General features: G+C 43.2%; 2 protein-coding genes across 3 annotated transcripts; one reads left to right on the top strand and one right to left on the bottom strand.

Moving 5' to 3' along the window:
• Positions 1 to 28,694: 28,694 nt before the first annotated feature.
• LOC139228212 (C->U-editing enzyme APOBEC-2-like) lies at positions 28,695 to 56,239 on the top strand. The gene is made up of 3 exons (XM_070859392.1): positions 28,695 to 28,891; positions 47,472 to 48,010; positions 55,793 to 56,239. The coding sequence occupies exons 1-2, from the start codon at positions 28,773 to 28,775 to the stop codon at positions 48,004 to 48,006; spliced, it is 654 nt and encodes a 217-aa protein (XP_070715493.1). The 5' UTR covers positions 28,695 to 28,772; the 3' UTR covers positions 48,007 to 48,010; positions 55,793 to 56,239.
• A 7,607-nt stretch (positions 56,240 to 63,846) lies between these two features.
• On the bottom strand, positions 63,847 to 71,626 carry LOC139227806 (ADP-ribose glycohydrolase OARD1-like). 2 transcript variants are annotated; one of them, XM_070858865.1, is made up of 6 exons: positions 71,546 to 71,626; positions 69,425 to 69,492; positions 67,390 to 67,543; positions 66,570 to 66,628; positions 65,037 to 65,149; positions 63,847 to 64,624 (listed from the first exon to the last, which is right to left on the bottom strand). In XM_070858865.1, exons 2-6 carry the CDS (start codon positions 69,467 to 69,469, stop codon positions 64,468 to 64,470), a joined length of 528 nt encoding a protein of 175 aa, XP_070714966.1. In that variant the 5' UTR covers positions 69,470 to 69,492; positions 71,546 to 71,626; the 3' UTR covers positions 63,847 to 64,467. The 2 variants fall into 2 exon arrangements, with proteins under 2 accessions (XP_070714966.1, XP_070714965.1); XM_070858864.1 differs by lacking the exon at positions 71,546 to 71,626 and adding an exon at positions 71,125 to 71,539.
• Between the last annotated feature and the right edge of the window lie 463 nt (positions 71,627 to 72,089).

Genomic DNA, 72,089 nt, shown 5'->3' with positions numbered 1-72,089 from the left:
AAGAGGGCTTGACTATTCACTTGATTTAACCCAATTTTGATGGTTTTCAGATGCTTTACTAAAACATATTTATAATTCATGGAAATCCTTGAATGTGTAACTGAATATAAAGTAGTATGTACAAGCTTTAATTGGCTGTCTCGCTTACAACAGGTCTATGCATCAAAGCACCATGCATCCAATAATAGCCACCACATTATGGGATGAAATCTTACAGGTACAACACCAGCAACTGTAAAGTTACCTCCATTTCATTTTCTCATTCGTGGTCTTTTGCGGATCGTATCTGTGTTCTTAAATGTAGCCTGAATCTCATCAGGTGGCAAATCCAAAAGTAAGAATTGCTGCAGGAGATCCTGCAGAGAGGCCATTGATTCATTGTAAAACAGCTGTTTCTCTGCCTTTGTACACATTAGTGCTTTCATTGGCATTGCTGGCCTCCAAATATGGATGCAGTTGGAAATGTGTTACACATCTGTTCAACCTGTTGTATAAACACCACATCCAACATTCTTTGTTATACCCTGAGGGTAATATCGTTTTTCACATTGTAAATTATATTTCTTGAAAGTGTTGTCTCCTTGCTGGGCCATGCTCATCCTCCAACACCATGTTCAAAAGGCCATTATTCAAGTGTGAGCTCTGATAGTGAATGTTGTTCGGCTATTCTCCATGGAGGCATCTCAGACAAGCCAGTTCCTGTCCTCATTCAACATTGAAGTGCATATACTCCCAGCAGGAGTTGCAGGATAGATGCCAAGAGAAGGAACCCTGCCAGATGAGGCCAATTGTAGCGCTCCTACCCTTACATTGACTGGGATGAGCCAACTCAGCACAAAGCTGGGATCTTCCCTAGGTGCAGCAAATGGGTATCATTTGAGAAGCTGGGGTAAGGGCACGCTGCCTAAACTCATTTCACTTTACAATGGGACTTTAACAGCCAATAGAGAGCACACATGGGAACTGTTCACGTTTGACACGAGCAGTCAGCATTCTGAGGGCACAGTCCACGTTTCCACCAAGGTCATGGTGGACCAGATCCGTCGCCCAAGTGCTGCACCCGAGCTGCTCACTGCTGGTGCTCCCACTGTGCGTGCACTATGGATGGGAGTTATCCGATTGGGAAGTCTCGCTTACTGTGTATCAATAATAGCATAAGCAGGAAGGAGCTCTGAAATAGTACTCGGAGGGAAGGGTGAGCAGCAGTCTTGAGGTGGAGAGAGTTGGGACACTAGGACCAATATTATTTTGCTGGTGACAGGAGACGGGAGCAGTATTTAGGCTGGAGAGAGAAGTTGGAAGCAGCATTCTGAGAGTGAGGCAAGTTTGGAACAATGTTTTGAGGGGGGTGGGGAGTGGATGCCATTCTGAGGGGCTGTAAGTGGGAGAGTATTTTTGTGGGATGGGTGGGGGGGGGGATGTGGAGATAAACCAAGAGCAATGGTTTGGGGTGAGGAGGTGTTCAAAATCCAAATGCCCATTTTTTAAGATTATAACCCTATCAATGTGTCGTTTAGAAGTGTTAACCAGACTGTACTATTTATAATGTAAAAATTCAGCAGTTTTAGAGGAAGCATTCCCTTAGACCCCCCCTCCCCCTCGAAAACTGCATCACCATACAGAGAGAGATAAAGACAAGGTCATGGGCAGGCTGCTTTTTAAACAGACAGGCCACCTTGTAAACCAGTTACAGTCACTGCCTTATTTCTAGATAATGAAATGGGCCTGAAACCTTACTGACAGACAGATTAATCACTTTGCCTGCAGGGACCAGTTGAGTCATGGCTTAGAGGTGAGGTAACTTCATCTCTGGCCTGTGGTCCACGACATTGTTACAAGCTGCTTGTTCAGGATACTGGAGCCACTCTGACACTTGCAATGGTTGGACCGGAAGAATGGCCGCTTGGGTCGGTTACTGGAGGGTGGCTAAGACTCCAGGAACTGTGTCGCAGCAAGGGTCCACACCTTCGGGAACAGAGGAGACAAAGGGAAGGAAACTGAGGAGAAACAAAACATAGATTATGCCAAGTTGGTGCTGCAGCACGAACTGACTCCAGTAAGGCCAGCAGAGCTCGGTTTACGCGCACTTTCAGAGTTGGCTGTCAATTACACATGACTGCCCCACAACAGCCTGTGCCTGACGCTCAGATTATGTATTATGAATGGGGAGTGGCTGTATTTTGCACAGGAGGTGCTGTTGATGCATTGACGGGTTTTATCTGCTCAGGCCTTATCATCGGAACAGTCACTGCATTCCCAAGAGGTAATACAATGTATGTGAGATGTGTTGACGATATGAAAAGGCGCTGTATAAATGCCAATCTCCCCTTTCTTTCAATTTTATGATATAGTGATTGCCAATAGAGGATGACATCTGCATCTCACTGGGACGGGATTGTTGAAAAACATAATGTGCAGAATGACACCAGAAACAAAGCAACAGAAGCCTCCAGTCAGTCACTCCAGAAGTCTATAATACTCAATGTTTCCAAGGTTATTAAAGGTTTCTCCAAGGTTTCCACGTTGTTTAAAAGTTTTTCCAAATTGTTTAAAAAGTTACTAGGTTGATTAGTTACTCAAGACCAGCAGCAGGGGGATTTCTGTCTCTGTGTCAAATCAATAGGTCAATACCCCGACCATTAGTGTACTGACCTCAGCATCATTTACATACAATGGCCCAGCTTCTGTCCCATACTGGGCCCGGCATTGGGAGCTTACTCAAGGTGCTGGGAGATTGCATGTAAGTAGCCTGTAAAGGTGGGTACATTTAAAGGGATGCAGCCACATAAAGGGAAATGGCCAGGAGTCCAGTGGAACGGCTGCAAACCCCATGCAGGCAGAAATCCTTATTGTTTTTTTTACTTATTGTGATCGGAAGTGTATGGCGCTGATTATGTTCTTCTGTCAGTAATCGGTTAGTGTCGGCCGAACATGCTTCCTGTCCGAGAGCAAAGGTCACTTCATGTACTTTATCTCTGGGAGCAAAGGTCAGCGCGGGGTTGGGGGAAAAAAGTGGCAACTCATGGTTTCTATACCTAATCTCCTGATTTTTAAGATTTTGTCTCATAATTTATGAAACGGTGGCATTGGCTTTACTGCCAGCTGGCCATTCTTGTATGAGCCTAGACAATGAAAGCCAGGAAGATGTTGGACCATGGGGGGCATTACGGCCATGCCTGATCTTATCCTCAGCCGACAGCTTTCAGCAGAGGTCACTGGGTCATGATCAACAGCTGCTGGAGCCCTAGCTCTTCCAGAGACGTTGAGGGAAATTTCTCCATTTTACATCACTGACTGAGATCATCCAGCACAGCACTGACCAGGAATCGTACCTGTGGGAGTGAGTTCCACATTCTCACCATTCTCTGGGTAAAGAAGTTTCTCCTGAATTCCTTATTGGATTTATTAGTGACAAAAGGTGTTTTACCTGGGGGTTTCTGCCCCTGGGGGACAGGATATTCTTCCTGTGCCCACTGCCTGGACCAGGGGCTCCAAAGTAGCATCAGCAATCTACAGGTCGAGCAGCCATTTTTATCTTCACCAACATTCCCTGCTGGCTACAGCCAGAGTGCACCTCCCCTTTAAAGTACTGGCTGTATTTCCCTCAACTGAGGATTCCCCTCCACCATGGTTGACAGGGCCCTTAACCGTGTCCCATCCCATTTCTCCCACTTCTGCTTTCACCCCTATTTTGCTGTTGTACACAGTTGGCTACCTTGGAGCATTAATCACTGCAGAATGAGTTAGGTAGCAGATAGGCTTCCTAATTCTTTATGTTTATCTCTAAAGGATAGATCTTAAAGTGTTCACTGGCAGGCCAGTTTTCTTAAAACCCAGGAACCACCTACCTTAACTACATCATCTGTCACACATTACCCTGTTGCACACCTCTCTCTAAGTAACCTGGTAAAATGCTTTATATGCCACTTTGCCAAATGACAGTATCTCCTTAAAAAGAACTCTATTATAGCATTGTTTACACGATGAGATAGCTGCATTTTCTCATCGTCCTGCTGGTTTCTGTAGGTCATTTTACCAGTGGGTCATTTTACCATCAACAAGAGCAGGCATCGAAGATGAGATCCAACACCGTCTCCAGTGCGCCAGTGCAGCGTTCGGCCACCTGAGGAAAAGAGTGTTTGAAGACCAGGCCCTCAAAACTGTCACCAAGCTCATGGTCTACAGGGCTGTAGTAATACCTGCCCTCCTGTATGGCTCAGAGACATGGACCATGTACAGCAGACATCGCAAGTCGCTGGAGAAATATCACCAACGATGTCTCCACAAGATCCTGCAAATCCCCTGGGAGGACAGGTGCACCAACATTGGCGTCCTCATTCAGGCTAACATCCCCAGCATTGAAGCACTGACCACACTCGATCAGCTCCGTTGGGCAGGCCACATAATTCGCATGCCAGACACGAGACTCCCAAAGCAAGTGCTCTACGCGGAGCTGCTTCACGGCAAACGAGCCAAAGGTGGGCAGCGGAAATGTTACAAAGGCACCCTCAAAGCCTCCCTGATAAAATGCGACATCCCCACTGACACCTGGGAGTCCCTGGCCAAAGACGGCCCTAAGTGGAGAAAGTGCATCTTGGAGCGGGCTGAGCACCTCGAGTCTCAACGTCGAGAGCATGCAGAAATCAAGCGCAGGCAGTGGAAAGAGCATGCGGCAAACCAGTCCCACCCACCCCTTCCCTCAACGACGATCTGTCCCACCTGTGACAGAGTCTGTGGCTCTCGTATTGGACTGTTCAGCCACCAAAGAACTCACTTCAGGAGTGGAAGCAAGTCTTCCTCGATTCCGAGGGACTGCCTATGATGATGATGACAGTACTGCCCTTTCATTTCCACTGGCAGCTACTCTCATGACAAGTCATGACTGTGTGTAATTTTACATTTATAAAACCGCAGCGACTAATTGTACAAGGCAGCCTATAATTAAGTGTCATAAACAGCTACTTACTGGCATGTTCCTCACCATATCTAACGCCTAAAGGCAGTGATGCTTTTGTGAGATTAGCAATTGTGAACTGTTCAGGTTTGTGGACTGCAACAATAGTTGCATTTTATACAAGAGGGGCTGAAATTGGTGAAACACATGGTCCACCCCGTTTTTCGGCAGTCCCCGGGTGGTGCATCATTTTTTACCGCCCGGTACCGCTGGGGCCAAGGGGGCGGGAATTTCATCCCGCTTTTCCCAGCAGTAAGCCGAGCAGAGTGCAGCGGGCGAGAGCGGAGTGCAGCCAGCGGTGTGCGGCGGAGGAAGCCTTTTGTCTCGGGAATCTTCGGCCCCTGAGAGGCACTGACAAGAGGCCAGAGACAACCGACCTGAGAGCGCTGTGGGGGCGGAAGAAACTGGGGGGGTGGGGGGGGGGGGGGGGGTTGGGGGGCGTTGAGAGAGACTGGGAGGTGAGAGAGAGAGAGAGAGACTGGGGGATGAGAGAGAGAGAGACTGGGGGATGAGAGAGAGAGAGAGACTGGGGTGTGGGAGAGACTAATAAAATTATTATAGTTCATTAATAAAGGCGTAAATAAGGCTTTATTAGACCATTTATATTATTGCCTAACACTAAAATACTACAATCCATTTAAAAATACATCAAACTGTGGAGAACTAAAAAGATCTGTGTAATCTCAAACAAACCTGTCAGCTCTGTGTACATACCGCCCATTTAAGATCCACTTAAAAGCACCTTCTCCAGGATGGTATGCAGTTCCGGCGGTATGTCGGTGGTATATCATGAATTTTGCACTTTTGGGCGGTATGTCAGCGGTCTGTATGGGCGGGCGGTGTGTCACTGATGAATTTTCTGCTGGGCAGTATGTCGGTGGTATGTAGGTGTTTTTTCACCAAAATTGCATTTTTGGGCGGTAAGTGGGTGGTATGTCGATGAATTTTGGGCCCCCAGATGTTCTACAGTGATACTGTACCTCAGCAAGGGGGAGTGATTATGTATTGAAAATAAAACCTTGTCAGCTGATGGAAAACAAATACATAGATACAAAAATAAAACGCAAAAGGTGAAATCCATCAAGTCCACTCCTCTGCGAGCCATGTGCACTCTATTGTGTCATGGCCCTTATTGCATTGTTTTATCTTCTGAAGGAATGTCCTGCAAAATTTCTATCAAACTCCGAAAGCAATCATGTAGAACTCCAATTACCTAAGGTCACTCCTCCACTGATTTAAAAGTAGCTGGTTGCTTTCCACAATGATATTTCCACGGTCCCTGCAGCATCGGAATCATAATATTCCATGGAATATTCATCATCACTGTCTATACTTCTCCATTAAATCCTCAGTTACGTTTCTAACCAAACATTGGTCCAGCTCTTTTTGAAGGAATGAATTGATGATGCTCATTCACCTCACTATTTTACAAATGGACTGTATATCTTCTCAATCTTCTTAAGAATGGAAAAGTGTCTCTCTTTATATTGATTTTTGTATATTTATAAAGCAGTACTATTGTTTATAAGACAACCTTGCAAGACAGAAACTGCACAAAGGGAATCTAAAGAAATCCAGGAACTAACATTTGTAATGTCACAAATAAGGATCTAAAAATTAACAAAAAATGACATATTTCACAATACTACAATTAGTGCCTTCATTAAGATTTTTCCTTGAAAGCCTCAGTCTCTCCCAAAAGCTTTGGCTTGGAATTAATATTTTTGATGAATTTGGATTGTGTAATCTGAACAGATGCAGTGTACATAATTTCCCAGGGTGCATCAGTACCATTTAGACAGCTTACTGATGGAATATTTGTCTTTAACTTCCAGCTGTTTTTCAAAATCACTTGAAGAAAAGCTAAGTGAAAAATGTTAAAACTTTATTCATGTACAGTTTATATTTAATATATTTTTAAAACTGAGTCTGTTGCTTTTTAACAGAGAAGCTTTGTGTGTTCAATAAAATTTAGAAAGCATATTAAGCACAGAGCGAGAAAGTCAGAGCATCTTTCCTCATTGTAATTTAAGTTTTTAAAAATTACGTTTTCAGGTAAACAGCCTCTAGAAACAGGAACAGGAGTAGGCCATTCAGCCCCTCGAGCAATTCAATTCGATCATGGCTGATCTTTATCTTAACTCCATAAACCCGCCTTGATTCTATAACCCTTAACACCCTTGCCTAACAAAAAACTATCAATCTCCATTTTTAAATTTTCAATTGACCCCTCCAGCCTGAACAGCTTCTTTGGGGAGAGAGTTCCAGATTTCCACCACCCTTTGTGTAAAGAAATGCTTCCTGGCATCACTGCTGAACGGCCTGGCTCTAATTGTTCCAGACTCTCCCATCAGAGGAAATAGTTTTTCTCTATCTACCCTTAAAATCCTTTAATCATCTTAAACACCTTAATAAGATCACACCTTAATCTTCTAAAGGGAATACAAGCCTAGTTTGAGCAACCTGTCCGCATAAGTTAAACACTCTAGCCCCGGTTACATTTTGGTGAGTCTATGTGAGGCCAATGTAGCCTTACTGAGGTGCAGTGCCCAGAACTGATTGCAGTGCTCCAGATCGGGTCAAGCCAGAGCTCTGTACAGCTGTAACATAACTTCCACCCATTTGTGTTCCAGAGATAAATGTACTTGGACCCCTAAATCTCGCCGCACATTCACAATTCCTTGCTTCTCGACATTTAGAAAATACTCTGATCTATCTTTCTTAGCTCCAAAGTGGATGACCTCAAACTTTCCCAAATTAAACTCCATCTGCCTCAGTTTTGCTCACTCACCGAATCTATCAGTGTCCCTTTGCAATTTTCTGTTCCCATCTACACTATTTACGGTGCCACTTAACTTAGTGTCATCAGCAAACTTGGATATATGGCTCTCTATTCCTTGATCCAAGTAATTTATTAATATAGGGAAAAGCTAAGGTCCCAGAATAGATCCCTGGGGACGCCACTAGTCACATCCTGCCAATTTGAGTATAAACCTATTACCCCTACTCTAGATTGCCTCCAATTTCACTTCCTCACATTTTAGTTAACAGTCTCCGATGTGGAACCTTGTTGAATGCCATTTGGAAGTCCGTTTAAATAACATCTATAAGCACTCCATTATCTACCATGTTAGTTACCGCCTCAAAAAATTCAACTAGGTTTGTTAGACATGACCTACGCTTTACAAATCTTTGCTGGCTCTCTTTGATCGGCTCATATTTGTCTAAATGCTTAGTCTGTCGTCAAATTATCATTTGTGTTCCATTGGAAATTAGAAGAGCTTCCAATTATCGCCTGTGTTATGTGGCTACAACATTGAGTTACCTGTATGCTGAATATCAAAACCAGCAGGCCACAGACATAACGAAGTGATCCTATAACTGATGGATCAAGGCAATGCAGCCCGACCACATGCAATCAAGAATGGTGACCAATAATCAGGCTCCACGAACATCCTCAATGCTTAATTATGGCAGAGCCCAGCACGAGTGAAAGAGACAAGGCTGAAGTGTCTTCACTCAAAAGTGCCAAGTTGACAATCCTACTCGGCTCCTTCCCAAGGTCCTCACCATTAGAGATGCCAAGTGCCCAGCTTAGTTAGTTCACTCTGCATAATGAAGTGCTTATTTGGCTAAGTGTATTGGACACAGCCAAAGCTATACGCCCTGAAAACATGGCTATAGTGCTGAAGACTTGCACACTAAAACTATCTAGTCCTGTGCCAAGCTATTCCAGTGCCGCTATGACAGTGACATTTACCCGACAATGTGGAAAATTGCCCAGCTATGCGCTATCCACAAAATGCAGGAGAAATCCCTGCTTACTGTATCAGGCTGAACCAGGCTATTTGCAACATCAACGTCCCAGTTGACACTGAGCCTATGACCCAATACCCTCTCCATCAAAACGACTGCCTATGTCTACCTCCATGACATTGCCCAGCTCTGCCCCTACCTGGCACATCTGCCGCTGATATCCACATCCATGCCTTTTTTACCTCAACTATTCCAAGACTTTCCAGGATGGCCATCTTCCACCCTCCAAAAATTTCAACTCATCCTAAACTCTGCTTCCCATATCTTACCCCACACCTACACCATTCACCAGCACCCCATCCTCGCTGACCTGCATTGGCTCCTGGTCCCTCAGAAAATGTTGATCTTTTAAATTAAAAATGAAGCATTCTGGTAAATTTTAAGCACTGTCATTCTACACAATGTGGATAGATTTTTAATCTAAAATAAAAATAAAAGGAAAAAAAATGCCAGTTGGATTTTGAACAGCCCAACCAGGCTATCACATAGAATCATAGAAATTTACGGCACAGAAGGAGGCCATTCGACCCATCGTGTCTGTGCTGGCCAAAAAAGTGCTATCCGGCTTAATCCCACTTTCCCGCTCTTGGTCCATAGCCTTGTAGGTTATAGCACTTCAAGTGCATATCCAAGTGCTTTTTAAATGTGATGAGCATTTCTGCCTCTACCACTCTTTCAGACCCCCACCACTCTCTGGGTGAAAACGTTCTTCTCAACTCTCCTCTAGTCAGCAGCCAAGTGGACAGGGGATGTCCCTTGTTGCCAAGTAGCTATCCACAATCCTGATTTGGGCCAGTGAAGACGGCGGGCACACTGGTCTGGCGCAGAATGAAGGAATCATGGCTGCTGCCTGGATACCTGACATTGACTGCCAGGATCCTATGCTGGCGGTCACACACCAGCTGCACATTGAGGGAGTGGAATCCCTTCCTATTGATGAAGAATCCGGGATGGTGTTGTGGCGCCCTCAGGCCAACGTGTGTGTAGTCGATGGCACCCTGCACCCTGGGGAACCCTGCAATCTGGACAAATCCAGCCTACCGTTCCACCTGCTTCTCCCTGATCTTTGGGAAGGAGATATAGTTCACTCTTCTCCAATACAGAGCATCAGTGACCTGACGGATGGAACTGTAGGCAGAGAATTGGGAGATGTTGGCGATGTCTGCAGTTGCAGACTGGAAAGACCCGTAGCATAAAAGTTCAGAGCTATGGTGATCTTGGTCTCAATGGTCAGAGTTGTCCTGAGCCTTGTGTGAGGCTGGAGATCTTGGCACAGGACATTGCACAGCTCCCTGAGGATGTCCTTTCTAAATCTGAGCCTTCGCAAACATTACTCATCACTGAGCTCCAGGAAGGAGAACTGACATCGGTACACCCTTTGACGGTAGGGCCTCCTTCCCCCAGGTCTGTGCTGGCCACCTCCGATGCCACCTGGCTGATCGCCTTCTCCCTGTTCTTCCTCATGTTCCAGAGCCTCTGCAGGCTACTGTTGGCAAGGCTCCTGGCCCAGTATATGGTGCGGGGAGTCAGCATACCTGACCTCCTCACGCCAGCTCTCTCCTGGCCACCCTCTCTACATGGAGGTCTGCGGCCTTCTGCAGGCCCTTCTCCCTGTTGGGCAGCCATGGCTGCTGCCTCCCTTGCCCGCTGCCTCTGTACCCGTTGATGATGGCACCGCCTTCTCCTGTGTGCCGTCCTGTGACTCATAAGGTGAATAAGGCGTTCCCCTGCTAACACCGAGCCCATTCTGTGTGAAGGCTGGGCCCTCACAAGCAGGCCTCTGTGGCGCAGAGAATGAGGCCTTCAGGCCTCCACTAAAAAGTCTTCAAAACTCTCCAAAACTTATGATCAGTACTTTGCAGCTTTAACAAATGCACAAAAAGCAACAGAAAAAGTTATGACCAAAAATACCCGATCACGGTAATCCTCCATTCTTCTCCATCAGCGGTGTCGAGTAGCCCGGCAAAGTGCTCCAACCCAAAAAGCTGGTGGGGGCTGTGGGGAAAAAAAGCTGCTTTTTTTATGGTGAATTTTGGTGGCATGGCCGCATAGCAGCGGCGCGCACCCTGATGACATCAGTACAGTCGCAAGCCCCATAACACGGCAGAAGGCAACGGCTTGCGGCGGAAGTGCACACTGCCCAAAAACCATCCGCGGTCAATATGTTTTGCTGGGGCCAATCGACAGGAATGCGGCAGCCAGTTGATTTTGCCGAATGGCTGCCGAAAACCCATGGTAGCGGTCCATCCCGAGACCTTAAATTTTGGCCCCATTACCTCTAAGGTTACTTGTAATATAGAATTCCACATAGTGGATTACTGTGGTAATGCAACTGCTAATGTTTATACAATAAAAGCACCAGGTGACTAGGTCACCTGACAAGTTCCTGTAGCGCCATCTTGTAGTCTGTGTGTTTATGATGTCCTAAAGAAGATATATTTGGTGACGTAGGATAGGATAAACCGATTCCCTAGCTGAAATTTTTGTTGGTGGATGTTCCAGCCAACCGACAGAGCGACTAGAGGTCCTTTGTTTGCAACACAGCTAAAAATCCAAGGTAAATTACGAGCACACTTGGCTCAACGATCCGAGTTCAGATGGCCATGCCTATGGGAATAATAGGGCGCTTGGGTGAGTTCCAACATGATCGAGAGACTTTTGGAGCGTATGTAGAGTGGCTAGAAATGTTTTTTACCGCAAATAGTATTTTCAAAGTCCCCGATGAAAACCGTAACCGGGTGGTGGTGGAAAGAAAATGGGTTATTTTCCTGACTGAAGCAGGCTCCGAGATGTATGAAACCCTGAAAAATTTGCATGTGCCTGTCAAGCCGAAAGACAAGCAAGTTAGAACAGCAATACAGTCCTGAGCCCTTGGAAATTGCTGAAAGTTATCATTTTGGAATATGAAATCAATTAACTGACAAGAGTATCAGTGAGTACATTGTAGCATTAAAAAAAGCTATTCATTCACTATCATTTCGGTGAGTGTCAATGGTAGAACAGGGGTGGATTGAAGCTGTGCCAGAATTGGCTGATTGGTATCCTCCTCTTCCTCCAGATGATGGCCTGATGTGGAGTGGTCCCTTGAGGATTGCTGCATCTGTGGCTGGTCATCTGGAAGTAGAAAGCAACAGACAAGTGGTTAGCAGCAGGGGAGGGGACAGGGTGACATGAGGAAGGTCACATAGCACAGGCTCATTTGAAGGACTGCTGCTACTCCATTATATCTAGTCCAGTGGAGTCCCGGAGAGTGTGATGTGAACCCTTGCGGAATATGACGCATCACAGGCACAAGCTCTGCTTCAGCTTGGTCAGGTGGTGCAGTCCATAAACCCTCCCGCCATACTCTCTGCATTCCCCAGTGTGACACCCAGACCCACATCACCTGTGACTAGCAATGCCGATGAAGAGGCTCGCCAGTCAGAAGCCGGGTCTTCCACTCCACGAGCTGTTCCAGTGTGTCCCCAGGTGGCATCTCCATTGTCTCTCCCCCCAACACAGCAGCACACTGGCAACCTTGCTGCACGCCTTCGTGGTGCCACTTTGAGTAGGAGCAGCAAGCAAGGGAGGGTGATAAGGGGAAGGGGGGGCAAAAGCCGGTGGGAAAAAATAGTGGGGCAGAATATTATGTTGCTGCATTATGTTGTTGATACTGGATGCATCGTATGTTTAATGTCAGAGTATTATTATGTTTTGGATTATGTTGTTGAGACACTGCTGGATGCAGCTAATTATTTTAATTTATTAAAGTTTCACAATGAAGATTACACTACAAAGTTTACAACGTTTAATAATTTTTAAAATTCACCTTAACCATTCCTGTGTAGTGTCCCATTTGCAGAATAAGAAGGGGAATAGTCAACATGGCGGGATAGAGTGGGCAGGCAATGGTCAAATGTGCTGTTCACTCTTCAAGCACAGCGTCCAATTATGAGCTGCTCATGCAGTGGCGAAATCTCCACGATGCCTTCCCTGTGGTTGTGGTGGGAGTGGTGGTGGTGATGGCATGGGTTCCTAGCCAGGCTCCTCCTGCTCTCACGCAAGATGAAAGCATCATGGATGCTCCCTGGATATTGGGCATTGACTGCCATGATGCGCTGAGTATGGTTGCAGACGATCCATACTTTCATGGAGTGGAATCCCTTTCGGTTTCGGAAAACCTCTGGATTCTGTAAAGGTGCTCACACGGCGATGTGCGTACAGTCAAGGGCACCCTGAACGTTGGGGAAGCCAGCAAATCATCCAAAACCTACAGTCCTCTCATTGTGGGTCTCCTTGGTCATTGGGAAGTTTATGAAGTCCATTCTGCATGTGAAAAGTGCGTTAGTCACCTGGTGAATGCAAAAACGTGTAGTGTGCTGCGAGATGGAGCATATGTTCCCCGCTGATGCCTGAAAGGAGCCAGAGGCATAGAAGGCAAACGCCATAATCACCTTCACCTCGACGGGCAGTGCAGTCCTGTTGCCGCTGGTAGGCTGTAGGTCAGCCTATATGAGCTTTTGGAAGCGCAGCCTTCTAATGCACTGTGGCTCAGAGAGCTGGAGGTATGAGCGATGTTCCCTGTAAACTCGTGGTGGGTAAGGCCTCCTCCCCATACGTCTGCGACCTCTTCGATTACGTTGCAAAGGATCAACAATAAGCCTTCTTCCAGCTCAAAGCCGTATGAATATAGCAACCAGGATTACTGTCTCCCCACCTAGCATGTTTAGAATGTCCTTTATACAACAAACTAGAAACTCACATAAATGTCAGAGTCAAAAGTATGCAGAAATGCAGCATTCATCTCCCGATCCTTTTAAACAATCAGAAATGCGACTTTCTCCTCCGTTTTCAACATGGCGCCGTTAGTGCCTGGTGCGCCCTGGGTCCATCTGCTTTTTGCTGGTGGGTTCTCGGGCGGACGCTAAATCGGGCGAAATGCTCGAAAGTTCCGCCTGGGGCGCTAGCGCAGAAATGCATGACAATTTATGTCATCCAAACGGTCAAAACAGCAGTGGGGCACTAAGTTTTAGCACCACTGCAAAACCATTGGCGAAAATTCCGCCGGGCGCAAAATCTTGTGCGCCTCGTTTCACGCTCCCAAAAATCATTTTTGCGCCCCGCCAAGGCGCTAAATGGGGCGCGAATCAGCTGAAAATCCAAGAGGGCATTATTAGTCAGTGTACAACATGTCAATCGGTGAGCAAGAAACCACCACCAGTACCATTACAGCCATGGAAATAGCCTGCCAGGGTGTGGCAAAGATTACATGTAGATTTAGCTGAGCTAGAATGACAACAATTGTTCATTGTGATTGATAGCCATTTGAGGTGGGTAGGGGTGTTTCTGACATGTAAAATAACAACAAGTAAAACACTAGATAATTTATGAAGATTATTTTCTTCATATGGCCTCCCAGAAGAGATTGTGTCTGATAATGAGCCACAATTTTGTTCAGAAGAATTTGTAATTCATGAGCAGAAATCATGTGAAACATACCAATGTTCCACCGTACCACCATGCTTCAAATGGTGCAGCAGAGCGCACAGTACAAATTGTAAAATGTGCCCTTATCAAACAAATGTTGGATCGAATTCCAAAGAAATGGCAGTTGTTGTTAGATCACAAATTGGCAAATATTCTCATTACGTATCGTAATACTCCTCATACAACAACTGGTAGAATACCAGCAGAGTTGTTTCTCAAACGACAGCCACGAACCAGGTTCTCGTTGTTAAAGCCAATCTTGGCACAGTCCGTGGAAGAGAAACAATCAAGACAGAAATAGAATCTTGATAGAGATAGAGTAAGAGAGTGAAGTGTGAAATTAAATCAGAAGGTGAAAGTGAAGAACCATCACCATAAATGGTTAAAGTGGTTACCAGGAAGAATAGTGAAGATATGTGGCCCTCGCACATATTTGGTTAAGATGTTTGATCATGGAACGGTTAGATTTGTTCACATTGATCATATTTTATGGAAGGAATTGAAAGTTGGAATGATTCGATTATTTCTGATGAATCAGATAGTCTTATTACAAGTAGAGTACCAGTAGCAAATCCTACATCAGATGTACTAGAGCAAGTCCAAGAGAAAGTCACAATTTAAGACTGAGTCCGAGTTAGGCAGAAAACAGTCTGAAGTTCTAGAGAGTTCAAATGTCGATCAAAGGTTACCCTTGGAGGAAAACTTTCTTCAGACTCAGCCTAGAATGAATCTAAGTTCGATACCAAGTTTAGGAAGTTCTGTTCGAGAGCGAAGATATCGTTTTTGAAACAGAAAAGCTTGATTTGTAAATATGGCAAAATAAGTCCAAACTTTTGTTATGTATAACCATGCAAGTTATGTATGATGATTGTTTGTTATGATTACTTCTTCATTAAGGAGGGAGAAGTGTAATATAGAGCTCGACCTAGTGGACTACTGCTCCACCTGGTGGACTACTGTGGTAATGCAACTGCTAATGATTATACAATAAAAGCATCAGGTGATGAGGTCAGCCACCTTGTAGTCTGTGTGTTTATGATGTCGTGAAGAAGATAATACATTACTCTCCCACATCCTAAATCCCTCACATCCTGCCCCAGTTCACAGAGATATTTCATCCCATCCAACTCCCTCTCTCTTCTCCTCCAACCTTCCTTGCTAATCCTAGCACTCTTGGCTCAATATTAGCTTGGCTCACGAGTAGCACTCTTCTTGCTGAGTCAGACAGTTGTGGGTGAAAGCTCCACTCCAAAAACATGAGCACACAATCTAGGCTGTCACTTCAGTGCAGTACAGAGGGACTGCTGTATTGTTGGAGGTGCTGTCTTTCAGGTGAGATGTTAAACTGAGGTCCCAACTACCCTCTCAGGTGGAGGTGAAGGATCCTAAGACACTATTGAAAAAAGAGCAATGTCCTGGCCAACATTTCTACCTCATCTAACATCATCAAGACAGAATAACTGGTCAAGCAGCTTATTGTTATTTGTGGAACCTTGCTTGTGCAAGTAAGCTGCCGCCTTTGCCAATAAAATAAGAGTGACTATATTTAAAAATACTTCATTGGCTGTAAAGTGCTTTGTGATGACCTGAGATCTCAAAAGGTGCTTTATAAATGCAAGTCTATTTTCTTGCTTTTTCCATCAATTCAACTGGGCTCTCTCCTTCCCCACTTTCCCTGTTCAAGTTGAAACTTTCCTCTCCCTTTCCAAACCCCTCAGTATAAGTTGATACTCTTCCCTGTGCTCCCTTGCAATAAACATTGATGCAATATTGGTTGCTGTAATTGGGAAAAATGTTCCTGTGATGATATTGTGATAAGCATTCAATCCATCCATTATTGGTGTAAACCATCCTAGCTATCCAGTCATTTTTTGATACTGATAAATGACCTTTGCTATAGAGAACTTCTATTGCATAGCCAATCAGCCTTGATTATAATAATGGTGACATGGTTGCAATCATCTAGTATAGGTTTGAAAGTTCTTAAATGAAATAATGAGGCAGCATTGATCCTAGGCAACCCTTGAAGTTGGCTTGGAAACCTATCTCCTATTTTGTCCAGTAAAATATATAGATATAAAAATAGCCTATTAGTTACAAGGAGGTAGACAAAAAGCAGGAAATAGACCAGCTAGCCTAACATCTGTGGTTGGGAAAATGTTGGAGTCCATTATTAAAGAAGCAGTAGCAGGACATTTGGAAAGCAAAATTCAGTCAGGCAGAGTCAGCATGGATTTATGAAGGGGAAGTCTTGTTTGACAAATTTGCTGGAGTTCTTTGAGGATGTAATGAACAGGGTGGATAAAGGGGAACCAGTGGATGTGGTATATTTGGACTTCCAGAAGGCATTTAACAAGGTGCCACATAAAAAATTACTGTACAAGATAAAAGTTCACGGGGTTGGGGGTAATATATTAGCATGGAGAGAGGATTGGATAACTAACAGAGAACAGAGAGTCAGGATAAATGGTTAATTCTCTGGTTGGCAACCAGTAATTTGTGGGGTGCCGCAGGGATCAGTGCTGGGACCCCAACTATTTACAATCTATATTAATGACTTAGAAGAAGGGACTGAGTGTAACGTAGCCAAGTTTGCTGACAATACAAAGATGGGAGGAAAAGCAATGTGTGAGGAGGACACAAAAAATCTGCAAAAGGACATAGACAGGCTAAGTGAGTGGGCAAAAATTTGGCAGATGGAGTATAACATTGGAAAGTGTGAGGTCATGCACTTTGGCAGAAAAAAAATCAAAGAGCAAGTTATTATTTAAATGGAGAAAGATTGCAAAGTGCCGCAGTACAGCGGGACCTGGGGCTACTTGTGCATGAAACACAAAAGGTTAGTATGCAGGCACAGCAAGTGATCAGGAAGACCAATGGTTTCTTGGCCTTTATTGCAAAGGGGATGGAGTATAAAAGCAGGGAAGTCTTGCTACAGCTATACAAGGTATTGGTGAGGCCACACCTGGAATACTGCGTGCAGTTTTGGTTTCCATATTTACGAAAGGATATACTTGCTTTGGAGACAGTTCAGAGAAGGTTCCCTAGGTTGATTCTGGGGATGAGGAGGTTGACTTATGAGGAAAGGTTGAGTAGGTTGGGCCTCTACTCATTGAAATTCCGAAGAATGAGAGGTGATCTTATCGAAACACATAAGATTATGAGGGGGCTTGATAAGGTGGATGCAGAGAGGATGTTTCCACTGATGGGGGAGACTAGAACTAGAGGGCATGATCTTAGAATAAGGGGCCGCCCATTTAAAACAGAGATGAGGAGAAATTTCTTCTTTCAGAGGGTTGTAAATCTGTGGAATTCGCTGCCTCAGAGAGTTGTGGAAGCTGGGACATTGAATAAATTTCAGACAGAAATAAACAGTTTCTTAAATGATAAGGGGATAAGGTGTTATGGGGAGCGGGCGGGGAAGTGGAGCTAAGTCCATGATCAGATCAGCCATGACCGCATTGAATGGCGGAGCAGGCTTGAGAGGTCGTATGGCCTACTCCTGTTCCTATTTCTTATGTTATGTTCTTATCTGGTCCTGAACATGAATTTGTAGACATAAAATCACTTTAAGGGTAAAGGAATATCTGTGCAATTCCAACTTAACAACAGTAATAATGTGGTGGCCATTGAAGCCCCTCCTCTGCTGATCTCCCAGCAGCAAGATGATTGGCAATAGGAAGTGGATCCTGAATGTTGGAGCCTTGTCTCTGAGGGCATATTGGAAATAAACCAACAAAAGGAAGCTGAACTTCTATTGCATATATAACAATATTGTATTGTTCTGGGGTCTGAAGTGAAACATAGCTAGAAATGGGGAAAAGACAAAGAAAAACAGGTTTTATATAACTACAATAAACCCAAAATACTGCAGATGCTCGAAATTGGAAATAAAAACACAAAATGCTGGAAATACTCCGCAGTTCAGGCAGCATCTATGCGAGAGAATCCACCTGATGGTCCGCACACCTTGGGTCTACCTGCCTTTTTTCCGCCACATTCCTGTGTCATGGGAGCCTTCTCTTTTCCAGACTTTCCATGCTTCCCTCCTCCTCTGATATTCTTCTGATACCATTTACACCTCCTTTTGTTTCTATACTTGTCTCATTATCACCCCATTTTGTCTTGCACCATCATCACTTATGTTATTTAATCACTCCTTCCCTTCACCCTACCACAGACCTCTCCTTTATGTTCTTCCCCCCCCCCCAACCCACCCCACCCCCTGCCTTTCCCTGGCTCTGCACTTGCTTAAAAACTGTTACATCTCTAACATCTTCCAGTTCTGCTGAACTAAAACGTTGGCCGAGATTTTATTATCTTGGAGAGTCCATGGCGGGCAATGTTGGTGATGGGTCCCGACCCTACTGCCGTCTCCAGCCCGCTCTGTGAAATTATTCCCCCCCGATTCGGCTTGTTAAGCCTGCCCAGCGCATTTCCCAGCCAATTGAAGAAAGCAGGGTTTGATGACGTTATTTGATGATGCGTCATCAGTTGGTTTCCTTAAAGGGACCATGCGCAAATTTATTTTGACGGTTGTGCTGCCAGTGTTCTACAGCATTGAGATGCTGCAAATACTGACAATCACTGCACAGAGGTGCAGGGCTGCACCCAGGCTCTCCCATGATTCCCTCCCTATGCTTATGAAGGGAGTCACAGCACGCAGGGAGGGTCCCCACAATCTTGAAATCTTTGGATTTTTAGGCTGAGAATCCTGGGATTTTAGAGTTGTTACGAGGTCCCCAGAGTCAGGGGATATGCGATTGCAATTCTATTGTGTGTCCAATCACTCAATAGACTGAATACTGTAAACTCCGAACAGGTACAAACCTGGCTCTACTTTATTAGGGCCCAAAGTGATCACATTACAAGATGGCTGACCTTTAATACCTGGGCCGCACACACGTGCGCACAGCCCAATGACCTCCAACAGTGGTGCCACCTAGTGGCTAATAAATCCAAGCATACATACATGACAAATTCTTAGCACTACCAGTACGAATTAAACCCCTGTGTGTTATATACAATTTGTTCAGAGAATCCCGCTGCAATGTCAGAGAGTGGATTAAGTTCACTAAGGGGCTTAACTTAATTGTTTACTCTATTAAGTGAAAGAGATTCTGAATTCAGACCCTGGATCTCCGGAGTAAAGATTAATTTATGAGTCCAGGGCAGAATTCGCAGGTATGGCGGGAGAGAGTGTTATACCAAAGACTGGACCACTGGTAAAGAATACAATTCAAGAACTTCTTTACCTGCAGCACATTTGTGAGACCTCCTGATGTGATGTTTAATCTGTGGCCTGAGAACAATAAATCACCAGGATTCTACATAGCTCTGCTTTACTCTTGCCATCACTACTGTATCTGAGTGATAATTGTGTCTGCACAGGCAGCAGTCTTAACAACAAGGCCTTTATTATTGTGCCAGGTAGCTACCTAAGGCACTGCCACTTTAAACAGTGTTTCTTCCACTCAAACTGCTACTTCTTTCTGGCCACCAGATGGCAAAATCCACTCTCCAGTGAACACATTGGGCCAGATTTTGCTGTAGTAGGGCATCTAACTGTGTCTGCCGTTAGTTATCGTGCAAGGGCAAGTCGAAGGGTTTTCACATTTTATGCGTGGCAAGTTGCTGAAAGTGCGAGCTGATAACATCGCAGCGAGGAAAACTGGGCATCTGGGATCTGAGTGATCAGGTGAGTAACTGTGTATCTCCTTAACCAATCGGAGTGAAGGATTGAGAAATGAACAGTGCAAGGAGTGAGCAGGAAGTGTAAATTAGAATAATTAAATGTAATGCCAAATCAAACACTTTGAAAGAGAAAAGAGAGGGAAAGAAAGATTGGATTAAGCAGGAACAGAAAGAGACAGAAAGAAAAGCAAAAAGAAAATGTTAATTTGGCAATTTAAAAATCTCCAGCAACAATTAATACCTGAAGAAAATGAGACTCCAAACTTGTAATAGTTACTTTCCAGTGCCAGAGAGGTTGACTGGTGGTAATTAACACGTATCACGTCATTAAAAAGATTTTTATACTTGAAATGACAAGACTTAACTAGCTGTGGCGCATTTAGTTTGTACCTATCGCACAAATACAGCAACTCAAGCATTTCGATGTTGAAATGCCATTTCCGAGAAGCTAACAGCGGAGTGGCACAATGCGGATAGCAACTTTTGTATATTTGCATTTAACCGGCAGAAGTTGCTGTACCATTTACACCATTAGCCTCACCGTTACTTTGACAGCAGATTTTGGCGCGATATAATCTCCAATGTAAGGGACAATATCCGGATGCATTGTGTAACTTGTAGTACTGCTCATGGGATTAGCAGAGGTCTGGGACCAGGGTGCTTGTCCACTCGTTATAGGTGAAGGGAAACGAGGAGAAAACAAGTCCCTAAATAATGCGATTAGTTTATGGATTGTCAGTGAACACAACAAACCAGGGAAGGAGAAAAGGCAGTTCAGATCTTGTTCTGCGCCTTACATCATGTTCTTTTCCCCCTGTGCCTTGTTGTGTTCCTTTTTAAATACCGTTCATCAGTAATATCTGAAACTTGAATTAGTTTCTGTTTTCCCACCTAACCAGCTGAGTATTTCCAGCTTCTTTCTGATTTTGTTATCAGATTTCCAGCCACATTGGGATCTGGCGAAACATGTTGTTCCCTGCTGGCATATGGAGGTTTCCCTGAGCTCGGCTCCCTCTGAGATCCTTCATTCTCAGCTGTCGCATGAAAATTCTTAGACACGGAGCAACTGTAGGCCAATAAAACCACAATATATTCCGGTGTCTAGCAACCAGCTAAAAAGGGACGGCCATGGATATTTATAGGAGGGGAGATTGATATGTACAGTTTAACATGGTGCATCCCCACTGATCTCCATTTCATTTTGATGAGAAAATCTACTCCGGCTCTACATCCACCAGTCAAGCTCTGTTGGGTGTGGGATGACCTGTAGGACTTGATACTCTGCAGCGAGATGATTCACCTCATCGAAACTTTAGCAAAAGGTCAGCACGTGGAAATGAATCATGGAACATCCAGTTCACCGCAATAAACAAATACCACAGTTTTCTTCTTAGGGGGTCCCTCATATCGAGGATGACTTGCTTCCACACCAAAAAGGAATGCGTTCAATGAATTCACAGGTGTTTCAATAAAGGACCTAATTTTCCAGGTCCAGAACTATATATTGAAGGGTGGAAGATGACTGTGCGTGGATTTTTTTAATGTGTTGTGGCCGTTGCACACCAGCCACCACATGGGCTTGACAGAGCTAGGTCTTGGTCCAGTGGCAAGAATTAACCAAGAAGACTGGAGACCAGCTCTGCTGCACGGACCTAGTGCGCACACATATCGCAGTGTGGGCTGGTCCGTGCTGCCCCTGGGCCCTCGCATCTTCTTGGCCCTGAACTCACGCCTCCACTGGGCCCAGAACACATTGCACTGCAATCATTCGTCGCTCCTTTGTCCCGATCTCGCCGCTCCTGCTGTACCAGCCCACACTCCAATCAGCGACCTGGGTTATGGTGACATCCAATCCAGCCGCCCTCTTCACAGCTCTCGCTGTACCTTGCAGTGGTATGCCGCCACACCATTCATAGCTGCCGCCTGCCACTCTTTTTATGGCCCCGACCTGCTGCTGATGGTGTCTCGCAGGTCGGGGCAACAGTATTAATGCAGGAATCACAAATGTGCTGAACACTGGCTGCTGGATCAGTTGGAAGTTACGTGTAGACACTAACAGGTGAGCAGCATCAGGTGAGTTACCGAGTTCAGGGAAAATGGGAAGTCTCAGTAGATTCTGTCCAATTGATGGCCATCTGATAAACACATTTCATTTGCAGTTGGTGTTTGGTTTAACAGTGAAATCAGGAAGCCCACCGTCTGGTGTTATTGTGGATCACTTCTGGGTGCTGGAAATGAGTATGATAACCCACCGATGGCCAGATTTGTTCCGCTACACATTAGGGCCATCAGTAGATTAACAAATTAAACCATTTACTCAGATTGCCAACTAATGGGCTGTGAATGTATACTCACTAGGCGGTCACTCACTGGCTCAAAGTATTTTGTGTTGGACCATTGGAATCAATTGCAGTGCCCAGCTCACCAACAGAGAGCAGGGATTGGAGCTGTGACAGCCCAGGTCTGCTAGGTTGTTCATTAGGCCATGGGGGAGTCTTTAAACACTGTGCTAATCATGTAGTCCTGTTGCAGTGATGGTGGAAACACATTGTTACCACAACATTGCAGCTCTTTCATACCATCTTCTGCTACCCAGACTTCAGCAGATTACACAACTTCGAACTCCTGAATCTTTGGCTTCTTTTTCATCTGTCCTGGAATGGCAGAACATGACCTGTAACCTCGCAGATCATGACCTGTAACCTCGCAGATCATGACCTGTAACCTCGCAGAACATGACCTGTAACCTCGCAGAACATGACCTGTAACCTTACAGAATATATGGCTTCCTGAACAAAGAATTCTCCACCCTTGATAGACTACAATAATAGCTAGCTTTTATCTAGTACGTACTGTGTGACAGCGTCACTTATCAAGCTGACAGCATTTAAACAGATGGTCAGAAAGAGCCAAGATTTTGTCGAGAGGTGGATCTTGGAAGAGATGATCTGATTTGATTTGGGGAATGCTGATAATGTAATTTTTTTTTTAAGATCTTGAATTCAGCGGCAGGTCTATTGGAAATTGAGAGTTACCTCAAACTGGCTGTGGCTTGGTTGGCAGTATGATGTGATACTTGGGTCAGGAATTAGTGCCTCTATCTGTGTTACTGTCTAACAGTGAGTTGATAAAACGCATAGGTGTTAAATAGCTCATCCTTCGGCTTTAAGAGAGTGTGCCAAGCCCAGTGAATTGTGCAGTGTGCTATCAGTAACCAACGGGCTAACGCACGTGTGTGAAATCCCTCTTTCCATTAACAATTAAGACACTGTCCCTGAGATTTCTGGTTGGAAAGCAAGATTTCCACTCGAGGAGCCAGGAGTTTGTGCTTTATTTCAGATTTCCAGCATCCGCAATATTTTGCTTTTGTAGTTTGTGGTGGAAGCTGGTTCCAACGGGATTCCTTTCCGTTTGCAGCGCCCCTTTACATTCCGGAAAGGGTTGGGGCCATGAGCGGACTTTCTGTCTGCCCCCAAGTGAAGGGGGTGCGACTGGGAGACTCTGTGGCCTTCCCGTGGAAATTCGGTCCATGAAACCCTCCGTAGGCCTCACTGGAGCTCACGGCAGCTGCAGGGCCCCAAACCCTCTGGGATAGGCTACCTTAGTCTGCAGGGATGATGGGCTCCGCTGAAGATGAAGAGTTTTTTGCTGATTTTTTTTTCTTTGGCCCAGAAGAGTTGGAGCAGCTGCGGCCCACTCTGCCTTCTGGCAGACGTATCAAGGCTCCCACCCTGCTTATGGAAATGACACTAAATCTGCCTCTAGGTGGGGCATTCCACTCCTGGGTGGAGGAGCCCCTTGAGAAAGTGGGGACATCAGAGCAAAGGTTGATCTTATTTATATAGAATTATATAGAATTTTACAGCATAGAAACAGGCCATTCGATCCAACAGGTCTATGCAGGTGTTTATGCTCCACACAAGCCTCCTCTCACCATATTTCATCTTACCCTATCAATATATCTTTCTATTCCTTTCTTCCTCATGTACATTTCTAGCTTTCCCTCAAATGTATCTGTACTATTCACCTCAATCACTCCATGTGGTAGCGTGTTCCACATTCTCATCACTCTCTGAGTAAATAAGTTTCTCCTGAATTCCTTATTAGATTTATTAGTGAATCTCTTATATTTATGGCCCTAGTTTTGGACTCCCCACAATTGGAAACATCTTTCTATGTTTACACCATCAAATTCCTTCATAAATTGAAAAACCTCTACCAGGTCACCTCTCAAGTCTTTCCTTTTCCAGGTCAAAGAGCTCCAGTCTGTTCAGTCTTTCCTGATAGCTGTACTCTCTCAGTTCTGGTATCACCCTTGTAAATCGTTTTAGCACTTTCTCCAGTGCCGTTCTCTCCTTCTGCCTGACTTCCACACCGACACACTTTCCAGAAAGAATAACTGGATCCGAAGCTCAGGAGGGGCCTCAGCCCATTGTGGCAATCGAACTGCCACAGCAGCACATTCAGCGCTGTGCAGGAATTGAACCCGAGTCCTTGGGGGTGATTTTCGGCAGCTCCTTCAGGTGCTAAAGAGCCTCCGAGGTGGCCAAGATGGGGTCTTGAGCTGAAACACTGTTTTAGTCCATGTTTAGCACATGACACCACCTTAGTAAAGGAGTTGTAGTGCGCTAGAAACGCCACCCGGAGGATCGTTACGGTGCTGATTTCCACTAAAATTGTCTGCTAGTACTCATTAACGAGGCTGCACAGCATTTTGATGCATAGCGCTTGAACTAACGTCCTCTTCTAACAGCGACCAAATTTCCAGCGCTACTTAAAGGCACATCACGATTTGAAGAGGACTTTTGAAACACACCGGGAGACTTCCTGGGACAGTTTGTCAAGACTTCACCAACACTCTAGCAATATATAGTCTGGAAATTCTCTGAGGACTTCACTTAAAAAGAGTAAGTGCTGTGCTACTCTTATTGGACACATTATGTGAGTCACCAGAGAAAGGGAGTGTTTGGTCATGGGCATCTTGCTAGGGGTTCCCCTTGGTCTGCAGGAGGACTGGGCGGAGGACATGAGACCAGGCAGAGCAGCACCAGCTACTGAAGGAGAGAGGGACAGGAGGGATACAAGAAAAGGTGGACTCCTTCTCTCCTGCAGGTACAGGGCATCCCCCCTCCTCTGGACCTCCTCCACCAGGACCTCCAGAGCTGTGTCAGAGAACCTGTGCACCCTCTCCCTCGGTCCCTGAACCAGCCTGAAATGTGCCGCGTGTGTTATATAGAACACGCCACATCTTCAGTGGAAATGGGTCTGTGCAGCCCACAGACTGCTCCATGAGTGATAAACTTGCAGGTGTCTGCTTTAGTGCCTCCAGGCAAGTGAAATTATGGTAATCAGCAATTAGGCCCAAAACTGCATGCTAAAACCAGACTTAATAGCAAAGCACCTATTTAGTGCTTGTTTTCACCCTTTCACTAAAATAACCCCCTTCTGTTATTATGCAGATTCAGTTCTGCAGTTAGTACTTGAAGAGTTCTTCCAACTCTTTGCTCTAGAAAGAATCCTGCATTAGACTTGCCAAAGTGAAATCAGATTTCAGTGATGAAGCAGATCAGAGTCGGTCCTTGATAGAGTTTCACTGGCAATTAAAGTTGATGGCCCAAGTCTGCCATTTATCTGATAGCTGCAGATAGTTTCTAAAAATGGAATTGGGCTAAAATAGAAAAGGAGAACACAATTGGATGGGCAGATGCAGTAAAGTGTTTACTGATGGCTCAGGTCACTATTGTCAAGGTTAATGTGCCATGTTGTGGTACCTCTTTTCCAGCAAAAAATGGCAGCTCAGCTCACCCATAAGGAAGCTTCTGTTACCATAAGCAGCATCATCATTCACAATCTGACCTCCCGCTCTCTCTTGACTCCTGGCTGGGATACGGCTCTAAAGTCTCCAACACACTTCAGTACCTTTTCCAAGTGGAGATAATTCACTTGAATTGAAAGTAATTATAGGTATCACAGCTGAGTCTTATTTTATTCTCCTGTGTTGAAAATCCAACTGGATTGCAATTAGGAGTGGGAGCTCTGGCTCATTGTCCCATCACGACTACAAATTTTTTACTCCTACCAACACCACTGGCTGCGATCACCTAACTCCGCACTGACTTCTCAAAAGTTCATTATTGCAACGGGTTTCCGTTGAAGGTGATGGTGTGATGGTGTAATGGCAGTCGCTGACTTTGGCTTTTAAGAGCCATTAGCAAAGCCAGCGGCAACCAGGAAACACACCCGCTCCGCGCTTGACAAGCTGAGGAGCAACGACTCCCAATTACCTCTGGTGCAGTCACATACATTTGGGGCAATCCCCACTCCCCCTTGCGTATATATAAGTACGTCATGTCGCATAATTATAGTTTTAAAATAAATTATTTTGCCCCCAATCTTTTCCATCACTGCGAGTCAGACTGTCACACCTCTGATAGGAAGACTTACCATCTTGTTTTACCATAGTCCCAGTACAAACATACTGCGATTGAAAGTATAGAGTAAGATAAGCCAAGTATTAGACTGTGTGGGTTTGAATGTCGGTATGCAGGTACTGGATGTACTGCAGTGTGCTCTTTTACTAGTTACACATTAAAGCTCGGATTTACTCACTACTGGCCAAAATACCCACCTGACTTGCCAGTTGGGTTTTGCACAGAGAATGCAGCTGTTGGTGGATTAAATGTGCGTTGTGTAAATAGTGAAAATGTGTTTTCCTCGTGGGGGAATCTGGAACTAGGGGGCATAGTTTCAGAATAAGAGATCGCCCTTCTAAAAGAGAGATGAGGAGGAATTTCTTCTCTCAGAGAGTCATGAATCTTTGGAATTCTCTGTCCCAGAGAGCTGTGGAGGCTGGGTCATTGAATATATTTAAGGCTGCGATAGACAGATTCTTGCACTATAGGGGAGTCAATGGTTATGGGAAACAGGCAGGAAAGTGGAGTGATCTTATTGAATGGCAGAGCAGGCTCGAGGGACCAAATGGCCTACTCATGCTCCTATTTCTTATGTTCTTATGTGTTTTCTGAGCTGTTGCTGTGGACAACAAACAAGAGAAAACATGGAGGAATGGGGATTAAACATTTAAAGAGAGAGAACGAAGATATAAAGGAAAAGAGCAAAACCTAAAGTGCAAATAGATAGAAAGTAGAAAGAGAGGCTTCCAGAATAACTCAGTTGGTAAACACTGCCCAAAGTGACGTTTAACCAGCAAGGCCATAATACAGGTTCAACCCCCAGTCCACACTGAGTTAGTTGCTGCCAAGTAGGACAGTAATCGAGGGGCTACAATTACTGTTGCAACCCTTAGGCTCGGGGAGATCTTCGGGAGCCACACTTCCAGTTCCTGATTGCTATCCATTGGCCTCTGCTAGAAAGTGTGAATGTTGGGTGAGAACATGATGAATTTTGGTTAAACTGCTCCCATGGTTGAATAACCTGATGATGCTCATTGTCTAGGGTATTCTGCTGAAGGGTCTCACCTGAAACATTAACCTGTCTTTGAGATGCTGGCTGACCTGTCGGATGTTTAAGGACTTTCCTGACAAGGACACTCTATAATGAGGAATCTTGAGAGTGAACCTCCCTCTTTAAAATGGGTGCAGAATTCCCATTGACTTCACTTGTACTAGGGCTCCTTGAAGCCACACTCGGTCAAATGCTGTCTTGATGTCAAGGGCAGTCACTCTCACCTCACCTCTGGAATTCAGCTATTTTGTCCATGTTTGGATCAAGGCTGTATGAAGAAGTGCTTCCTGACACCACTGGTCTAGCTCTAATTTTAAGGTTATGCCCCCTTGTTCTGAACTCCCAACTATAACTGTTGAATTCTAAAAGAACTCAACCTGTGGCAATGAAATGCTTTAATGTGGCATTTTAATGAAAGAGTGAGGAGGGAGAAGAGTTGGGCACCTTGACACATGCAAGCAACGAGTATTGATAAATAAACCTAGAGGAAAGGTTTATCAATGGGAAGCAGTTAATGTGCTGCAATTGGCCTCAGCTCCTGCACTAAGGAGAGGAAACAGTCAGCCAGGGTTCCTGCGCCTGATTGCTATCCCGAGACTCCTCCGGGAGAGTGTAGTGTGCATGGACATTGAGTAAGGGCAGGATCTGATGGGGGATGCGATGCCTTATGTGATTGAATCACCGGCCGGCGCTTATTGCCAAAGCTGGACATGAAGTGCAGTCACTTGGGCAAGGTGCCAACTGCAACCTATGGAGCTGTACCCCAAGCAGAGTCAACGCCTTTAGGGAAGATGTGAGGAAATTAAAGGAAAGATTTGTTGCAAAGAGGCTGTATGAAGAAATGCTTCCTGACACCACTGGTCTAGTTCTCATTTTAAGGTTATGCCCCCTTGTTCTGAACTCCCAACTATAACTGTTGAATCCTAAAAGAACTCAACCTGTGGCAATGAAATGCTTTAAGGTGGTATTTTAATGAAAGAATGGGGAGGGTTATTTTAAGAAACATAAAATGAATAAGAAACTAACTTAAACACCTTCTACATTGTCTTGTGTATTTCTTTCTTTCTTTTTTGGTAAAAGATTCAAATGAAGGTTAAAAAAAGAAGCAAAGGATGAAGGGAAGGAACAAATGTGTTGGGAAGAAAGCATTGTGAATTCAGCTGGAAAAATGTGAGGATTAGGGAGGGCTGCCTGTGATTGACGGGGCCGATGGTGATGATATGCTTGCAGTTTATTTCAGGCTGGAAGAACTCTCCTCCTCCTTCGCTCCCTTATTTAGTGTTTGAGGCAGTAATGTGACAGGGACCTCTCGCTTGCTCAGTGCAGAGCTGCCTTTGGTCTGTCCACGTCACACTGATCTGTCGGGTTTCTGTCCGCAATGGCTGAAAATACCAAAAAAGATACCAAGAAAATTGAGCAAGAGGAGGGAGCGGATGGAGAGGCTGACACAGAGAAGGTAGAGCTCCTTGATCTGGGACCTTTTGAAATAATTTTTGGGTGAGTATCGAACCCTTTCTACACAGTGTTGGCATGTCAGGAAACAAGGAGCAGTTAGATAGAAATTTGATTAAAAAAGTCTACAGACTGAACAACTATTGTTAAACATAGTTCACCTCTGAGAAAAACGAAATGACCAGGGATACCTACATTGCGAGCACACTATATAGAAAGAACTCTTACCACAGATCAAGAAGTGTCAGACAAGGTTTAATTGTGACAAGAACAGTAGGAGATATCTTTGTCAGAAAGAAAGTGGTGCATTGAATTTAAACTGGAGCCTATGTTATAAACACTGGTAGGTACTACATTTAAGTGATATTAGTGAATGAGATTTTTACATGTTCCAACAGCATTTATTTGTCTGCTGTTTCAGTGCAGGTATTAATGCAGGTAAAATAACCAGGCTAAGGCCTGCATGAAGCATTCGTTCACTAATATCGCCAACAGTTAGCTCTAGATTTATATGTCTGTATGCAGAGTTTCTGGACCGGTTATTGTTTGTGTTACAAATACAGCATTGGGCTGGTTTTATGAAGGCCTGGCACAGATCATATCATGGAAGTATAGAACTGGCCAGTCCATGATGGGCACTGCCGGCGGAGTGTTGCAGGAACACATATTTAGGAAAATTGGCTCTCAATTATTGAGTCAAATAAGTGTGTAGGAGTATGTAAGTGCTGTACATATGCAAACATGAACGTGGATGAGTTGTGTACAGTGTCTGATATATAGATATACATGTGTTTGCTGCAAAGTAATTCTATCTGAAGCACTTTGAGATGTTTCTGCAAGATATGATAAGGCACTTTATAGATACAAAACGTCTTTCTATGTACATTGTAAAATGCAGTTTACTGAAATATATATATATATATATATATATATATATTATTGTCGCCTTTATTTTGCGGCAACAGGGATAGAGTCAGTGGCCGAAATTCGATAGCCCGCGAAAACGGGAGCGGGAATCGCGATGCGCGATGCGCGATTGACCCACACCTGTTGCTTCCGATGCAGGCAATATGCCAACTTCGTGCTGCCTGCTCATTAACATGTTTGGAGTGTGCATCCTGCACTAACTGCGCTGTTGAGTGGCTGCATGTCTCAGCAGGAGGCCCAAAATTGTGAGAGGTTAGCACCACTTAAATCTAACCCGCACCTCTTAAAGGGGAGGTGCATTGTGGCTGAAGCAGGCGGTGGAAGTCATTGTGGAACTCATTCTGACATGGAAAAAGACTGAATAATGACACAACATGGCAGAGAGAGAGCTTCAAGATTTTCCGACACTTTACTGGAGGTCTTGGTGGAGGAGGTGGTGAGAAGGAGAGATGTGTTCTACCCACAGGGACCAGGAGGCCCTCCAGACACATGCAATGGGAGCAGATAGCCATGGCGATCAATGCTAGAAGTCAAGCCCTGAGGACCTGGATACAGTGCCATACGAAGTTCAATGACCTTACTCGAGTGGTCAAGGTCAGTGAATGCATCTTCAAATACCATATCATACCAACTGCAACATTAGCCTCAGTCACTGCTCAATGCACCACACCTCCAACACTCACCTACTGACAATCTCTATCAATCAGGGCTCATACCTAACAGTCATAGCTTCATGGAATTATAGAAGCATGGAAATTTACGGCACGGAAGGAGGTAATTTGGCCCATTGTGTCTGTGCCGTCCAAAAAAAGAGCTATCCAGCCTAATGTCACTTTCAAGCTCTTGGTCTGTAGCTTTGTAGGTTATAGCACTTCATATGCAAATCCAAGTACTTTTAAATGTGATGAGGATTTCTGCTTTTAACACCCTTTCAGGCAGTGAGTTCCAGACCCCCACCACCCTCTGGGTGAAAAAAATTCTCCTCAACTCCTAAGGCTCAGTGGGTAACACCCTTGCCTCTGAGTCAGAAGGTTGTAGGTTCAAGTCCCACTCCAGGGAACTTGAGCACATAAATTTAGGCTGACACTCCAGTGCAGTGCTGAGGGAGTGCCGTCTTTCGGATGAGACGTTAAGCTGAGGCCCCGCCTGCTCTCTCAAGTGGATGTAAAAGATCCCATGGCACGTCCGGTGATCATGAAAGGCACTATATAAATCCAAGAGCTTCATTTTCTGTTTTTCTTTTAATCCTTCCATCAATCACTTTAAATATATATCCCCTGGCTATTGATCTCTCTGCTCTCCACTTATTATCCACTTTATCATAATTTTATATACCTCAATGAAATCTCCCCTGAGCCTCCTCTGTTCCAAAGAAGACAAGCTTAGCCTATCCAATCTTTCCTCATACCTAAAGAAATATTTCTAAATTCTCAACAAATATACAGTCCATTTGAGAAATAAAAACTCAACTGGAAAAGTGATCCATCTGTGCCTAACGAAAGAAGATAATGAAAGTATTAGAGTAAAAGAAGAGGCTTATAATGTTGCAAAGAATGGTATTAAGCCTGAGGATTGGGAGAGCTTTAGAAACTAGCAATTGATAAAAAATTGATAAAAAGGGAGAAAATAGAATATGAGAATAAACTAGCATGAAATATAAAAACAAATTGTAAGAGCTTCTACAAAGGAAGAGAGCAGCAAAAGTAAACATTGGTCTCTTAGAGGCTGAGACAGGTGAAATTATAATGGGGAATAAGGAACTGGTAGGGAGTTTAAAGAAATATTTTGTATTTGTCTTCAGAGTAGAAGACACACAAAGTATACCAAAATAATTGGGAACCAAGGGGCTAATAAGTGTGAGGAACTTAAAGTAATTAATATCAGTAGAGAAAAAGTACAGAAATATAGGCTGACACTCCAGTGCAGTGCTGAGGGAGTGCTGCACTGTCGGAGGTGCCGTCTTTCGGATGAGACGTTAAGCTGAGGCCCCGCCTGCTCTCTCAGATGGATGTAAAAGCCGACAAATCCCCTGGACCTGATGGTCTACATCCTAGGGTTCTAAAAGAGGTGCAGCAGTGGACGTATTAGTTGTGATCTTCCAAAATTCCCTAGATTCCAGAACGGTCCCAGTGGATTGGAAGGTAGCAAATGTAACCCTGCTATTCAAGAATGGAGGGAGAGAGAAAACACAGAACTACAGGCCAGTGAGCCTGAAATCAGTCGTCGGAAAAATGCTGGAATTCATTATTAAGCAAGTGGTAACAGCGGACTAAGAAAATCATAATATGATTAGGTAGAGTTGACATGGATTTATGAAAGGGAAATTGTGTTCAACAAATTAATGAGAGTTTTTTGAGGATATAAGTAGCAGGTTAGATAAATGGGAACCGATGGATATAGTATATTTGAATTTCCAAAAGGCATTCGATAAAGTGCCACATAAAAGGTTGCTATGCAAGATAGGGTTCATGGGGTTGAGTGTAATATATTAGTATGGATAGAGGTTTGGTTAATGGACAGAAAACTCTGAGCTGGATTTTCGGCCTTGCTCATTTCGGGGCGGTAATGGCGGCGGAGCGGTAAAGTTTGCGCCCGGGAAAGGTTTGCACCTCAGTCAGCAAAATTGGGCAACTGGGCCCTGAGTGTGGGGCAGAGCACTAAGGGAGGTGTTGCACATCTCCCTAGGCCGGCTGAACATGCGGAAGTCCCGAGCTAAACAGCCGGCCTCGGAGCGCTCTAAGAGAGGCTTGGGGAGAAAAAAAAACCTGAATACAACCCACCAAAAACATTCCCAATAAATAACTTGTGTCACCCCAACATGAATCTCAAAAAAAACCAGTCACACTTACCTGAGGTCGACATTACTTACCTCACAGCAGCTGCTACAGCTCGGACCACCTGTTTTCACAGGCGGACACAGCACGGTGCTCTACGGAACGCTTTGGATTGGGTGGGAGCCAAAAATCGATTCGGTGTCGCAGCCAACACTGGCCCGCCCCTTATGGCAGATAATACTACGCACCACGCTGAAACTGGCCCTGAAAACCCCGGCGAGGCTCTGGAAGCTGGCTGCCCACCCGGAAGAGCTTGTCACTGCCATTGCTGTCCCTCCGGGGTGAAAACAGAGGCAGCAACAAGTCAAAAATCCAACCCAGAGAGTAGGGATAAGCAGGTCATTTTTCAGTTGGCAGGCTGTAACTAGTAGGATGCCACAAGGATCAGTGCTGGGGGCTCAACTATTTACAATCTATATTCATGACTTAGATATAGAGACCGAGTGCAATGTATCCAAGTGTGCTGACGATACAAAGCTAGGTGGGAAAGTAAGCTGTGAGGAGGACAGAAAGAGCTTGGAAAGGGATATAGACAGGTTAAGTGAATAGGCAATAAGGCGGCAGATGGAGTATAATGTGAGGAAGTGTGAGGTTATTCACTTTGGTAGGAAGAATAGAAAAACAGAATAGTTTTAAAATGGTGAGAAACCATTAAATGTTGGTGTTCAGAGAGATTTAGGTATCCTCATACAGGAAACACAGACAGTTAGCATGCAGGTACAACAAGCAATTAGGAAGGCAAATAGCATGTTGGCCTTTATTGCAAGGGGGTTGGAGTACAAGAGTAAGGAAGTCCACTAGAATTGTACAGGGCTTTGGTGAGGTTCACTAGATTGATCCCTGGGATGAGAGGTTTGTCCTATGATGAGAAATTAAGTAGATTTGGCCGATAGTGTCTGGAGTTTAGAAGAATGAGAGATGATCCCACTAAAACATATAAGATTCTGAGGGGGATTGACAGTGTAGATGGTGAGAGGTTGTTTGCCCGGGCGGGAGAGTCTAGAACTAAGGGGCACAGTCTCAGGATAAGAGGTGGGCCATTTAAGACTGAGATAAAGAGGAGTTTCTTCACTGAGAGGGTTGTGAATCTTTGGAATTCTCTACCCCAAAAGGTTATAGATACTGAGTTGTTGAGTATATTCAAGGCTGATATAGATAGATTTTTGACTCCAGGGGAATCGAGGGATATGGGAATCGGGCGCGAAAGTGGAGTTGAGGTCGAAGATCAGCCATGATCTTATTGAATGGCAGATCTGTGTTGAAGGGCTGTATGGCCTAATCCTGCTCCTAATTCTTATGTTCTCATGTTCTTATGTTCTGAAATTCTCCAGTCCTGGCAACATCCTCATAAATCTTCTCTGTACCCTCTCTAATGCAATAACATCTTTCCTGTAATGTAATGACAAGAACTGTACACAGTACTCTAGCTGTGGCCTAACTAGTGTTTTATACAGTTCAAGCATAATCTCCTTGCTATTATATTCTATTATATTGCTCTTATATTCTATGTCTCAGTTAATAAAGGAAGGTATCCCTTATGCCTTCTTAACCATCTTACCTATCTGTCCTGCTACCTTCTGGAATCTGTGGACATGCACTCCAAGATTCCTCTCTTCCTGTACACTTCTCAGTATCCTACCATTTATTGTGTATTCCCTCCCCAAATGCATTACCTCACACTTCTCTGGATTGAATTCCATTTGCCGCTTTCCTGCCCACCTAACCAGTCCATTGATATCTTCCTGCAGTCTACAGTTTTCTTCCTCAATATCAACCACACGGCCAATTTTAGTATCATCTGCAAACTTCTTAATCATGCCCCCTATATTGAAGTCTAAATCATTGATATATATCACAAAACGCAAGGGACCTAGTACTGAGACCTGTTAAACCCCACTGGAAACATCATTCCAGTCTCCATTACCCTTTGCTTCTTGCCACGGAACCAATTTTGGATCACCCTCACACACCTAGCACTGCTGCAAGCTTCACACCCACATCTCACACCGTGCACACACTCCCAAACAGATTGCACGGCACTCACTGACCCACTTCCCTCTCTCTTGCAGGACAAGGTGGCACACAACCAGAGGCCACAGGAGCTAAAAGAGAGGCGGTGCTAAAACTATAGAAGATAACGGTATCCTGATAACTAATCCTCCTTCTCACATCCCACTTCCCCCTCATCCCACAATTTCTTCTGATTTACAGGCTGCAAATGGGCCTCATGATCTGCCTACTCTGCAAACTTCCCGTGGACGCTCACTGTGCGCACGCTACCGCCCTCACCAATATGGCGTTTGACACGACTCACACCAGAGGTGTATGCGTTTGCCGTGGATGCCATTTTGGACCTCTAAGGGCACTCGTACAGCCCAAAAAAGGGGTGCCATGGTTCTGAATTTTGTGTCCAGAGTGTCTACAGCTACAGGCACCTGTAGATAGCCAAGATTTAACTGGAGGGATTGTGAATTTGCAGAATGTACTGGATTTATTAATAGGCAGGGTTCCATCTTCAGACATTTAATGAAATCATGACTTAAAAAAAAATAATTATTTCAATGTTTATAATAAGATAGGGAGTTTGTTGAGTTACTGTGGAAACCTTGAGGGTGAAATTGCCCCTTTTTTAGAGGCCCATTAGCGCGGAGTGAAAGAGACTTTTCATCCAGGGCGGGGGAGTCGGAGGGCGCTTCCGGCTCCGTGAAATTGCCCGTGAGTTTGCAGCGGCATTGCCACAGCAGAGCCGCACCCCATGAGTAGCGCCCCAGGATGCAGCACAACCAACGATGACATTATTGTCACGCACCGCCCTCTTACTCCCCCGCGGAGGAAATTGTGGCCATTGTGAGGCTGGTGCGAACAGATTTCAACACCAGCTGAACGGGTTGCAAAGCTGCCCAACATACCTGCGCGGACTGAACTTAAAGGGGAGGCCACCAGCGCCCCGTGCCGCCATCTTTGCTGGTTTGCCGACTCTCGGGTCAGCTCCAGAATATGACCTCTAGCGTGGTCTGGGTCGCCATGGTGCAGCCTGGCACTCCGTTTTGGGTGCCGGGCTGCAGGCCCGGTTCCACGCTGCTCTGGTGGTCCAGTGGAGGCCATCAGAGGCCTTGCAGAGTGTGCAGCAGCCCTCCCCTTTAATCGAAGGGGACGAGCATTGAAGTGTGTCCGGGTAGCGCTGAACATCTCGCCCAGTCGCGCCCCGGGACCCGCCCTGAAATGAAGTGGACATGCGAGATTGCGCTCCACTTCCTTTGAGGGACGGTAAGCCCAATTCAGTGGCAGGGGGCGGGACTTCTGCGCGAGCGAGGAAAGTCCCGGCCTCAGCTGATTACCGCCCCCAATCGGGGTGCAGGGCATTTTTGCCCCCCTTGTTTATCTGATGAGTTATGATGTCTGAGTAACTGATGATAAATGAGTTAATTTTTAAGTTGTGAGGGTCTTTCATGTCAGTGAGATAAACATGGAATTTTGTGCTATAACCACTGACTGTTCTAATGCTTTAGTGGCCGCTGTAGTTTCCTATAATAGAAACAAACAAATTTTGCCCAATCTCAGATTTTTCAAAATAAGTCCAAAGTGACTAAATATAGGTCAGTGGGACCTTTTATTTAAGGTTCAGCATCACTATAACTCCAGATTATGATTTCCCTGCAGTTATGGAGCTTTTTCAGCTCTTTATCCCTGTCACTCGTCATTGGCCTCAGTTGTGTTTCACTATGAAATATGATGTTACGAATCCCAGCAATGTTGCAGACATAGACTGACTCAGTGTTCCCTATCCATTTCATATCTATTTTTTCCTCCCATCTTTGTTGGTCTGTCTTGTGCTGATGATCCTTCTTTCAATTCGATAAAGCATAAAGGCAAAAGGCAACCGATTACCCAATGAGTACTTTGCATTTGTGTTCACAAAGTTTGCGGATGATGTGAAGGTTACACTAAAAGAGGAGAGGGAAGTTATGGACAGGCTGGTCATAGTTGGAGGACGTACTAAAGAGTTAGCATTACTGAAAGTTGTAAAGTCACCTGGTCTGGATGGAATGCATCCTTGGTTGCTGAAAGAAGCAAAGGTATAAATAGTGGAGGCATTGGTCACAATCCTTCAATTCTCATCGAATACAGGAGAAGTGCCAGAGGACTGGAGGGTTGCTAATGTTTTACCACTATTCAAGGAAGGGGAGAGGGATAAACTGGGAAACTACAGGCCAGTCAGCCTAACATCGATGGTGGGGAAGCTATTGGAAACGATTATCAAGCACAAAATAATTTTTCATTTGGAAAGGCATAGGTTAATCAAGGAGAGGCAGCAGACATGTGTTAAAGACAGATCTTGACTGACTAACTTGATTGAATTCTTTGATGAAGTGAAAAGGAAGGTTGAATAAAGTAATGCAGTAGATGTTGTATATACGGACTTTCGCAAGGCATTCGACAAAGTGCGGCAAAGGAGGCTTGTTAAGAAGATGGAAGCCCATGGAATGAAGGGGAAAGGTGGTATGGATGTAGATTTGGCTCAATGTCAGGAAGTAAAGGGTGGTAGTGGATGAATCTTTCTCAGACTGGAAGGTGGTTTGCAGTGGTGCTCCCCCAAGGATCAGTTTTGGGTCCATTACTCTCTTTAATATTTGTAAACGACCGAGACTCGGGTATAAGAAGCAGCATTATAAAGTTTGCAGATGATACAAAACTTGGGAAAGTAGTAGATCATGGGGTCCAAAATTTGGAGCAACTTGATTTTTCTGAAATATCTTAAAAATCCCCATTTTGCACATTCAATTTGTGCCAGTTAGTTAGGATTTTTTTTAGTTTAGTTTAGTTTTTTTCAAAAGGGGGCGTTACCAGCCACCTACGCCAGTTTTGCCCATTTATTCCACTTTGGACAGCTAATAGTTGCTCCAAACTAACTTAGGCACAGAAACCCTTGCGGAGAGTTAAGAAATCAGCGCAGGTAGCCAGAGATAGGGGCAGGAAGGGAAGCAGACAGGACCTTACAAAGCACTAAACAAAGCACAACAACATTCAAGAAGCATAAAAACCATCAAGAAGAAATAAAAAATAAAATTTAAGTCCTACCTTCCTAGCTCGGGCCCGGGAAGTCAGCGGGCCGGCCGGTGCGAGAGGCCATTCGGCTGGGGATAGGTGCGGGCGGGACGACCGGACGGGAGAGCACAGGAAACTGGCCACAGGCTCGCAGAACACACAGGCAGGCTAGGCTGGGCTCCCAGAAGACACAGGCCGCTGGCTGCAGGAATCAACGGACAGTGGGCCAGCTGGCCAGTGCGGGAGGCTACTCGGCCAGGGATAGGTGCAGGGTGAGAGAGCACAGGGAACTGGCCGATTGCCAGTGTTATTCGCTACTGTGCATGTGTGAACACTCCAATGCGCATGCGCAGCGCTGCCAGCACTCTTTCATGCGCAGGGCCTTAGCTCCGCCCCCCCAATGGAATCGCCACCCCGCGCCAAGCCCCGGGAGAGTCAACAGAGCGGCCAGAATCCGGGGACATCTTTTTGGCGCCGTTTTGAGCCTTGGAAGTTTCACGTGAGTGTGCCGAAAAAACGGGTGGGCCAAATTTGGGCCCATGATGAGGATAGCTATAGCCTTCAGGATGACACAGCGAGGATGGTGAAATGGGTAGATGGAGCTCAATGCAGAGAAGTGTGACATGATGTACTTTGGGAAGACGAATATGGAATGACAATAAACTATAAATGGGACAATTGAGAAAAATGTAGATGAGCAGAGAAACCTTGGTGTCCATATACATAAATCCTTAAAGGTGGCAGGGCAAGTTGATAAGGTGGTTAAGAAAGCATATCGGTTACTTGGGATTAAAAATAGAGGCATAGAATATGATCATGATCGAACTTTATAAATCACTACTTAGGCCTCAGCTCAAGTATTGTGGACAATTCTGGGCACCACACTTCAGGAAAGATGTAAAGTCATTAGAAAGGGTACAGAGGAGGTTTACCAGGATGTTACCAGGGATGACGGACTTCAGTTATGAGGAGAGGTTGGAAAAGTTAGGACTGTTCTCCTTGGAACAGAAAAGGTTAGGTGACCTAACATAGGTTTTCAAGATGTTGAGAGGTTTTGATAAATAGAGAAAAGCGATTCCCTTTGGTGAGTGGGTCAATAACCAGAGGTCAAAGGTTCAAATTCATTGGCAACAGAGATAGAGGGGAGATGAGGAATTTTTCACTCCGTGAGTTGTCGGGATCTGGACACTCGACCTGCAAAGGTGGTGGAAGCTAATTCCATTCCAAGCGGCAGTTGGCGAGAGGCGGGAGCAGCGTCGGAGCGGCCTATAAAAGGCGTACCGGTGCAGCTACAGCGGGGAGAGAAGGCAAAAAAGAAGGAGAAAGGAATGAAAAGGTGACATCACAGCCAAGGGGGTAAGTGATTGGCTGGTGATTGGTGAGTAGCTTTTCTTTTTCTTTTTTATATCAGTAAGTAAACTGTAACATTGTTGTGCCAATTTAATTGTATCTAAGGGTTAAGGCATGGCAGGAGAGCTCAGTCACGTGTTATGCTCCTCCTGTACCATGTGGAAACTCAGGGACACCGGAGGTGTCCCTGACGACTATGTGTGTGAGAAGTGTATCCGCCTTCAGCTCCTGATGGACCGCGTTGCGGAATTGGAGCTGAGGGTGGATTCACTCTGGAGCATCCACGATGCGAGAATGACATGAGTAGCACGTGTAGCGAGTTGGTCTCACCGCAGGAGAAGGATCCACAGCCAGATAGGGAATGGAAGACCAGCAAGAAGAGTAGTGCAAGGAAGGTAGTGCAGGGGTCCCCTGTGGTCATTCTCCTGCAAAACAGATACACTGCTTTGAGTGCTGTTGAGGGGGATGACTCATCGGGGAGGGCAGCAGCAGCCAAGTTCATGGCACCGTGGCTGGCTCTGTTGCACAGGAGGGCAGGAAAAAGAATGGGAGAGCGATATTGATAGGGGATTCAATCATAAGGGGAATAGATAGGCGTTTCTGCGGCCGCAACCGAGACTCCAGGATGGTATGTTCCCTCCCTGGTGCAAGGGTCAAGGATGTTTCTGAGCGGGTGCAGGACATTCTAAAAAGGGAGGGAGAACAGCCAGTTGTCATGGTGCACATTGGTACCAACGACATAGGTAAAAAAAGGGATGAGGTCCCACGAGACGAATTTAAGGAGCTAGGAGCTAAATTAAAACGTAGGACCTCAAAAGTAGTAATCTCAGGATTGCTACCAGTGCCACGTGCTAGTCAGAGTAGAAATCGCAGGATAGCACAGATGAATACGTGGCTTGAGCAGTGGTGCAGCAGGGAGGGATTCAAATTCCTGGGGCATTGGAACTGGTTCTGGGGGAGGTGGGACCAGTACAAACCGGACGGTCTGCACCTGGGCAGGACCGGAACCAATGTCCTAGGGGGAGTGTTTGTTAGTGCTGTTGGGGAGGAGTTAAATTAATATGGCAGGGGGATGGGAACCAATGCAGGGAAACAGAGGGAAACAAAAAGGAGACAAAAACAAAAGACAGAAAGGAGATGAGTAAAAGTGGAGGGCAGAGAAACCAAAGGCAAGAAACAAAAAGGGCCACTGAATATAAAGGGGCTGCAGGAGGGGTCAAAACTAAAAATCATGGTTTAAAAACTAGGATGAAAACACTCTACCTAAATACATGCAGCATTCGAAATAAAGTAAATGAGTTGACGGCACAAATCATTACAAATGGGTATGATTTGGTGACCATTACAGAAACATGGTTGCAGGGTGGCCAAGACTGGGAATTAAACATACAGGGGTATCTGACGATTCAGAAAGATAGACAAGAAGGGAAAGGAGGTGGGGTAGCTCTGTTAATAAAGGATGATATCAGGGCAGTTGTGAGGGATGATATTGGCTCCAATGAACAAAATGTTGAATCATTGTGGGTGGAGATTAGAGATAGTAAGGGGAAAAAGTCACTGGTCGGCGTAGTTTATAGGCCCCCAAATAATAACTTCATGGTGGGGCGGGCAATAATCAAGGGAATAATGGAGGCATGTGAAAAAGGAACGGCAGTAGTCATGGGGGATTTTAACCTACATATCGATTGGTCAAATCAAATCGCACGGGGTAGCCTGGAGTAGGAATTCATAGAATGCATAAGGGATTGTTTCTTAGAACAGTATGTAACAGAACCTACAAGGGAGCAAGCCATCTTAGATCTGGTCCTGTGTAATGAAGCAGGAAAAATAAACGATCTCCAAGTAAAAGATCCTCTCGGAATGAGTGATCACAGTATGGTTGAATTTGTAATACGGATTGAGGGTGAGGAAGTTGTGTCAGAAACGAGCGTACTATGCTTAAACAAAGGGGACTACAGTGGGATGAGGGCAGAGTTGGCTAAAGGAGACTGAAAACAAAGACTAAATGGTGGCACAATTGAGGAACAGTGGAGGACTTTTAAGGAGCTCTTTCATAGTGCGCAACAAAAATATATTCCAGTGAAAAAGAAGGGCGGCAAGAGAAGGGATAACCAGCCATGGATAACCAAGGAAATAAAGGAGAGTATCAAATCAAAGACCAATGCGTATAAGGTGGCCAAGGTTAGTGGGAAACTAGAGGATTGGGAGAATTTTAAGCAACAGCAAAGAATGACTAAAAAAGCAATAAAAAAAGGGAAGATAGATTACGAAAGTAAACTTGCGCAAAACATAAAAACAGATAGTAAAAGCTTTTACAGATATATAAAACGGAAAAGAGTGACTAAAGTAAATGTTGGTCCCTTAGAAGATGAGAAGGGGGATTTAATAATGGGAAATGTGGAAATGGCTGAGACCTTAAACAATTATTTTGCTTCGGTCTTCACAGTGGAAGACACAAAAACCATGCCAAAAATTGCAGGCCACAGGAATGTGGGAAGGGAGGACCTTGAGACAATCACTATCACTAGGGGGGTAGTGCTGGACAGGCTAATGGGACTGAAGGTAGACAAGTCCCCTGGTCCTGATGAAATGCATCCCAGGGTATTAAAATAGATGACGGAAGCTATAGCAGATGCATTCGTTATAATCTACCAAAATTCTCTGGACTCTGGAAGGGTACCAGCGGATTGGAAAGCAGCTAATGTAACGCCTCTGTTTAAAAAAGGGGGCAGACAAAAGGCAGGTAACTATAGGCCGGTTAGTTTAACATCTGTAGTGGGGAAAATGCTTGAAACTATCATTAAGGAAGAAATAGCGGGACATCTAGATAGGAATAGTGCAATCAAGCAGACGCAGCATGGATTCATGAAGGGGAAATCATGTTTAACTAATTTACTGGAATTCTTTGAGGATATAACGAGCATGGTGGATAGAGGTCTACCGATGGATGTGGTGTATTTAGATTTCCAAAAGGCATTCGATAAGGTGCCACACAAAAGGTTACTGCAGAAGATAGAGGCACGCGGCGTCAGAGGAAATGTGTTAGCATGGATAGAGAATTGGCTGGCGAACAGAAAGCAGAGAGTCGGGATAAATGGGTCCTTTTCGGGTTGGAAATCGGTGGTTAGTGGTGTGCCACAGGGATCGGTGCTGGGACCACAACTGTTTACAATATACATAGATGACCTGGAAGAGGGGACAGAGTGTAGTGCAACAAAATTTGCAGATGACACTAAGATTAGTGGGAAAGCGGGTTGTGTAGAGGACTCAGAGAGGCTGCAAGGAGATTTGGATAGGTTAAGCGAATGGGCTAAGTTTGGCAGATGGAATACAATGTCGAAAAGTGTGAGGTCATCCACCTTGGGGAAAAAAACAGTAAAAGGGAATATTATTTGAATGGGGAGAAATTACAACATGCTGAGGTGCAAAGGTTAATTTGCAGGTGCAGCAGGTAATCAGGAAGGCGAATGGAATGTTGGCCTTCATTGCGAGAGGGATGGAGTACAAAAGCAGGGAGGTCCTGCTGCAACTGTATAGGGTATTGGTAAGGCTGCACCTGGAGTACTGCGTGCAGTTTTGGTCACCTTACTTAAGGAAGGATATACTAGCTTTGGAAGGGGTACAGGGACGATTCACTCGGCTGATTCCGGAGATGAGGGGGTTACCTTATGATGATAGATTGAGTAGACTGGGTCTTTACTCGTTGGAGTTCAGAAGGATGAGGGGTGATCTTATAGAAACATTTAAAATCATGAAAGGGATAGACAAGATAGAGGCAGAGAGGTTGTTTCCACTGGTAGGGGAGACTAGAACTAGGGGGCACAGCCTCAAAATACGGAGGAGCCAATTTAAAACCGAGTTGAGAAGGAATTTCTTCTCCCAGAGGGTTGTGAATCTGCTGAATTCTCTGCCCAAGGAAGCAGTTGAGGCTAGCTCATTGAATGTGTTCAAGTCACAGATAGATAGATTTTTAACCAATAAGGGAATTAAGGATTACGGGGAGAGGGCGGGTAAGTGGAGCTGAGTCCACGGCCAGATCAGCCATGATCTTATTGAATGGCGGAGCAGACTCGAGGGGCTAGATGGCCTACTCCTGTTCCTAATTCTTATGTTCTTATGTTCTTATTAATGATTTTAAATGGGAGTTGGACAGCTGCTTCAGGTGAGGAACTTAAAGGGTTATCGACAAAAAGTGGGGGTCATGGCCTCCTTCTGTGTTGTAACTGTCTATGATTCTTGTTATGCATTTAACCCTTGGCAACCTGTATCACACCACCACCAGAGGGCCTACCTATTGGAGTCCCAAGGGATCCTAGGAGCACTGTATATAAGCAAGCCACCCACGAGGTACCTACACTCTGGAGTCTAATTAAAGGAGCTAAGGTCATATTTACTCATTGCTTACGGTACTCAGTTTCATCCTTTATTATGAGCGTAACAATTCTATTACCGGATATCTGCCAGTGTTACTTGAGGCTGGCATTATGAAAGAATGGGATCAAATGGGCCGAAAGGTCTCCTTCCCCTGAATCGGTCTTGTGTGTGCGAGAACAGACCAGGCAGATTCTCCCCTTCACTCTGCCTTCCCTCCTGGATTGCTGGGGAGGTAGCGATGGAAGCTAACAGTGCCGATCCTCTGGTGTCTCCTGCTGCCAGCACAGCTGAGATAAAGAGAGTTAAAAATAAGTCTGAAATTCCATTCATTGAGATGCCGCTGAAAGAAGAATGTGTTACAGCCTTCACATGAGAGCATGGTGTGGGGGAGAGTGGGGATCTGAGAGAAGCAGAACTTCAGTTGTGAGCTTCAGGTGACACCAGAATTGGTGGGCACATTACAAACAGTTTGCTAATGTTCCCTGCACTGTGATATTAGAATAGAGTCTTCAATTTTAGAGTGGTGTTTTATTGTTCATGATATATATCAGACAACTTACTTTCTTTTTAAACTGATTTAATTACTGTCACAATACAACATGGGCACTCACTCTGAATATTGTGGGAATTTTTTATGTGCTATAAAGAAAAACCGTCAATTATATCGAACTTGTATCTGTTCTCAGAAACATCTCATACATCACGTACAATGAATTGTTTTGTAGTGTATTGACTGTTATGTAAGCAGACAATTTTGTCGACACCATCTTATGCACAGCAATATCTCATAAACAGCAATGAGATAAATGGCTAGTTGATCTGTTTTCGGTGGTGTTGGTTGAGAGATAAATGTTGACCAGGCTTTTCTTGCATTGCTGCCATAGAATCTTTAGCTGCATTGTCGTTAGTGTCACTATTGCCTCTGAGTCAGAGTGTTTTGGGTTCAGAAGGCTGTGGGTTCAAGCCCCACTCTCGGACTTCAGCACATAATCTAGACAGTGCAACACTAAGATTATTGTATTAGGCAGTCCCTCGTGTTGAGGATGACCCACAGTGCTGTATTGTCAGAGGTGCCGTTCTTCAGATGAAATATTTAACCTGTCTGCCTGTTCCGGTAAATATCAAAGATCCTGCCCAAGGATCATCCTTCAACCAACATCATCAAAAAGATTAATAGGCATTTCTCTCATTGCTGTTTATGGGACCTAGTGTGCAAATTGACTCTTGCATTTACTACATAACAGTGATTACACTTCAAAAATAGTCTGTGTGGAGTGCGTTGCGCTGTTTCTCAGAGATGTGATAAAGTACTAAACACATTCAAGTCAACATCCATATGAAACCACCACAACCGAAGGTGTGGCCTCTGTTTAACCTCTTATCTGGAGAGCGCCACCTGACGATATAGCACTCCCTTCGTACTGCTTTGGAGTGTCAGCCTAAATTAAGCATTCAAGTCTTGGAGCTTGAACCTGCAACCTTCTAACTCAAGGTGCTAATATCTGGACCAGGCTGAACCACAGCTTCGATCCGGAATTCAATGACAAAGGTCATCTGATATATATTGGATATTATTGTGTATAGTAGTATTATCATTACCGATTTCCATAACATCCTCCAGCACTACAACCCTCCAAGATATCCAATTCTGGCCTCTTGCGCCTCCCCGGTTTTCATCGCTGCATCATTGGCAGCGGTGCCTTCAGTTGCCTAGGCTCTATGCTCTGGAATTACCTTCCTAAACCTCTTTACCTTTCTCTCCTTTAAAATGCTCCTTAAAACCTAACACTTTGACCAAGCTTTTGGTCACGTGTCCTGATAGCTCCTTATGTGGCTTGGTGTCAATTTTGTTTTGATAATCGCTCCTGTGAAATGCTTTGGGCACCAATGTTCCTTTCAAACTGCACGGCTGTGCGGCGCTCCAGGGGTCCCGAGCAGCCGGTGAGTCAGCTGTTAAATTGGAAAAAAAGTATGCATGCGCAGAATTTTGAATGGGCCACGCAGCTCCCCAAAAAATTACAGGGAACATTGCTTGGGACGGTTTACCACGTGAAAGGCGCTATATAATTACAAGTTGTTGTTATTGTTGTCGGGCTTTTTCATCCATTATATATTTTTTTAATAGCTGCTGTATTGGTGAGACAGAAATACTTTGCCCTGGAATTTGCAGTTATAATAATGGTGAAACTGTTAGCTTTCGCCGTCACTGCTCTGCAATACTGATAGCAACTTCTGGCGCCCACACAGTTCAATGAGAAAATCCAGAAGTTGCTGTCGGTGATTCCCTGCTCCGCCACAGCGTGTGCTGTTGAAGTCCTCGCAGATGAAAATCTTAGAAATCACTTGAATTGACGTGAACTTCTTGCACTCTGAACTCATTGTAAAACCCCACAAAAAAGTTAAGCCTTGTTGAATGAGGTGTAACTGGGTTTTTAACAGTGTACTAAATCATAATTACTGCTGAACAGCCTCTCTGGCCTTGAAAAACTAATTTTATATTTGTGGATTGCCAAATTTCTCCATTATGATAAAAATTACCAGAGATTTTTAAAATAATTAAAAAAAACATTTTTAAAGTTTGTTTATAAGATTTCATCTTCTACCTTAAACCCATATGTATGCCCCAAACTTAATTTTGCTCTCTATAAAATTACTAAAAAGTGAGGAATAATCATTGCTTTTTTACTTCCTGGTTTGCTGTCTGTGAGAATTCTTCAATGTGATTGGCTACTTAATCTGCTTGATGACATCATTGTTGCTGAATGGGGATGATCGCCATTAAATGACAAGGTGCCACATAAAAGGTTACTGCACAAGATAAAAGTTCGCAGGGTTGGGGGTAATATATTAGCATGGATAGAGGATTGGCTAACTAACAGAAAACAGAAAGTCGGGATAAATAGTTCATTCTCAGGTTGGCAATCAGTAACGAGTGGGGTGCCGCAGGGGTCAGTGCTAGGACCCCAACCATTTCCAATCTATATTAACGACTTGGAAGAGGGACCAAGTATAATGTAGCCAAGTTTGATGACGATACAAAGATGGGAGGAAAAGCAATGTGTGAGGAGAACACAAACAATCTGCAAAAGGACATAGACAAGCTAAGTGAGTGTGCAAAATTTTGGCAGATGGAGTATAATGTTGGAAAGTGTGAGGTCATGCACTTTGGCAGAAAAAAATTAAAGAGCAAGTTATTATTTAAATGGAGAAAGATTGCAAAGTGCTGCAGTACAGCGGGACCTGTGGGTACTTGTGCATGAAACACAAAAGGATAGTATGCAGGTACAGCCAGTGATCAGGAAGGCCAGTGGAATCTTGGCCTTTATTGCAAAGGGGATGGAGTATAAAAGCAGGGAAGTCTTGCTACAGTTATACAGGGTATTGGTGAGGCCACACCTGGAATACTGCGTGCAGTTTTGGTTTCATATTTACGAAAGGATATACTTGCTTTTGGAGGCAGTTCAGAGAAGGTTCCCTAGGTTGATTCTGGGGATGAGGGGGTTGACTTATGAGGAAAGGTTGAGTAGGTTGGGCCTCTACTCATTGAAATTCAAAAGAATGCGAGGTGATCTTTTCAAAACGTATAAGATTATGAGGGGACTTGACAAGGTGGATGCAGAGAGAATGTTTCCACTGATAGGGGAGACTAGAACTAGAGGGCATAATTTTAGAATAAGGGGCCGCCAATTTAAAACTGAGATGAGGAGAAATTTCTTCTCTCAGAAGGTTGTAAATCTGTGGAATTCGCTGCCTCAGAGAGCTGTGGAAGCTGGGACATTGAATAAATTTAAGACAGAAATAGACAAGTTCTTAAATGATAAGGGAATAAGGGGTTATGGAGAACGGGCAGGGAAGTGGACCTGGGTCCATGATCAAATCAGCCATGAACGTATTAAATGGCGGAGCTGTATGACCTACTCCTGCTCCTACTTCTTATGTTCTTAATTTTATTTTAAGAACATAACTCAGGAAAGGTGAAATCGACTCCACAGATATCGCTCGATCTTTGTGGGCGGCTTTCTTCGTGGTCACTGCAAATACCAGACCATCGTATTCTTGCTTTGTCCAATAACATCTGCTTCATTCTTTTCCAGACAACGCATGCCATCCTATTTCTTCAAATTCCAGTTCAAAAATGTAGAATATTCTTCAGGAAGGAATAAAACCTTTTTGTGCTATTCAATTGAGCAGCAGGGCAAAGAGTGCGAGAGATCGGAGGGATATGTGGAGGACGAGCACACCGGCATGCATGCAGAAGAGGCCTTCTTCACAAATATCTTCCAGGAGTGCGATGGCAGCCTGAGCTACGCCATCATTTGGCACGTGTCCTCCAGTCCTTGCGCGGCCTGTGCTTCCAAAATCGCCGAGCAACTGAGCAAGTGTCCCAACGTTCACCTTACCCTCTTCATGGCCCGCTTATTCATGTGGGAGGAGCCCGAGATCCAGCAAGGCCTACAGCAGCTGCAAGCGGCCGGCTGCCGGTTGAGGATTATGAAGGCTTCGGAGTATAATTACTGCTGGAACACCTTTGTTGACAACGAGGGGCAGGCTTTCGTGCCTTGGGAGGACCTTCAAGACAGCAGCATGTTTTACGAAGGGAAACTACTTGAAATTCTGCAACATGTCTAGAAAGGTGAGACATTCTGACATGTTCCCAAATTTGGGGGTTGTCATTCTTTGCTGTGGGCACTCTTGTTTGTTTTACGTGTGTTGCCAACACTGGCAGTTTGGTTAACGTCTTATTGGTTTTGTACCATTGTGTCCACGTTTGGAATTCACAGGAATAGAAGGACTGAGCCTTTGGCTGAGTGATAGCATTCCCGCCTCTGAGTCAGAAGATGTAAGGTTTGAACTCCCTTTTTTTTCTCAAAAATATACTTTATTCATATAAAATTTTCACAATACATTGGAAAATAGTTCAGTACCTTGTGGTCAGCAATTCCATACAATTCGTTTGGATGCTGACAGCAATTCCATACAATGCACTAGCGTACATTTCATTTCAAGGTACAGTTTAGTACAATCAGTAAATCACGTTCTCCAGACAGTGCTGGTGAGTGGAGAACAGGGCTCCAACTCTACCCCACGTCCAGTGAGTGTGGGTGGTCGCTCCCCACCTCATTGTATGGGTTGTGGGAGTCCATAAAGCCCTCCTGCCATGAAGGACCGTAAGTATAAGCTGGTGTAAAGATGGTTATGGCCATTGAAGGAGTGGTCACATTGCAGCCTGTAAGACTGCAAATCCTTCCACTACTTCACACTGTTCTCCAAAGGAAGAACGGGAAGATAAAAAAACAAGAAGAATAGAATAGAAAAAATATCTCTTTCTTTTTTTCTCTTTGAACTGTGTAAATTAACAAAAAGGGCACAATCCATAAATTGTTCACCAAATTGCTCGTGTTAGCAATGCTGCTAGTGTCACAACCAGGTACGAAGGAACACGTCCTAATAAATCAGCATAGTGTAGTGATGTGAATTTCTTGAACGACAAATCATGCTCCTGTAGCCTTGCTCATGATTAGTCAATACAAATGGTTTGTTGTTGTTAGGCTATGACAGGCAGACCTGGGTGACTTTCACTACAAGTGCTACCAGTGGTCAGATGACCGAATAGCTGGCATTACAGTATTACCTATCAGAAGTAATTGAAGCAAGCACTGTACACTTTAGGTTTAGTTGTAGGCAATGTTCCCTGTAAGCTGCAAGTTGCTCCATACAGCCTGTTTCTTTTAATGTGCGGTCCTTTTAAATTTCTGCACATGCACGGTATTTACAATGTAAAAGCCGGTGAGCAGCCTGTGTCACCATCATCATCATAGGCGGTCCCTCGTATCGAGGATGACTTGCTTCCAAGCCAAAAAGGGATGAGTTCACAAGTGTTTCAATGAAGGACCTGATATTCCAGGTCCCAAACTACATGTGGAAGGGTGGAAGATGCCTGTGCGTCGATTTTTTTAACGTGTGGTGGTCGGTGCACACCAGCCACCACACGGGCTTGACAGAGCTAGGTCTTGGTCCAATGGCAAGGATTAACCAAGACCACTGGAGACCATCTCTGCTGCACGGACCTAGTGCGCACACATATCGCAGTGTGGGCTGGCCCGTGCTGCTCCTGGGCCCCCGCCTCTTCTGGGCCCTGTAACTCATGCTTCTCCTGGGCCCCAATCATGTCGCTTTGCAATCTCTCGCCGCTCCTTTGCCCCGACGAAGCTATTCCTTCGCCCTGACCTCGCCGCTCCTGCTGTACTTGCCCATGTTCCAATCAGCGACCTGGACCTTGGTGACGTCCAATCCAGTCGCCCTCTTCACAGCCGTCGCCCTCCTGAACCCGCTAATGCTGCACCTTGAAATGCTATGTTCCATTTATGGTATGCGTCCTGTGTGGAACCTTGCAGATTACCGCGCGGCTGCGATAGCACAGCTTAGCAGGAACATTGTTTGTCGGCTTTACCAATGGCACAAATACATTACTAAATGATTGCAACAGGAAATAAGCATTTCAAGCAGGAAGTCTGAAGAGTTTTATTTTGATTCTAATTGATTTCCTGGTGATATTGTACACAGAGCGTCCAGGCCAAGTGTAGCCTTCAGATGACATAGGGTTAGCGGGTGAGAGATAATTGGAACAGGCTGCACCAAGCTTAAGCATTATTTTAAAATTATACATGTTGCTTTTATTTTTCTATACATTGATTTTATATTATTCTTTATAGTTAGATTGCAAAACTTGAGGGACTTTAGAAGTACAGTAGTTTATAGTACAGAGTGATGCGCTGGGAAATGCAAAACTGAGGTGCTACAGCACCACCGCTGGTAGGAGGGTGTAATTATGACATGACAAGTTTACAGTTTCCATTATAAGTGTGAACATAGTAATTTAGAATGGAAAAAAGTTGACAAAAGTGTGACAAAAATATAACAACAGGAAGTGAGATATTTTTGGACAGGAAGTGTGCACAGTCTTAAGATTTTATAATACTATAGTTATGTATTTACATTGTGAAAAACACAGTGGTACAATTATAGATTTGTCCTACCAAACTTGAGAGCATTGAGTTGCCTAATGTCGGGGTGAAATATTGACGTTTACAGGTTTATCACTGGTGGGAGTGATAACAATTTCTGGTGAGGGATTAAAGGCATCACAAGAAACATATTGCAGAACATTAAAATGTATTGACTTAAGCGTGATTTTTTTTCTACCATGCTGAAAACCTCTAGTGACACTATGCATATTTTTGCAGGGAATATTATAATTTTATAACAGTGCTCAGAGGTGTTCATAACTATATTGAGAGCAACTTCCTGACACTCTGCCTTGTGCTCCAGCTCAGTGAGACAGAAGCTGAGTACTTGTACGAGAGGGAGCTGGGAGAATGCACTCTCTCTGCTGAGGTAAATGTCCACTTTAGAAAGCTACTAGAATTTTACAAAGAGTCTATATTTTATTAAAAAAGGAAACAACATTTTGCTCTAAAACAATTAGGCCGCTGTGAAAACACTTGAAATGGAAAATTAAGTGTTTGGTACTGCAGACTAGTGTTGGGTTCTTAACTACTGAGCGTTGCTGTGGAAGCAGAACAGAGTGGCATGGAGAGTTTACATTTCAGGCAACTCTCTTTATATTGAGAATGCTTTCTAAACTTCTAAAATGGTGCCTTTTGATTGATCAACTGTTTGGACATGGCAGCCATGTTGAATTATAACATCAATTCAATACGGGAAAGGTCATTCTGCTGCTCATTGGAGTTCATCCATCTAATGCTGTAAACTCTCCCTCTTGGTGTCCAACTGCACTTTGAACATCCTTAATGTTTGCCTCAACTAATCTGCCATGCAGATTTTACTAGATTTTGTTTCTATCACTCTTTGAATAAACAAGTTCTTCCCAATATTTGTTGAAATTTACTTTCCACTCATTTATACTTACGTCCTCTAGGCTACGTTTCTGGTGTATTTGAAGGCAATGATCTGGTTTAACCTTTCAACACCATTTAATATTTGACATTCCTCAATGACATCCCACCATTTTTCTACTGTACACCTTGAGTGTCTCCAAACAGTGATTACATGCTTTCTGGTAAAATTTGTATTGAAATAAACAGAGCAACAGCTGAGTTTGATCCTGTCCTCTCCCAATATCCACAAATCCAGACTTCCAGTAGGGGCTGCTGGATAATGATCAGGATTGGAAACCATGGCCAATTTTCCCCCTTTCTAACCAAGGGCTCTGAGGCCTACCACCACCTGGCTGAGATCAACTTTACCTGCTCAGTCCCAATGACATCTTTATTGGCCTTGGACTTGGCAAAAGCAGCCAGCTATAATGCAGGGATGAAGAAAATGAGAGCTGATAGATAACAGAAGTTCATCTTCTGTGACATTTTCATCTGAGAAAGGTGAATCCTTGGAGAAAGGGTCATTTTACAAAGGCTTCATATTCAAGACATTCTTCAAATTTTGAACAATTGAAAAACTATTAATATTCATGGAACCAAATATGGAAAATGCTGGAAATACATGGGAGATCTATAAATATCTGTTTTTTTTTTAAAAAGTGAGATTAACGTTGAATGTATAGTCCTTCATCAGTACGGAGATAATTTGTAGGCCTGGTGAGTGAACTTCATAATGTCTGGCCTGCAACTGATCACGATTGGATAGGGTTGAAGATATCAGAACCTGATCCAAGCAGCATCAGTTGTTCCTTTCATGTATAGTGTTCATTACATCAGAGTGCCTTTGGCAACACCAGCTGTTTCTGTTTCATTTTAACTTTAGAAGGTCCGTAACTCCAATTGTGTAAAATGGCTATCATTGGACCAAGATCGGGACTGTCCCTTTGATAATTTTCAACTGCTGTTATATATTTCATCAGCCAGCTTATCAAGAGGGTGATCAGTCAGTATGCTCTGATGAAGATTGGTTCTTGCAAATCACAGCAGTGTTGCAGAGTGCAGCAGTTAATAAGCAGATTCTCTCAACAGATGTAGAAATTAGGAACTAAAACATACACAGGGCAGTGCTGCTGTAACCCATGAACTCAGTGACAGGCAAAGAGAGCCAACAATAACCTAAAACCTGGGATTAGTCACCATTTTAAAGCCTCCACATTGAATAGACAGCAAGGAATTTGGATTCCCTCACAAGGTGTTAGCTTCTTTATACTTCTTTAATATGGCCTGGTTAATTCCCTGAAGTAAATGTCTCAATTATTTATGGTTAGCAGTTTTTATAGTAAAAAAAACCCACACAAGAAACATAAATTAAAAATGAAATATTTAGTGTTAAGTGAATTAATTAAATCCAACAATGAATGACACTGAACACATTTTCATAAAATGTTTAATGCCTTGACTTAAAAACGACTAATGCCTAGTATGCAATTCCTTTAACTGCCATTTTAAGAGGCACTAACTTACTTAAAATAAACAAACTACTGCCTCTAATACAGTTTGAGCTTTTCCCCAACACTTTATTTATAATTGTTCACAGAAAAAGTGCAACTTCCACAGGCAGACCAACCCTTTTATGAACCTAAACCCGCACCCTTGTGCACGTGTGAGTAGGATAACATGCCACAGGACTAACTATTATTCCTTAATTAGAGTATAATGGATTGGAGACCATGTGCATTGCCCACCATCTTATTGTGAATACTCCAAATGGCAGTAAACACCATGCTGTCAGACCATTCCATTCAGGCTAAATCTATTAGTCCGATTTATTTATTGAAAAAAAAGATCACATGGCCCTGTTCAGGTTAATTATATAAAAGCAGTAAGAGACTGAAATACATGGAGGATACAAATATTATATATATATATATATATATTATATAAAAAATGCCCTTTTCTAGAAAAGATATCTTACATAGTTTGCTATTAAACTTGTGGATGAAACAGTCTTTTATTGACTTTTGACAATATAATGCTGTGTATGGGCAGTATAGTTCCTGTATCAGGCCACAGAATCCAAATGTTAATTCCAGAAATTAAACTGAACTGAATGAAAGATATGGGAAAAGTCAGTAGTGTACATATTCCCAACTAAAAAGGATGTAACTCAGGGCTGCCATTCAATTGAGTTCAAAGGTGCAATGCAAGAGATGTTTGCATTCTATACTAATGAGCAAGTGTTCACATACCAGTTCTTTGCCCAGGACTTGTTAATCTATTAAACAATGTACATTTTGAACAACTTCTACAATCAACCCTCGTTGATAGTTCGGCCATTTAAGATGTAATGCATTCACCTGTAAGAGCTTGTATACTTTGAGACTTGCCAGTGGTTAAAATCTTTCCCATGTCTGAGTTGGAGCCTACAAATAAAGTACCTATTATCCTTCAGAGAACCAAAAATACAGATTAACATCTAAAACCAAGGTTTTGCAGTTAGGTTTATAATATAGTCATACACCTCTCCCAATTTTCATTTCCAGTGAAGTCAATAAAAATGAAAATCAGAAGAGATGTATAACGGATGGTTGAATCAATATCACCCAAAATCCCAGTCTCCTCATCGGGTGGTATTTGCTCAGTAATGAAAGGAAGAAAGACTTGGATTTATATAGCACCTTCCATGACCACCGGACATCTCAAAGGGGTTTACAGCCAATGAAGTACTTTTGGAGTGTAGTCACTGTTGTAATGTAGGAAACGCGGCAACCATATTGCGCACAGCAAGCTCCCACAAACAGCAATGTGATAATAAAAAAACTGATTATCTGGTCATTATGTTGATTGAGGGATAAATATTGCTGTGTGATTCCTAGAGCTGGAGTTTGAAGTGTATTAGTAGGCATTCTGTATAAATTGGGATGATTTCCTTGGACAGTTTTTTGAATGCATTAAGTTTAAGCTCGAAGCACCAACCAGGCAAAATATTTTTGCATCTGTTTACGATGTCATCACCAGAGATTATTCCAAAGATTTTGCCAAAAGTGATATGCATATTAAAATCTAGCTAAATGCACATTTTGAATGAAAGTTCTATGACTGAGAAACTATGGAGTTAACCAGTAGACCATGGATAGAATTGTCGATTGAGACTGGCCACAATTCAAATACTCTTCTGATACACCAGCTTTTTATTTTCATATTGCTAATGTTGCAGTAATCCTAAAAAAAGAGAACTTAATTCTAAAATTCAGAAAGAAAAAATTAATTTAATTGGTGCAAATTGCTATTCACATATTAGGCACTTTAGAAACGTTCATCTCAAAGATACTGGGAAACACTTAAGCTGAAGCAGTAGCCCTAGATAACAGCTTTAGACTTGATATTCTGCGCTGCCTTACTCTTTGTTGCATTGTTTTATGACATTTGATGGTCTCATGTTTCCGTGTACAATTTCAGCTGTCCCAATATTTATAGGTCAACCAGTCTAGGGGAGGGCATACTAAAGACCAGGGTAATCCAGTCAGGACTACAATGAGGATGGAAACCTTTCTAATTATGTGGTAACGACGAGTTGGCTGCAGTCAGCACTAATAGTCTTTTAATCTGGTCTGGAGTGTTTTGCAAATATGTATACAGTTCTGCATCAACTTGAAGCTATTGTGCAAATGATGGGTGCAGCCTGAAGTAAACTGGAGCTGCTAACCCGTTCACCCTGTAATCCATGCCTGATAATCCTTTGCGGTGGTCTTAGCTCACCAGTAGCACTCTTGCCTCTAAGTTAGAAGGTCATATGTTCAAACCCCACTCTGGAGACTTCAGCATATAATCCCGATTGATCCTTCGGTGCAGTTCTGAGGGAGTTTCTACACGGTCAAAGATGCCGTCCTTCAGGTGAGATATTAAACCGGGGCCCTGTTTGCGCTCACAGGGGGATGTAAAAGAACTCATGGTACTACTCAAAGAAGAGCAGGAGAGTTCGCTGGGGATCCTAGTCAACATTTATCACTCAACCAATAATCACTAAAACAGATTATCTGGTCATTTATCTCATTGCTATTTGTGGGAGCTTGCTGTGCGCAGATTTGCTGCCGTATTTCCCAACATTACAACAGTGACTATATTTCAAAAGTACACCATTGGCTGTAAAGCACTTTGGGACGCCATGAAGTTTTGAAAGGTACGTTATAAATGCAAGTTCGCTTGGTTTATCTTTTATAATATATACAACTGTAGCGAGAAAAATCCCTACAAATAAAATTTGTTGGGATTGCATCTGTAATTTGATTATATGGGTGGCTGAACAGTTCAAATTGAGTGTAATTGCATGTCTTTTAAAATAGGTGTACAAGCAAATACTGCATTGTACATTCCCATTAGTCTACTGAAATGTTAGTCTAAGGAAAACCCATTTGCTTCTATTAAGCCAAAGGTCAACCAGCAAGAGTAACATTTATCCAATGCTCTCCACTCACTGAAATATACAAACATTAATTGTATACTTTTCTTTATTATAGAATGTTGGGTGCGGTATGCCAATCACTTCAATAGCTCTACGCCATGCAGTGGGACATCTGGGAAGAAGCTAAACTCATTTATTCTATTTCACTTGGATTGAACTGAAAGGATTTGCTTTAACTTCACTTACCATGCATCTTAACTTAATTGAATTACCATTTTCTGTTTGTTTCTCAACTTCAGTTCTTAGAAAGTAGTCACTGTGACCTGTACCTTAGGAATGGTTTAGAGCTGCCTGATAATGCACTGTTATTTCAAATAATAGGACTGCCTTAATTCTGTAAAGTTTGTTTTTATCTAGGTTTAGAATGTGGTAATAAAATGGAATGTTTCACATATCGAATACCTGTGCTATATAGCAGATATCATAGCTGGCAATATGGGACTATATCCAAAACAAGTCAGTCAACACCGACACTGTGTTTTACAATAAAATATCAACTGCGTACCTTTTGTGCTGCTCAGTTCTTTCATCGTCCAATGAAGTTATTTGTCCCCCTAAGCACCAGATGAAAGTGCCTTTAAATGCCTCTTCTCCAGGATTAATACACTGTAGGCATTAGGGGGAGATATATCTGAAATTGAGAAAACAGCCCCTACAATAAGATTTCTGCTCGGACTTTCATTTCTGTCTTAAAACCTACACAAACCCATGAATTTCAAACCTTTCACAAAACATTCTGTTCAGTCTAGAAATAATTGTTTTTTTGCTGGTATTTCTTTTTCAATAGCAGGACTTGCAGTTTATTCCCCTTTCTACCCATACTAGTCTAATAATCAGAATGGAATTCATACTAAAAGAGCAATTTACATTAATAAGCAGCATGTACAACAGCCATAACTAATTCTCTAATAGACCAATACATTTGTTACAGCATACATTGTTTAAGGCTTCCTCATTGGTGAAATGGTCACTCCCTCTCACTATGCTGTTGCTATGGCTGACATGGTCTTTTGTTAAGAGAGGGGCTGCATAAGTTGCTCTGTTCTCACTATGGGCTGTCTTCTGAAGGATTGCATAGTGCTGCGCAATGTGGAGCTGAGCAGTGCATCAAGGCCTCAGGTTCATTGTGTGGTCTGTGTTGACTTTAACTGAGCTCTGCTGGGGAGGCAGCAGAGGTATTACTATTGGTGCTCATACTCCTGGTCTAGCAAGGGGGATGGGGTGGGAGGGAAAGCACCCAAAGTTCCTGCTCTCTATCATTACCCAGGGACTTGTAATGCAAAGTGTGGCAAGAACAGAATCAGTTTCTTGCCACACAGTTGAATAGCTGGTAAACCATAACGGTCAACTAGAACAGGCACAAGTTACAGAAAACTAGAGTTCAAACAAAAGGAAAGATGTTTGTTGAGACAATACAAAATATACATTCTGTGGGATGTTCCAAAAATAATCAGCCATGTCACTAAATATAGTTGATCCCAGCAATGGGTGGATTATAGTGGACTTTCTCTTTATCATGGGCATGTTCTCAGAAACCAATTGATTTCTAATATAAATCAAGTGATTAATTTTGCTTAATTGAGGTAATCTTATATATTGGAATATTTAATTTCCCTTGTGCTGTACCATCCACACCTAGATCTTTGTCATCTTAAAGTAATGACTATATATTATATCAAGCATATCCAAGAATATAGCAAATCAATCTGATTTGCACTTGTAGTTGCTATTCACTGGTATGGACCTGGAGATTTGAAATGGGCTGTTCTTGGTTGTGTTGCCTTATTGTTGGTAAGTTCTAAGTTAGACCAAGATCTGTTAGTATCTAGTTGTCAGGATATGTTACAGGTCACCAGATCAAATTGGGGGCAACAGCTGCTGAGCTGTGCAAACCGGTTAGGGGGGTAAGTTTGAGCACAAATGTGATTGTCATAGTTCCAATTGATTAAAATGGCCCAACAGGGAGCAGGAGCAAAGCAATTTATTTCTGGACATGCTAATAATTTTGACACAGGGCATGAAGAAGCACGAGAGGTGACTTGATCCAGTGTGGTGTAACAAAGCGAGATGATTGAACAAATGACCTTACCCTTAATGAGGTTGGCATGTTTCTCTCAATGGATAAGATAAGTACAATGAAGATTCTTAATTTTAGGAAATAGATTTTAGGGGAATAAGGAAGCAATTAATGGAACTGGACTGAAATAGTTTGTTAGTGAAATGGGATACTTTTAAATCCAGAATACAAGAGTTACAAAGTTAATTTATGCCACTGGGTAAGAAACACAATAGGAAACAGAGTGAGCAGTAAGGAGATAATGCAAAGCATCAGATAGCTGAACTACAAGGAGAAACTACACAAGCTGATCTTGTTATGTTACAGAAGATTGAGACAGGGTTTTATTGAGGTATTCAAGATCCTTAAGGATATCAGTAACCCTGAGAAACTTTACCACAGCCCTGAGAACAATGATGAGGGGGTAGGAGATGAAGCTCAGAAGAGGGAAGGTAAATGGACAAATGTGATATAACTACTTTACACTTGGAATTAATTGCCCCGGGAAGCAATCAAAGCTGTTCATGAGTAGTTGCAAGAGGGAGATTGACAGGACTTCGGCACAAAATCAATTGAGGGAGATAGGCAGTGAATTGTGTGTTGTGTGTTCAAATGCTGAGTCAGCCAGATGGAGTCAAAATGCTTTTTTGTTCCTATCAGCAACTTGATGCCAATTAATGGTAACATGGAAAAGGGGAAAAGAACGAGGGAGTGGGACTAATGGAGTTATCTTTGGGGGAGCTGCCGCAGCCATGATTCTATAAATTAACACAGTCTTAGATCAAGCATACCCTTCTCCTTTATTTCTAAGTATGCTTGCTTCACCTAGGAGGGTGTGTTTGTGGCTTCTCTGTGACTGTATTATGACCCCCAAAGTGTTGTCCATATGGTACCATGAACAAAGACAACATTCTTCACAAGGGTGACTGTTCCTAAGTATATTGGGACATGCATGGACTATCACAGACCATTTAGATCAATTGGCAACTGAATTGAGCGTTGAACTGATTGGTTGAGAAAGGAATGAAACGTTATAAAAGGTACAATACCAACAGACTTAGTGCTCCTTTCTATAAAAGGATAAAAACAGCTTGAACAGGAGATGCTGGCAAATAAAATAAGCATTCTATTAAAATATTAACCCCTCCATCATGGAGCTTCAACTAGTGATGAATGTCATACATTAGACATGCGCTGGAGTTTATATATACAATTGTGGAACTGAAACTCACATGACATAGGCTAAGTGTAGAAATGTGCAGGGTTTATGATTTGCATGACAATGCCCATCACAACATTCACCTTCCACTGTGGCTCTTCTGGAAATGCTAATTGATTAAATATCAGGAACAAATCAGGCATTTGCTTAATGGATATTATTTTGCATTGGAGCATCACAGAATTTATTTGAAAACAATTGTACTATCAAACGATAATGTTTGTGTTTCAGATTAATTTTACTTTGCAGTCTTCACAGTACAAACTGGAGATCCCAGATTCTTATACAAGTAATCTGGTGGCACAACACAACGATCACAAACTTGGAATGCTACCATTGTTGAGGTACTCCTAGCTCCTTGCTGGCCCATCAATGATTTTTATTATAAGTTCTTGCAAGTATGCTTTGTTTGTATTTTATACATCAATAACGTTATGTCTTCAAGCCTCCAGTGCACACAATGTTGAGTAGTTCTCATCCTTGTGTCCCACTGTAATCTTAATGCAGATTATACCACACTAGACCAAGTGACAGGGCTGGTCCTGAGTTGTTGTCAATTTGAGAGCAAATCTGCACTGTTATTTTGTTCCAATTATTTGATCATTTGTGGAGTTCCGCTACTTTCTCCTATCCTGGTGAATTGTTCCAACAGCTGCTTGGGCTTCTATATTCAGTCCGTGTACTAATTTGGGGCGTGGGTAGGAGCATCGGCTGGGCCCTGGTAAAGCAGAGGAGCGGGAAGGTCGTGGCAGACTTGTGATGAGTGATCGGGGCAGAGGAGTGATGAGGGATCATGGCTGAGATTTGGTGGGTGATCGTGACAGAGGTTCGGCGAACATTTGGTGCGGAGGAGCGGCGAGAGATCATGGTGAGGTGCAGCGAAATGAGGGTATGGGGCCCAGAAGAGGAGAACCCAGGGGCGGCACGGGCTAGCCCACACTGCGATGTGTGCGCGCACTAGGTCTGTGCAGCAGAGCAGGTCTCCAGTCATCTTGGTTAACCCTTGCCACTGGATAAAGGCCTAGCTCTGTCAAGCCCGTGTGGTGGCTGATGTGCAATGATCACCACACGTGAAAAAAAAATCCACGCACAGGCATCTTCCACCCCATCAATTGGAGTTCAGGACTGGATCATCAAGTCCTTCATTGAAACATCTGTGAACTTATGTGGAAGCAAGTCATCCTCGTTCGAGGGACCGCCTATGATGATGATGACTGATTCAACATTGCCACAGTATGGCTGTAGTTCCTCTAAACTACATCACATTTTACAATGCATCCTCTGTTGAAAATCCCATCTTCAATAATAAATCATGACATCATAATGCAGCAGCACATAACGGTTGTAATGACAATGCTCTAAGTGCATGAGGGTTACACTAAATGCTAAACCCCAGAGGACTGAAGGGCCTTTTCAGCCTTCAACATGTACATATTTTCCTTTCATACCATGCCTGTCAGTGCAACAAGGTAAATGTTGCAGAACAGGGACACACTGAACCGAATTCCACCTTGGTTCTAAGTTGGCACCAGCACACCATTTCTGCAACTTGCTTCAGCTGAGCGAACCATCAAGTTATTTCAGGATATCAGTGGTTCTGCTATTCCCCATAGCCAAAAATATGGCAAGAGTTGCACAGTTTTAGAAGGTTCCAGGAATAGTAATCAATGTAATGTTCCGTGATTGTGTATTTTGTACATATCACTTTCTAAATATCATAATTTAGAGAATCAACCTCTTAAGTGATCACAAGCACAAAAAAAATGTTAAAAATTAAAACCTTTGAAAAGGGTTAAAATTCAGACAGATGAATGCATTAAGGAGTCAACAGCACTTCAGCATGTGGTATGCTGCTAAAAGAGGATCACTTCAGATACACTATAACCTAGGCACGGAAAGGCTGTGTCCAGATAATGCAACACTACACTAGAATGACGCAGCAGGCAAAAGGGCTATTCATATGCAGCAGCATTACAGCCTGACTACATCACAAACTAAGTTTATGAAAAAAAAACATGGGTTATCTTTAAATTTAAACCAGCATAGTAGAAATATATTTTAAACACCATTAACTATAGCTTGCTGAAAAACCTACTTTCTAAATGATTCTTACCATTTCCATCTCCTCTAGACCCATTTGTTTCTTCACGTGTCCTTTATTCCTTTTGTCATTTAATCACTCCTACCCTCCACCCTCAGATCTTCCCCATTGTCCCCTCCTCTGGCACTGTACTTCCATATAAACCGTTACATTTCTTACTGTTAAATCGCTTAACTTCCAGTTCTGATTAAGAGTCAGCGATCTGAAACATTAACGGTTTCTCTCTCCACAGGTGCTGTCTGACCCACTGAGTGTTTCCAGCATTTTCTTTTTTTTAAGGTTTCAGATTCCCAGCATTTGCAGTATCGCACTGGCTGGTTGTCCAAGGTTTTTCCATAAATCCCATCTTTTTAATTGTAATCCTGCAGGATTTTGATGCACATCCCAATTCTGTGCTGCAGTCAGGTTTTGAAGATTATTTGTGTAGTGTGCACTGATGTAATTGAGACTGCTGGCCTGGAAGGTTAATGAGCCTTATAGTGCAGACAGCTGAACACACATAATTGACCCTGAATCATCCTGGGTTTATTACTAGCACTATCCCTTTACAGGGAAATGACTGGCCAGCACCATAATGTCATCAATACTTTAAATAGAAATTGAAGCCCATAGGGTTAAAGGGACAGTGACTGCGTGTATATGAAATTGGCTGAGGGACAGAAAGCAGAGAGCAGTGGTGAACGGTCATTTCCAGACTAGAGAGAAATGTGTAGTGCTTTCCCCCAAGGGTCAGGGTTAGGACCACTGCTCTTTGAAATGATGGCCTGTGTATCCAAGTCCAGATCCTTAATATAGATCAAAGTTTGCAGATATGAAACTTAAACAAAAGTAACCAGTGAGGAGGATAGTAACTGACTTCAGGAGGACAGTCACAGGTGAAACAGACAGATGGAATTTAACAGAAGTTAGAGGATTCATTGTTGTAGGGAAAAATGAGGTGCAGCAATATAAAGTAAAAGATACAATTTTAAAGGGAGAAGCAGGAACAGAGATCTGGGGGGTGCACACACAAATCTTTGAAGGTGACAGGACAAGTTGAGAAGGCAGACAGAACAGTTGGCTTTATAAACAGAGACAGGAGTACAAAATAAAGAAGTTATTTTTAGAACCTTTATAAAACACTGGTTAGGCCTTGCTGGAGAAGTGTGTACAATTCTGGGCACCACACTTTTGGAAGACTTTGAGTGTAGAGGAAATTAGAATGGTACCAGTGATTAAAAATTCCAGTCACACGGAGAGACTAGAGAAACAGAGCTTTTTCTCCCTAGAGCAGGTGGTTAAGGAGATATTTTATAGGGGTGATAAAAAAAAAAATCAGGAAGTGTTGGGATAGAGTAAATAAAGAGAAAGTGTTTCCAATGGGAGAAGGGTCAATGACCCTCGGATAGATTTAAGGCAATTGGTAAAAGCAGAGGTGACAAGAACATTTTTACTCAAGTTACAATCTGGAATGCACTGTCTGAAAGGCTGGTGGAAGCAGATTCAATAATAACTTAAGGGAATTGGATAAATAGTTGGAAGGGGAACATTTTGCAGAGCTAGGGGGAAGAGCAGGACGAACTGAATAGCTTTTTCAATGAGCCAGCACAGGAATGATGGGATGAATGGCCTTCTGCGTTGTATCATTCTATGAATGAAGAGAGATCAACTGTAATTAAATCTTTGTAATTTGTTGATTAAAAAATATATATTTAAAGGGAGCCGATGACAAGGTTCCTTATGTTAAGTGAAAGTTGCTCAATTCACTTTAAGCTTGGGTGACATGTACAAGATCCAGCTTTGAACCCAAATCCAGACACTAAATTTTCAATAAAACCCATTTGAAGCTTGAAAACTTGTCAGTTTCCAATGGTGTCCATGATCACACCTATAACCATGTTAATATCAGATTATTAAAAATCATTGTACCTTCATTATGCCCTAGTCCAAGTACATGCATTCTCTGTGTCAAAGACTTTGTATTGCCACATTTTGGACACTGGGAGATGTGTAGATGTTCTAGTCTTTTACCACCTAGGTGGGCAAGCCCTAGGCAGAGCACAAAGGAAAATCTGGAGGAGAGATTTGCACACCTGGTAACAGAACCCTCTGGACTTGCAAAGCATTAATTTCAATGCCGAACCTCCATGCCGGAGTTTCCATTTTGCACTCCTCCCAGGCAATGCTTAACGCCCAAAACCTACCCCAGGGATAAATGAACTCCTTTCCATGCCAACACTGCTCCTTGTGGATAGTTAGCATATAGTAATATCAGACAGACTGAATTGATTATTTTTATATTAGGGAATTTTGGCAAGCTCAAATGTGGATCTTTCAGGACAACCGGTTTTTGTAGATTGTCAAAAACTGCTTTGGGCACAATGGTGCTCCAGCTCATTTATTAATGTGTTGCCCACCCCACTAGCAGGAAGGCTTGTAAAACAGGCATCTGTGTCTCAGGCAACATGTAGCAGAATCCTACTCTCCTTGTATCATTCAAGCATATTTTAGCCGTAAATGCAAATAAGTGTGTCTCATGAATTATGACATTTATTGCAACAAGTCTCAAAATGTCAGTTTCCTGATGACATGAAGAAACGGTGCAATGTAATAGTGCCAAAGGACAAAAATGGTCAAAATATTACCATTCAGGCTTTAAACCACAGCTCAGCAAGAAAACTCTGCATATTTTACCAATAAGAAAATGACACCAACTCTCAGCCACTTATTTCCTAAAAATTACACTAAAATCAATTAAGTTTGCTAATCTTTAATATTGAAAAACAATAGTAAAAAGACCCAACTTCACAATTTGTAACGGTCTTGGGTTTGTAGAGAAAAGCACAATAAACTGTTAGGCATACAACATACAAGCAGGTTAATATAAATTTTACCGATGCAAAATGTCAAAAGATTGACAAACTGGGGCGGGAAGAGAAGGGGTAATCCTTTAACTTCCGAATGCAGTATGCAGATGAATTCCTCTAAAGAATGGGCGAATGCCTATTTTTAATCCGAAGAAATCTTAGGAATGCACAGCTTTGAAAAAAATTCGGGAGAACAGAATTTGTCAAACACGTTAGTGAAAAACAGGCACTCTTCTGCTTTTCGTTAAAAGGTGAATTTCACCCATCACATCTTATGAAGTTAAATAACCTACTGAATTATTTACAATAAAATCATTTAGCTAATAGTTTCAAGATCTGTCAGCAGAAATAACTGTTTGGCAGCATTAGTTGATTGGATGGTAAGAATCAAAGAATGACTAAATTGATTGAGTCCATCCCATATGCTATTTAGATGGAACACTTGTGCCATTTACTGTATTGATACATCTACACTGATGTTTCTAATGAGTTGATCCCCATATGCTATTTAGGTAGAATACTTGCGCCGTTTATAGTGTAGGGGCGCCGTTAACACAGGTGTTTCCAAAGAGTACACAGTGATTATAATATCAGTGTTCTTGAAGACTTTTTGAATTCTCGCAGCAACTTCGTTCCACTTTAGTTTGTCCAGTCCGCATCCAATCCTGCAGAGCAAACAGCAACATTAGTAATGCCGTCCATCCAGGCCTCCTGGTGACGCAGAATGTTAAGACTCCAAAGACCTAAAGCCCCAATAGTGATGGTTTAACATCTCCTGCTGTGAGCACAGTTTCTATCATCTAGTTGCAATTGGGCTGTTGGTGCTAGAGGAGTTAGCTTGTATGATGCAACCAGGTCAATCTTGAGTTTTGGACTTCAATGGGTTGAACTAAGTCTTTGGACCTGCTTTCAGCCAATTTGTCAGATGAAGCTGCCCTCAAATTCATTTAGTGACGAGATAAGATTCCATGTTAATATGAAAAGATGCTCAGACACATCAATTTTTCTCTATAACAAACTACACACTAAACAAATGGACAACCGTGGACAAAACATCTTGAACTTTCCTATCATTACCTGGGCATTGAAATGTGCATGACTCCATTATTCAAGCAGTGTTTCTTCATGGCTTCCAGGCTGCTTTGCAGACTATCATAGGTTGGCTTATGCCAGGCCCTCTCTTTAGTAATCTGTGGAAGAATCAAACCACTTAATACCAACAACACGTTTACAATCTAATTGCCCTTGTAACTCACATACCATGAGCTATGCAATGATGGGGATAGGGTATTCAATATTTGTTGGTTGAGTTGAAAGGCATAGAGTTATCCTGCCTGTAATTAGTATAAAAAGGTACATTTATAACTGGGCATTGCAGAAGATTAACATAGCTGAACACAGAAGCTGAAAGTTAATTTAAAAGGCCACCCTTTGCATTCTCAGAATTGCAAGTCAGAACAGAAATGATATTAAATTTTATGAGATGAATACTGTGCCTTCAACAGAAATCTTATGACACAATGCAGCATAAACTAGTTTCATATTTTAATTCTCACCACCACTAGTGTTCTGAAATTTCACAGCATTGGTATAGGTGGAGCAATGTGGAATTTTAAAGAGTTTGCAATGGTGTTATAACCTGAGTCAGCAGTATAGCTAAATACAATAAAGTGCCCCGCGGTAGCAGAAACCATTCCTCCCTGGCATTCTGCCCCAGAGACAGATTGAAATATTAATATGGCAATTCAATGATTTTTTAGGGCCATGGCATTGCTATTTGAACATACTGCTATTGTCATGGCCAATGTTTATCCCTCAACCAACATCACTAAGATTATCTGGTCATTATCTAATTGCCATGTGCAAATTGGCTTAGAAGTACCTAAGTGACAAGCACTTTGGGACATCCTAAAATGTATCTTTTACTCACAGTAACCCACGTGAATTGTAACAAAATCTTGGCCATGGCATTTAGCGCATTTATTTGTAACTGTACAATTGTCTGCAAATTTGAAAACCTGCCCCAAATTGAGAGAAACATGGAGTCAGATTGTATCTCAACTCTATTTACCCACCATGGTTCAATATCCCTTCATACCCTAACAAAAATCTATGAATTTCAGTTTTGACATTTTCAATTGACCTAGCCATTTCAGATTTCCAATTCCCTTTGTGAAGTTATGCCATCAACCCTGAATAGCCTCACTCTAATTTTAAGATTATGGCCCCTTGTTCTGCTCTCCCCAACCAGAAGAGTTTCACATGTAACAGGTGCAACACAGACAAGAATCATTCTGCAAGTGCACTGTTGTTTAAAGGTTGAAGACATTAGTTAAACCTGGAGCCTGAACCCCTCCCAAGCTTAGTTCACAAATAACTGCTGCTTTTTTTTTTAATGATGGGACTGATTGCTGCATTTTGCATGGAGTTTTCTTCTGGTTTTAACAAAAAAGGAACAGAAATGTCAGCACTCATTACAAACCTGGCACAACGGAAAACCAAAGAAAATCTATCAAAGGGTTAAAATACGTATTTATTCTGCAAGTTGTGAATTTTAGATTATTCAAATGAACAATTCCAGTACTCAAATGATTGAAATATTCTCATTACCAAATAGTAAATGTATGTTTGTTCAGTCTTCAGCACTGCCACATCCCCAGTCTTCTTTCCTGTGAAAAAAATGGTCATTTTAGTAATAGGTCAATGCCTTGCAAAGATGCTACAACCAAATGTCAAGTGGACAGATTTAATAACACATTGTATTAAGTTAACAAATGAAGTGTGACAATAGATTTAGGAAAAGTCAGATTAAGAACCACAAATGAGGCCCATGTCAGATTCAATTATAGGAACAATAGACTTGTTTATCGTGTTAATAGTTTGCAAGTTCTAAGGAGCTAACCCACAGTTTTCTTACAATGAAGTCCTCAAAAATAAACAGTAGGTGACACTTTTACAGTGAACACTGGCAATACAAGTTCAGGTAGTGCCGGTGTAACAAAAATTATTTATTTTCCCCAAGATTGGACATTTAAACATTTTCTTGAACACAAGGGGTGAAAAGCCAGTTTGACTGGAACCTCTGAAAAAGGATAAGCTAATCCAAACATATCCTGTAGTTGGTTAGCAAAAAGATTAAAAACTACATTTAAAAAGTAATTAGAGTTGTACTTTTAGCAGTTGTGAATGACATTTGAGGAGCTAGAACAGTACAACTTATAAATTGATGTTTCAGCTATATTTTTGGAGTGAATTATACACACATGAATACAGGAGAATGGGGCACAAGTCCACTTCTGAAAGATCTTTAATTGTCTTTTCTTTTGACTAGAATTTGGGGTGGAGCTACAGCAATTGACAAATCAGCATACCCGTTTCAAATGGTAAAATGCAGTTAAACTTTATTTCTCCAATAACTTTAATATCTTACTCTGATTCAGCAGCTCCTGAACAGATTTAAACTTCTTCTTGAACAAGACGGCTATCCCTGCTCCCATACGACAGTCTTCACTGATGCAGTGTGCCAGTGCGTCCTGTGCTGGACATCTAAACAGATCGCCAGTTACGTAATGGATCTCAAAGCTCTGCAGTGGTCAATGAAGAGACATTGTTATGTACTTCAGCACTTGGAATATTTGCCATGCTTTTCCCCCCTCTCCCACCCAGAAGTCTGTCATTAGTTGAGTAGAGTATTTTCCCATTACTTACAAAAGGCATTTGATTAAAGTGCCACATAATAGGCTTGCCAGCAAAGTTGAAGCCCATGGAATAAAGGACAGTAGCAGCATGGATACGAATTGGCTAAGTGACAGAAAACAGGTGAACTTTTTCAGACTGGAAGGTACTGGAGTGGTGTTCCCCAGGGGTTGGACTATGACCACTGCTTTTCTTGATGTATATTAATGACATAGATTTGGGTGTACAAGGCACAATTTCAAAGTGTGCAGATGACAAAACTTGGAAGTATAGTGAACAGTGAGGAGGATAGTGATAGACTTCAGGAGGACATACAGGCTGGTCTATAGATGGGCAGACAAGTGGCAGATGAAATTTAAAGCAGAAAAGTGCAAAGAGATACATTTTGATAGGAAGAACGAGGAGAGGCAATATAAACTAAAGGGTACAATTCTAAAGAGGGTGCATGAACAGTGATGCCAAGGGGTATAGGTGCACAAATCATTGAAGGTGGCAGGGCAGGTTCAGAATGCGGTTAAAAAAGCTTACGGGATCCTGGGCTTCATAAATAGAGGCATAGAGTACAAAAACAAGGAAGTTATGATGAACCTTTATACAACACTGGTTCAGCCTCATCTGGAGTAGTGTGTCCAATTCTGGGCACCACACTTTAGGAAGGATGTGAAGGTCTTAGAGAGGATGCAGAATAGATTTACAAGTATGGTTCCGGGGATGAGGGACTTCAGTTACAGGAATAGACTGGAGAAGCTAGGGTTCTCCTTAGAGCAGAGAAGGTAGAGAGAAGTTTTGATAGGTGTTCAAAATCATGAAGGGTCCAGACAGAGTAGATAGAAACTGTTCCCACTGGTGGAAGGGCGGAGTCTCAGGACAGATTTAAGCTGGCTGATCGGCAGGAGAACTAAAGGCAACACAAAGAAAACTTTATGCAGCATGTGGTTAGGATCTGGAATGCACTGCCTGAAAGGGAGGTGGAGGCAGATACAATTGTGGCTTTCAAAAGGGAATTGGGTAAGTATCTGAAGGAAAACATATTGCAGGGCTACGGGGAAAAGGGCAGGTGAGTGGGACAGCTGAAGTGCTCTTGCAGAGAGCAGTCACAAGTTCGACAGGCCAACTGGCCTCCTTCTGTGCTGTAACCATTCCATGAATCTATAGCTTTCATCTAGCTTACAAATGAATTGAAAGTGGCATTCCCATCGTACAATGTAAGCAAAAGAATATGAGAAAAGGCCACAGATCATCAAGCTTACACATCAACAATTTACATTTATATAGTGCCTTTACCGTAGTAAAACATCCTAAGGTGCTTTACAGGAGCATTTACATTTTAACACCGAGCCACATTAGGACAGGTGACAAAAGCTTGGTTAAGGAGATAGGTTTTAAAGGAACATCGTAAATGAAAAGGCCAACGAGGTAGTGATGTGGAGGCGCAGCCGGGGGGGGGGGGGGGGGGAGAAAGAGGGGAATTTCAGAGCTTAGGGCCTAGGCAGCTGAAGGTACGGCCACCAATGGTGGGGTGATTATCAGGGATGCACGAGGCGCCAAAATTGGAGTAGCATAGAGATCTTGGTATTGAAGTTAATTAAGTTTATGTACTATGTCAGTCAAACTTATTGGCAGTGATCAACATTATTTGACCTCTCAGGCTAATCAAGGTAGCAGAGGCTGCAGGTATCTTTTGAACTATTAGCTGCAAGAGACGACTGGAAGAGAATTTTTTTTTTAAAGTATGCCGAATGCTTGCTCAGCGACATCCATATACTCACATTGCCCTCTGGTGGTGTGACTGTGGAACTTGACATTTTGCTCATTACAGTTCCCGTTGCGCTTCTACCTGTTAAAACATGGCAAAATTCATTTACATTTAACTACATTCTCCTCCTCCTGTTCTCACCTCCTGCCAATGCCTTTCTGTAATTACCTGCCTTCACAGTCAGTCTAGAATGACAGAAATATTCTACTGTTTCATTGCTCCATCATTAGTGGCTGTGCTTTTCCTGTGAATTTTCCTCCCTAAACACCGCTCTCCTCTTTTAAGACGCACCTTAAAACCTACCTCTTTGACCAAAATTTTCATCACCTGTCCCAATATCCCCCTATGTGCCTAGTGTCAAATGTTGTCTGATTATGCTTAGGAAATGTATTGGGACATGTTAAAGGTGCTATATAAATGCAAGTTGTTGTTGTACATTTATATGCTCTGTCAAGTACTGATGAAATCTCCAAATTGCCCTCTCTTGGAGAAGGGCACATTTGTTGGATCTCTCTCAGACAAACAGACTGGCATTGGGAACTCCTACATGGAGAATCAAATGCAAATCTGCACTGTACTTTTATGAAACAAGGCATTGGCACATCAAGCAACCATAGCATCTGTGCAACAGGCCTTTTATTGATTTGACAGCAAAGACAAAACTTGTGGACTTTTTGCAAGGAAGTTCAGGAGAACTTGCAGTAGACTTCAACTTGTACTGTTGGCAACAGAATCGCTAACAGCAATTCTCCCATTAACAGGCCACAAATACTAAATTTATAAAGTTCAATCAAAATGCACATGGTTCAGTTGGTTTGCTAAGAAATATCATTGTGGACAAAGCACCTCTTCCGTCAGCACTACTCCTGCTGATAATGGAAGCGATTCTGACCACCGCAGGGGTAGGAATTCGCACGAGAATAGGAGTTCCCACCTACAGCATGACCATGCATTTATATAGCACCTTTTATATCCTCAACAATGTTACAAAGCAATTTACAGCCAAGTACATTGAAGTGCAGTTGCAATTTTTAGGTAGGCAAACACAGCAGCCAATTTACAAACAGTATGATCCCACAACAGTAAAGATATAAAGGAGCTGTTAATCTGGGGAGAAAGACATTAAAAGCTGGCAGGTTTGAAGGAAAGTCCCTGACAGGATGGGGAATTGGAGAGTTCCTGGGTGAACTGGGGCAAGAGAAGGTTAATGCAGGAGCTACTGAGCCAAGAAAAAAATACAAATCTAAATATCATTTTTTCTTTTCTTAGATTTAAATATGTAAATTGTTAAGTATAAAACCACTTAAAAGTTTACCAGAATACATTAAAATTTATACAATGATTCAATTTTGGAGAAGGAAAATGCCCTGGACCCCACCTAGAAATACACCAATTTATCCCTTCAGGCTTCCATGCAATACAAAATCATCAAGTACACCTCTACAGCTTAATTTATAAAGTCCATGAAACGACTTCTTTGCACATAAGCTTTCAATTAGGGCCAGTCTAGTGTAGTTAGCGTTCTGGGGCTATTTTTTTTTTTGAGTTGGCCAGTATTGGAGCAGGAATTAGATATGATACTGAACAGATAAAAGATGCAGTGTTTGTAATTGCAAATTGGATTAGATTAGAAACATAGTTTTGGTACAACTACAAATATTGCTGCATTTAAAAAAAAAGACAAGTCTGGCCAAAACATGCGCATAATTTTACCTGCGTAGAGCACAAAACTCTTAAATCAGCCACTCAAAAAGTGACTGCATCACACCGGCCGGCTGACAGACAGACAAACTGCCCAACACAGGGTTGGATTTAATGTCGGGGGATGGTTAATGCCGACACGGGGGTCACACACAGCAGCCGCGTGCACGAGGCGGCGGGCCCGGTTACCCCAGCAACAGGAGCCGGGCCCAAGCCCAGGGGAACCAGCCGCGGCCTGCGCTCCGCTCCACCGGCCGGCCCGAACGCCCGCCTCACCCAGCAACTTCCCCGAGGGCCCGGGCTTGTTTTTTTTTAACTCGGTGAGAGGCCTCGGGCCACAAGCCGCGCTGGATTGTATCAGGGTTTAGGGTCTAAGCGCATAGCAACCGCGACACTCGCTTCCCTCCCCGTGTGACGGAGAGCGGGCGCCCACCTGAACGGCCCAACCTGCAGGCGCTGTGTGGTGCGGCTCACGTGACACCCCACCGCTGGAGCAGGAAAAGCCCATTTAACCCAAAGGCTTGCATTTATACCCGCCTTTCACCACAACAGGACGCCTCAAAGTGCTTTACAACTCTTTTGGAGAAAAACATAAATAAACATTAAATCAAGTGCCCCCCCCCCCGATCTGGGGGGCACTCCAGACACTTTACAAGTGCCTTTTTGTTTTTTTCCCCCTTTTTTGGGGGGGGGGGTACTAAAATCACAAATTTTACAAGTGCCCTTTATAAAAGGGGAGGGGACACTAAAACCCGGCAATAAAAACAAATTAAACTTTAAAACATATAAAATCAAATTAAAATTTGGTTGCCAGGGGGTGATGATGCACTCCAGTCCCTCCGGCGCCCACCTCTCGCGGAAGGCCGTGAGCGTACCGATGGACACCGCATGCTCCATCTCTAGGGACACCCTGGCTCGGATATAAGCGCGGAAGAGAGGCAGGCAGTCGGGCTGAACGACCCCCTCGACCGCCCGCT

The sequence above is a fragment of the Pristiophorus japonicus genome, chromosome 17, assembly GCF_044704955.1.
Source record: "Pristiophorus japonicus isolate sPriJap1 chromosome 17, sPriJap1.hap1, whole genome shotgun sequence".
NCBI classification, from domain to species: Eukaryota; Metazoa; Chordata; class Chondrichthyes; family Pristiophoridae; genus Pristiophorus; species Pristiophorus japonicus.
This window is presented reverse-complemented; position numbering and strand designations above follow the sequence as displayed.

Bases quoted from the DNA above. Each gene is read 5' to 3' on its own strand.
- LOC139228212 (XM_070859392.1), top strand. From the start codon at position 28,773: ATGGCTGAAAATACCAAAAAAGATACCAAGAAAATTGAGCAAGAGGAG. The intron at 28,892-47,471 runs GTGAGTATCGAA...ATTCTTTTCCAG, and splicing joins CCTTTTGAAATAATTTTTGG to ACAACGCATGCCATCCTATT.
- LOC139227806 (XM_070858865.1), bottom strand. From the start codon at position 69,469: ATGAGCAAAATGTCAAGTTCCACAGTCACACCACCAGAGGGCAAT. The intron at 65,150-66,569 runs GTAATGAGAATA...ATTCTTCCACAG, and splicing joins AAACATACATTTACTATTTG to ATTACTAAAGAGAGGGCCTG. The intron at 64,625-65,036 runs GTAATGATAGGA...TTTGCTCTGCAG, and splicing joins ATGCACATTTCAATGCCCAG to GATTGGATGCGGACTGGACA.